The sequence below is a fragment of the Thamnophis elegans genome, chromosome 6, assembly GCF_009769535.1.
Source record: "Thamnophis elegans isolate rThaEle1 chromosome 6, rThaEle1.pri, whole genome shotgun sequence".
In the NCBI taxonomy this organism is placed as follows: domain Eukaryota; kingdom Metazoa; phylum Chordata; class Lepidosauria; order Squamata; family Colubridae; genus Thamnophis; species Thamnophis elegans.
Window position 1 is genome coordinate 22,701,241 of NC_045546.1, and position 60,948 is coordinate 22,762,188.

Consider the following 60,948-nt stretch of genomic DNA (forward strand, 5'->3'; position numbering starts at 1 on the left):
TATACTCAGAATAGTTAGAATCTCAGTTTATGAATACAAGAGTCATAAGTAGCAATTTTGCCTTTTATCTCTCTTTCCATCCCTCTAGAGCAGGGGTGGGTTCCTGCCAGTTCTAACCTCTTCTATAGAAGAGGTTCCACAAATCTACCATGCTGTTTAGAACCGGTTCCAGCTCCCTCCCCCCGCCCGCACCACACTTGCCCCACCCACCACTCACTGATTGGCTGGCTCACTAATCGCCCCGCCCGCCTGTAAGAGTCCTATCTAAATCTTAAAGTCTTAAAGCTGTCAAGTTTGAACACCCCTGGGGTTTTTTTTCCTAAAGGGTTAGGGGTTCAAGGGTCTTGTAACTTGACAGCTTTAAGACTTGCGTGCTTCAAATGCCAGAGTTTCTGAGCCAACATTTTGGTTGCTAAGCAAGAGCATTGTTAAGTGAGTTTCACCACATTTTACAAGTTGGTCACGCCCACCCAGTCACATGACTGCCAAGCCACTCCCACTTGGTCACATGGCTGGCAAGCCACTCCCACCTGGTCACATGGCCGGCAAGCCACTTCCACAAAGCAGGCCACACCTACGGAAAAGGTTCTAAAAATTTTTGAAACCCACCACACTCATCAGTGACAGGGCACATGCACACACTCGCACACTCATCAACCACTTCTGATCACGTTTTCCTACTGCTTTATAAATAACAAGAGAAATGGACAGGAAGTGTTAAAATTTCTTCCTCTCTGGGAAACAGAAAAATTTCCCATTCAATTTGAAGCAAAATTATATGTGTTGCATTTGTGCTGCTAAATAAATAAAAGGAGACTAGTATCAGCTAAGCCAGGGAAATAGGTATGTATTATGTCACAACTCCTGGTATGCCCAGATGTGGGAGGGAGCATAGTGCTTCCCTTTTTCTGTCTTTCAGCTTACCCTAGGAGCCATCCAGGCAGAAAGCCGTTTTTTTTTATTTTGCCTTTGTTACATTTGTGTTGCATTTGTGCTGATAAATAAATAAAGGGAGACTAGTATAGATCTATTTCAAGCTATTTAGCTCTCAACAGCTAGCCATACCCTTATTGGGAATTGAACCTGGGCTGTATTACATATCAGGCAGTTGTATTAGCCACTAAGCCACAGGCTCTCCTCCTTTATCAGTTGTGACACAATACATACCTATTTCCCTGGCTTAGCTGATAAAGGAGGAGAACCTGTGGCATACACACACACACACACATACACACACACATAAATGGTAGCTCTAGTAGGGAAGCAATGGGCCATTGTAAGAATGTCCACAGGTATAGTTTAAAAGAAAAATCAGAATAAAGCCATGGCACTGTGATTGAAGTTTTGTCTGTTTTTGTTTATGCTGCACATAAAGATGAACAGTTTTTTCAATTCTACAGTCATGGCTACCATCTTGATTTTTTGTACCATAACCTGCAGATACTTCAAAGTGCCGAAGTCCACCGGTAAGGAGCTCGGGCGGGTCGACCCTCTGGACCACCGTACTGGAATGGTATCCGGTGCTCTGGGCAGGCTCCTGTAGGCCCCTACCGGGGTATACCGCCTGTAACCCACCACTGCTTCAGGAGCCCTTTTATCTTTTTTTCTGGTGATGATGCTTTTGGATTCTCCTTCTGCTTGCCTGTTTTTTACCAAGGAAGAAAGCTCCCACTGGTTTCAGTATCAGTATTGCTCCCATTAAAAGTAGCAGGTGCAGGATGGCTATTTATTTGTACTGTAAGACAAAATCTTCTCATAGCCAGCCAGCATAACAATGACTTTACTGGCCATGCCTGATGCCAATTATATGATATCCTACTATATCCTGAAGGCACTTGTGTTAAGGAAAATGGATTGCAGGAATGCTACTCTCTAACAGTAATATTCTTCAGCCACTTAATGAAAAGGAAGGATTGGAGAAGAGTCTAATGCTGGGAATGATGGAGGGCAAAAGAAGAAGGGGAGGACAGAGAATGAGGTGGCTGGATGGAGTCACCAAAGCAGCAGTAGGTGTGAGCTTAAATGGATTCCAGAGGATGGTAGAGGACAGGAAGGCCTGGAGGAACTTCGTCCATGGGGTCGCGATGGGTCGGACACGATTTCACGAACTAACAACTGTTGGAAGCAATGTCCATCTGGGTTCAGTTCCAAGTAGGGCAAAAGACACTGGAAACATGGAGGCTGCTTGGAAAGATGGTTTTAATGGTGGACAGGACCACATGGCTTGAGGTCTGAGGCAAAAAGGGGATCACATGCTTTGAAAATGTTGAGTGAAGAAAAAGAAGCGAAGGGGCTTGCTGAGAGTTCCTGAGTTTTTTATACTGTCTTTTCAGCCCCACCTCTCTGTTCCCTGTTCCTGTGTAAGAAATGTATTCTGATTGGTTGTCAGACTCCCAGGGGCTTAGTTAACTGGGGATTAGTTAGTCTTAGCTAACTTTGTAGGTTGTGGATCTTTTGAATCCCAAGCTTGGTTGTGTTCCCAGATGCCCTGTGGTGAGATGGGTAAAGGGCTAATACTATCATGCCTTAATCCCATCACCCTGGAGCTGAAGGGAGAGATCTTTGTTATGCAGAGTAGACTGGCTCAGGCAGTCAGCCCATTGACAAAGGTGGGGGCTATTAAGAGTGAATCTGTTTCCTGCCTAAAACATGTTTCTCCATTTCTTATCCAGGGAAATATAATATTCTGCCTTCTTAATATTTCCCAGGGTATTTCATTTTTCTAGCAGAGGAGTGAGTTTTAACTTCCTACACAACAACAACAACAACAACAGCAGCAACAACAACAACAACAACAACAACAGTAATATCTGTACTCTATAAGGGGCCCAAAGCTTCAGTAGGCATCTAAGAAGTGATGATAGGTTGCTTTTGGCCTTGCTGTTTGGCATAGGCCTCAGGCTTTTTAAAGCGGCTGTCTGAGTCCCAAAATTAAATGAAGATATATCACCTTGAACTTGGTCCCAGCCTACAGGAGTTCTAAGCCCTTGTACTGATATTTCCATAGTGTTTATTGTGAGAGAGAAAAATGAAGTAGCTAATAGCCAAATTGAATTACTGGAACTGAAAAACAGAGGCAGATCTTTCAGAAAAGATCTAAGTACAGCTGGCAAGTATCTCATATTTTGCTTGTGTTTCTCTTTTGGGTGATAAATCTTTTTATTTTTTATTTTTTTTATAAAAGGTCATATAAACAAAGAATGTGAGTCTGCACTGTCTCATTTCCAGAAGGATTTATTCACACAGGACAATCGAACTTCTGAAAGCCATGCAGGTTAAGTGAGTTCACTTTTCTTTTACCTCAGAAGAGTGACTAAGTATACTTTTTACAGTAAAGCATAATAATATTTCTGAGGTTTTGGCTGGGATGCCATTGCTTAATAATTTAAAAAAAAAAAAGACCAAAGGGAAATAGCAAACATCTTTGTGAATCTGAGTCCAGTAAGAAAACTGAGTTGAGGAATATGCCTAAAAATGACCACAGAAAGTGGATGGATTAATTCAAGATAAAAGTGGAAAAAGAAACTGGGAATAATGTGAGTGGAACAAATGCTGAATTAAAATTTGCCTTCAGTGTTATTCTCAAACTGCTTAAGAATGTGGCTTTGGGGTTTTACTTTTTGAACTTTCTTAATTATCGAATTAAGATGGGACGCAGTGGCTCAGTGGCTAAGACGCTGAGCTTGTCGATCTGAAGGTTGGCAGTTCGAATCCCAAGCGCTGGGTAACAAAGTGAGCTCCCGTTACTTGTCCCAGCTTCTGCCAACCTAGCAGTTCGAAAGCACGTAAAAATGCAAGTATAAAAATAAGGACCACCTTTGGTGGGAAGGTAACAGCATTCCATCTGCCTTTGGCATGTAGTCATGCTGGCCACATGACCATGGAGACATCTTTGGACAGGACTGGCACTTTGGCTTTGAAACAGAGATGAGCACCACCCTCTAGAGTCGGGAATGACTAGCACATATGTGCGAGGGGAACCTTTACCTTTATTTAATTATCAAAGATGATAGAAGGTGCTACGGTACTGCTGTTTTCTGTTACACATTACTTTACGCTTTTCCAATTTCCAAAGCCCAACGGGAGAAGATGTCTCCTGGTGCCTTTCCTTGGGATTTAATTGACATGTGTGAGAAGCTGGGGAGGCGGCAGGATTATGCAAGGAAAGACATTCACACCCACAGGCACACGCATTTCTCTGGGCCATCTTGCAGTTAAATTAGCGTAAGAATCCTACATTTCACTCATCAGCAGGGAATATTGAAGTTTTCCCCCCAAATCACCTTCTTTGAAGAAAATCCTGAAAGCAAATATGCTTTCATCCCATTGGAACAGGACTGGTAGGTGCCCCTCTCCCCTCTCAATTGTAATTGCTGAGGGTAAGCCATGTATTTGAGAGACCGCCTGCTGCCAATTACCTCCAACAGATCGATTAGATCCCACAGATTAGGCCTCCTCCGAATTCCATCCACTGGCCAATGCTGACTGGCGACCACCCGGAGGAGGGCCTTCTCTGTGACTGCTCTGGCCCTCTGGAACGAGCTCCCTGTGGAGATTCGAACCCTCACCACCCTCCAGGCCTTCCGCAAAGCCCTTAAAACCTGGCTGTTCCGACAGGCCTGGGGCTAATGAGCTTTTGTCCCCTCTTGAATGGCATGGTTGTTGTGTGTTTTTAAATTGTGGTATTGTTTTGTTCGTCTTTTTTTCCTTATTTGTACCCCCCCCACCTTGACTTGGGTTGTGAGCTGCCCTGAGTCCCCTTCGGGGAAAAGGGCGGCATAGAAATATAATAAATTCAATTCAATTCAATTCAACATCTGGGTCAGGAGGCCAGAGACAGCGGTACTTAAGATGATGTGGGGCAGGTAGGGAAGGGCAGCCAATGCCTTTGGTTCTCCCCTTGGCTTCACCAGAAGCTGCCATGGCTGAAGAGTCCCAGCCTGAGAGGCCTCTTCTGAGGGCCACTGAAGAGCCTTCTTCTTCCACGCACTCCCTCCTGATGATCCTAGAAAAGGTCTCTTTGCTGCGCTGCCTGTGGCAGGAATCGCCACTGGAGCAGTCTATCTTGGTCAGTGTCCCTGGCAGCCTCTCCTCCCCACTTGCTCATCCTGAGTGCCATTACACTCCTGTTCCTGTCTCTCCAGTCTGCTTGAGATGTTCTAGATTAGGGGGTGAAGGATGCAATGTTTTTCCCTTGCTGTCCCAATCCTCTGGCAGAGCTGTTATTTCTTAGATTTGATAGAATATGTTCCTTTGCGATCTCGCTGGCTCTCCTGTGCCATCATTGGAAAAGCAATGAAAACGTCAAAAAGACTTTGGAGACTAAGAGTTATTATAACATTTGTGGTTTTGACTGTTTTGATGCTTTGATTTGTAAACCCAGGTGTGGCCTGTTTTGTGGGAGTGGCTTGGTAGTCATGTGACTAGGTGGGTGTGGCTTGGTGATCATGTGACCGGGTAGGAGTTACTTGGCAGTCATGTGACTGAATGGGAGTAGCTTGGCAGTCATGTGACTGGGTGGGAGTGGCCAAGTTGATGTCATTGAATTCTTTGCCCCAAAGAATGACCTACAAAAAGAAGATATAAAAAAAGGAAATGTATTATTTTGTGCACTTACTACTTAAATAAGAATAAAATAAGTACACAAAACAATAAAACAGCTACTTACAGAGGAAATATGGCTGTCCTTGCCGGTCTTCAACATTACTGACCACATTACACACACACTTCCAGCCCCTCTGCCTCTTCCCTCTTCCTGGATTCACTCAGACGTTTTTTAAAACCCACAGCCTGTGCATATGCACACACTCTTCTAGCAGTGCTTCTGCCTCTTCCCTCTTCTCCAACATCCCTACCCCACCACAGCCACTCACCAGTTCTTTCTTCTTCTGGTTCTTCTTCTGAGAACTTTTCGGCAGCATGGTGCGGATGGGCGGGGCGAGTGAAAGAGCGAATGAGTGGAGGGAGTGTTCCGGTACGGGGCCTCCGGACCAACAGGTATGGGTGGAATGCCTCGAGTAATTTCAATCAAACTTGGTACACAGATGACTTACTCTCTGGAAAAAAATACTGTGGGGGTAAGACACCCCTAACACCCCTCGGTGTGTGGGTGCGTGTGTATGTGTGTTCGTTCCAGCATAACACTGGAATGCCTAGGCCGCTGGAATGAAAAGGAATGAATTGTATCTATAGTGTCAAATCACAGTACTTTTGACAGTGATAATGTGCATTTTGGATTCAAGTTCTATTAAGATACAGCCTGCTATGCCTTAAAATGGCTTCTACTGTACAGCACAGTGGAGTTGCCATGGTAACGGCTTCACAGTACTCCCCAAGGGGGCTCCCTCTGGTAAGGGGGATTGGTTCTTCAAACAAACAAACAAACAAACAAACAAAAAGCAAGAGGGGCTCCCTCTGGTAAAGGGGGATTTGTTCCGGGCAACACTGGGTTATCAGCTAGTAAAACAGCCTACGAGTACTTTACATGTTGTGTTTCAAAACATTGGCTGACTATCACTGTGGGCCTTGTAGAGTATGAGATATGTAAACACTTCACAGCAGCTTCTTTGGGACAAAGATTAAAGAAATTTGTTTAAGGAAAACAGTGTGTGCTATATTAAGAGAAGATGAGAATAAATTGCACTGAAATTAATTTCGCTAAATTAGCCAGCATGTTTGAAGAAGCAAAGATAATTGCCTTTACTGCAACTGGATTGAAAGCAAAAAAAAAAAAAAATACATTCTCTCTCCCCGCTCTCCCCCTTCCTCCCTCCCTCCCTCCCTCTTTCTCTCTCTCTCTTTCATGTTTGTCCAAATATTATGGTCAATTGCTAGTCTCCCAGGCTACATATGAACTGAAAGAACCAAATTTCGGGATGTGTTTTGTTTCAAAATGGGAACTTCTGATCAAAGGATAAATAGGTCAACATTCAAGATGGCTTGTTTACAAAATATTTGATTGTACTATGTTCTCTAAACAATTCAGACTATTTGGTCATTTTTTATTCATTTCAAAAACTCTGTTAATTCAGTAATCTATAATGAGCCATTCCTTAGTCACTGAATGACTTTGGAGTGTCTTTTTGCCTTCCTAAATAATTACTGTAATTGTATTACTTATGCACAGGAACTGAAATTTGTGAGACATGAATATATCATGAATATACAAATATACCCTTTTATATCCAGCTGCTCCAAACATTATTGTAGAAGTTGGCCACTGAATTATAAGGCACAAATATCTGATGAGCCGACTCCCATTAGCCTGTGAAGTGTGCTATCTGTTGGGACAGAGATCAGGTCTGTGGCCAAATAAAATCCACTGACAATTATTCCTTTTATGGCTTAATTTACACAGAGGCAAATGTTACTGTTTAAAGTAACTATAACTGTATCATCATGTTTGAAGATCTAGAAGTGAATCTAAAGACATAGGTAGTGTTTTCATCCATTCTTCTAGTCCACACGTGTCAAACTCATGGAGTCACGTTGCCGTCACGTAACATTTCACAATTTTTCCTCCGGTAGAAGACATTTTGAGTAGTTCAGAGAACCGGCAAATACCACCTCTGGTTTAGGTTTAGGTTTATTTGATTTATATGACACCCTTCTCCCAAGGACTCGGGACGGCATACAACATTAAAAGAAACATATAATACAAAAGTTAAGAAGAAATTAAACAGGATATCCCAAACCCAATTAAAATTGACAATGACACTTTTTTTAAAAAAAAATTAAAATTAACAGTAATCAATAATTTGATTTGTTTTGTTCAGGCCAGGCTGGCTTGCTGAAAAAGCCAACTTTTTAGGGCGCGTCGGAAGGACCGGAGGTCAGGGATTATATGAAGCTCCAGGGGCAGCTCATTCCAGAGGGAAGGTGTTCCCACAGAGAAGGCTCTCCCCCTGGGGGTCACCAGCTGACACTGTCTGGCCGACGGCACCCTGAAGAGGCCAACTCTGTGGAATCGTACTGGACGGTGGGAGGCTACCAGTGGCAGTAGGCGGTCTCGCAAGTACCCTGGGCCTAAGCCATAAAGTGCTTTAAAGATCATAATTAACACCTTGAATCACACTCAGAAAACAACCAGCAACCAGTGCAGGCCGCCTAAAAGGGGTGTAACATGGGAGCACCTAGCTACCCCCATGACAACCCACACGGCCGCATACTGGACCAGCTGGAGCCTCTGGTGCTCTTCAAGGGCAGTCCCATGTAGAGAGCATTATAGTAGTCCAGGTGAGAAAGGACAAGGGCGTTAGTGCACAGGGCATCCCCATCTAGGAAGGGGCGCAACTGGTGTACCAGGTGAACCTGGTAAACGCCCCCCCCTGGTCACAGCCGTAACATGTTCTTCTAAACTAAGCCGCGTATCCAGCAGGACTCCCAGATTGCAGGCCCTCTCTGAGAATTTCTCCCCCAATCATCAAAGATGGTACGTGATGCACAAATTGGGATGACGGAAGCCACTCAATCTTGGGGGGGGATTAAGCTTGAGCCTGTTCATCCCCACCCAGATCTGCACAGCCTCCAGGCACCGGAACATCATGTCGAGGGCATTGTTGGGGTGGTTTGGGATAGAGATGAAAAGTTGGGTATCATCAGCGTATTGATGATACCATAGCTGGAAACCACAGATGATCTCGCCCAATGGTTGATATATATATTGAACAGGAGGGGTGAGAGAACCGACCCCACAAGTGAGGTGTTTGGGGGTCGATCTCTGTCCTTCAGTCAACACGAACTGCGATCGATCCGAGAGGTAGGAGGAGAACCACCACAAAATGGTCCCCCCCCCCATTCCCAACCCCCCAAGTCGTCGCAATAGGATACCATGGTCGATGGTATCGAAAGCCGCCGAGAAGTCTAATAAGACCTGTACTGGGCTCACCAGAGATCATCAACCAATGCAACCAATGCCGTCTCCGTGCTGTACCCGGGCCTGAAACCCGACTGAAACGGATCCAGGTAGGCAGCTTCATCCAGGTACTGGGGAAGTTGACGTGCAACAACCTTCGCTACAAAGCGGAGGTTGGAGACCAGACGATAGTTGGCTAAAGAAGCTGGGTCCAGGAAAGGCTTCTTAAGGAGGGGCCTCACCACTGCCTCCTTCAAGGTAGTGGGAAAAAACCCATCTCTCAATGAAGCGTTGGAAATTGCCTGGAGCCAGCCTCGTGTCACCTCCCAGGAAGCCGAAACTAACCAGGAGGAACACGGGTCCAGCACACAAGTGGCAGCACTGAGTCTCCGCATAATCCTGTCCATGCCCTCGGGAGTCACAGGATCAAACTCATCCCAGATAGTCTCCACAATATTAATCCCCGTCGACTCACCTGAATCTACCAAGTCAGAGTCCAACAGTTGGAGCAACAGTTGCTTCTGGTCACTAAAATCTAACATTCTGTTGACCCTCTGTTTCAGGGATATTGCAACAATACATGTCCTCAAATATACTCAGTGTTGATATTGTATTTTCTATTCCAAATATCCTGCCCCTTTTTCTTTCTGCCTGTCATGTAAATACAGTGATATATGGACCTGTGAACAGCCATTAGTGAGGCTTAATAAAATAGTACTAAATACAACTCGGTTTGATTGTATAGTAATAGAACTTCTTAATCATCATTGTCATCTTGTTTGTTTAAATTTTTATTTAAATCAAATATAACATTTTGTCAAGTTTGATCATTTTAAAATGGAGAGAAAATTAGCTGAGGAAGGGAGGGATGGAGGGAGGAGGGAGATGCAATTAATTCTATTCATTTTGTCAACAATTGAAGATAAAATATATAGCACAGTCTCTTTACGCCCTCTTGTGGCTTTCAAATAATTTCATTTACCAAATTTGTTCCTAAACATTTACATGATGCAAAAGTACATTACCTATTCCATGACCATATAAGTTTGTCCTTGTAGAATCATCATTTAAGACAATTGTCTAGCCAGCACCAATTTACAGTGCTCACAATCTAACTTGGATTAACTTGGATCCTAGGTTGTTCTTCATTTCATGCATTTTGATCCTGTACAGGTATTCCCTGATTTATGACCACAGTTGAGCCCAAGCTTTATGTTGCTAAGTGAGACATCTTGTTAAGTGATTTTTGCCCCATTTTACAACCTTTCGTGCAACTGTTGTTCAGTGAATCATTGCAATTTTTAAGTTAGTAAGTCGGCTGTTAAGGGAATCTGGCATTCCCATTGAATTTGCTGGTTAGAAGTTCGCAAAAGTTGATCGCATGATTCTGGGACACCACAAATGTCATAAATATGAAGCAGTTGCCAAGCATGTGGGTTTTGATCACACATGACTATGGAGATGCTGCAATGGTTGTAAGTATGAAAAAGTCATTTTTTTCAGTGCCGTTGTAACTTTGAACAGTCACTAAACAAATTGTTGTAAGTCAAGGACTACCTGTGCTATACTGCTACTATAATATTAGACATAATTCCTAAAGGCTTCCCAAATCTCAGGAGCAGGTTTTCAAGAATGCAGAGCATTTGCAAAGAGAAGGTGGGGACCAGCACTTGATAAACACAATCTCTTTCCTATTCACAGAAGAGAAGTTAAGATGCAAGTCGTTATCTCTGTGGCTCTTTAAGTCAACTCAATTTTCTAGCATCACAACTGGGAACCTGAAGTTGATAAAATGCCGATCTGTTTACTGGTGTTTAGTTCACTTATTCATAACTGAACTAGAAACTGAAACAACAACTCCTCCTAGATCAGGGATACTCTTCTAGGGTAGAAATAACCACAGTAACACAATTAGGATCCTGCAGAAAATTCTTTTTTTTTTTTTACATATTTCATTCAATTTGATGTAATACAATTCACTTTGAAAGCGTATTTTGAAAAGTTGGTCAATTCTGTGTAATTCTGATGAGTAGAATGAAGTGTGCTTGCAGTGAGTTGGTTATGAGATAGTCAAGCTGAACGTCCTCTTTTCATTAAATGATTATTTTTCCAGAAGTCTGAAACTTCCTTGTTTTCTACATTTCAATTATATCCCAAGGGAGTTAAGGAGGGAATTTCTTCCTGGTTTTTTTTTTCCAGATTTAGATTATCATGTTAGCTAGAATTGATGATAACTGAACCCACAACTGCAGAGACATAATAAAGTGAACCAGTAGGTGTTGCTGTTATGCAATATATAAAACATAAAAGTGTTAACCTGCTAACACACTTACTTCAAACATAGTGCAGCTAATTGATTACATCGAGAGTTGTTCACTTTCTGAGTAAAGCCAGAGTAGTGTGACTTTTTTTATGAATAATATTGTTTTGATGCCAATGAGCCAACTCTTATTCTTTTTTTGTCCACCACTGGAGTTCAGAAGTGATGTCCAAAAATTTATTATCCACCGCAGAGATAATGAATGAATTGTTGTTGCAATTTGAATTTGAATTTGAATTTGTGTTTATTTGTATGCCGCCCTTTTCCCTGGGGGGACTCAGGGCGGCTCACAATCAAAAGGAAGGGGGGAAACAGACTTTTACATGTAGACAGTACATAATTAAAACGCAACATTCATACCATTCGGGCGGGTCACAATCTTTAGCCCCAGGCCTGACGGGATAGCCAGATTCTAAGGGCTGTGCGGAAGGTCTGGAGGGTGGTGAGGGTACGAAGCTCCACGGGGAGATCATTCCATTGGTTCGGGGCTACCACCGAGAAGGCTCTCCTCCGCGTGGTGGCCAGTCGGCATTGGCCAGCGGATGGAACTCGGAGGAGGCCTAAACGATGAGATCTAATGGGTCGTGTGGAGGTGATCGGCAGTAGGCGGTCTCTCAAGTACCCAGATCCACTACCATGAAGGGCTTTATAGGTGGCAAGTAGCACCTTGAAGCGTATCCGAAGATCGACAGGTAGCCAGCGCAGCTCGCGGAGGATAGGTGTTACGTGGGTGAAGCGAGGTACACCCACAATCGCTCGCGCGGCTGCATTCTGGACTAGCTGAAGTCGCCGAATACTCCTCAAGGGCAGCCCCATGTAGAGCACATTGCAGTACTCCAGCCTAGAGGTCACAAGGGCACGAGTGACTGTTGTGAGAGCCTCCCGGTTCAGGTAGGGGCGCAACTGGTGCACCAGGCGAACCTGGGCAAATGCCCCCCTGGTCACAGCTGACAAATGGTGTTCGAAAGTCAGCTGTGGATCCAGGAGGACTCCCAAGTTGCGGACCCTGTCTGAGGGGTATAATGTTTGACCCCCCAGCCTGAGAGATGGAATATTTGCCAAATTGGCGGGAGGGAAACACAACAGCCACTCGGTCTTATCCGGGTTGAGCACGAGTTTGTTAGCCCTCATCCAGTCCCTAATGGCTTCAAGTCCCTGGTTCATCACGTCCACCGCTTCATTGAGTTGGCACGGGGCGGACAGATACAGCTGGGTATCGTCCGCATACTGGTGGTATTTTATCCCATGCCACCGAATGATCTCGCCCAGCGGTTTCATGTAGATGTTGAAAAGTAGGGGAGACAGGACCGAACCCTGCGGCACCCCATATGTTAGGGGCCTAGGGTTCGATCTCTGCCCCCCAACTAACACCGACTGCGACCTGTCCGAGAGGTAAGAGGAGAACCACCGTAGAACAGTGCCTCCCACCCCCACCTCTCGCAGTCGTCGGAGAAGGATACCATGGTCGATGGTATCGAAAGCCGCTGAGAGGTCAAGGAGAACCAGGATGGAGGCATGGCCTCGATCCCTGGCTCTCCAGAGGTCATCGGTCAATGCGACCAAAGCGGTTTCTGTGCTGTAGCCAGGTCTGAAGCCGGACTGGAATGGGTCAAGATAGCTGGTTTCCTCCAAGGCCCGCTGGAGCTGAAAGGCCACCACCTTCTCAACAACCTTCCCCATAAAGGGGAGGTTGGAGACTGGACGGTAATTGTTAAGAATGTAATTGTTAATTACAGTGTTGGTACATAAATTCTCAGAAGTAACTTTCTACCACTTGATTGATAACTCTAATTTTTACCCATTTTGCAGGGAAAAGTTGTAAGACAGCCAAAATAAGCAAAATATAAACTACTGGTGTGTGAAAATCATTGGCAGCAAAAACTTTTTGGCAGGCAAAAAAAGAGATAAGAATCAATTAGTTATTCACTATGACTCTCAGCACCAACCCAAAATGTTGGATTTTTATCTCATTAATTAAATGTGGCTGAAACTTTTGTGATGTAAATTTAGGTAAATATATTCAAAATAGTATCAGCGATACATGGCCAAAAAGGAAGGAAAGGTTATACCCATTCTGGTTTTAAAGGGAATCACTTTTTGCTTTTAGCACTTCAATGATACCAGCCTAAAAGACTAATCCCATGGTCAATGAATATTTCACCTTACATTTGACGTATTTCTCTAAGCCTATGTTATAGTAATGTATAAACAAAATTATTTTATTTTCTATGGAAATGCATGAAATTTATGAATGCCCAAAGGTGCTGGATGGCTTTCATTGTTGCTCCATTGAGTTTCACAGAATGTGTACAAATAATAAACTAAATAATGTTTTACTTAATGAATTATAAATAGCCTGTAAGAGTTTGTGTATCATTGTGGTAGGACAGTGGTTCCCAAACTTGGCAACTTTAAGACTTGTGGACTTCAACTCCCAGAATTCTCCAGCTAGCTCTTCTGGCTGGAGAACTCTGGGAGTTGAAGTCCACAAGTCTTAAAGTTGCCAAGTTTGGGAACCACTGTGGTAGGAGATAGCAATAGCAGTTAGACTTATATACCGCTTCATAGGGCTTTCAGCCCTCTCTAAGCGGTTTACAGAGTCAGCATATTGCCCCCAACAATCCGGGTCCTCATTTTACCCACTTCGGAAGGATGGAAGGCTGAGTCAACCCTGAGCCGGTGAGATTTGAACAGCCGAACTGCCGAACTAGCAGTCAGCTGAAGTAGCCTGCAGTACTGCACTCTAACCACTGCGCCACCTCGGCTCATATGATAAATATGATAGATATATGACAGATGATAGATAGAGCAATAGAGAAATAAAGAGAGATGTGTGAGAGGGAGGGAGGGAGGGGGAGGGAGAGAGCGAGAGAGCGAGAGAGATGATAGACAATTGCTATATGATAGACATTGTTTTGTTATATTGCCTGGGTTTGCACTACCTAGCCAACTTTATTTTAGTTTGTTTTACATAGTTTAATCTCATTGTTCTGCAGATGATATCGATATTTAGAATAACAGAGTTGGAAGGGACCTTGGAGGTCTTCTAGTCCAACCCCCTGCTTAGGCAGGAAACCTTACACCACTTCAGACAAATGGTAATCCAACATCTTCTTATAAACCTCAGTATTGGAGCATTTACAACTTCTGGAGGCAAGTTGTTCCACTGGTTAATTGTTCTAACTGTCAGGAAATAATTTATACAACTATGGATGCAATTAAGAAACTACATCATCCCATCCAATTTCAAATTAATCCATAGGATATCTATTGCAAGAAATTGTAGAAGTTGAAGCCAAATCACAAGCAGGAGACTAAATTGGCAAAGGACATTGCCTACAATGTGAAAGAGGAGCATCTTATGTTCCAATCCCTTTCTGTGCCGTGTCCAAAAGTATTTCATCCCTGCATAAAAATGGTTAGGAAATTGCAATTTTTTGACATGGAAGGAGAAAGGAAGTAATACATGACTGGAAGGGTTAAGGTTTCAAGCTAAATTGCAAGTGAGAATGCATGAAGAACTGGACGTTGATAGAATTATTAGAGTATAAATTGCGGGTAATATGCAACAGAAAATAAGATAAACAGTTTTAAACTTAAGAAAGATAGCCTTAACCTAGTATTCTCCCCAGGTGTTAGACAGTACAATTCCCAGATTTCCCCATCAACACGGCAAAAAGCTGGCCCTCATATTTTGCATTAGATGTGGTTGGCCAATATTGATGTAATTCATTTACTTGCTAGTTCTCAAGTCCAAATTAAGCCCAAATTCTGAGACTTAGATAATGAAAATACAGCCTTAGTTTCCAAACTTGCTGCTTTCAGATGCAATGGACGTCATAATTCTTCAGTTCGTGTAAAGTCCACCATATCCAGCTTGTAGACTGCAAGGCGGCCAAATGTGTATCCCCCCCCCCCACTGTGTCTGTTGCACACGAGCAAGTGAGAGTCCACATTGTTGCACATACATCGGACAGAAGACAGATGAAAGATAATGATAGCAGATTCCTTCTTACCTCATTAAGAGTGCTATGTGTCTCAGATGCTGCCTGGACAAAATATATACAGTATCTTGCACACATGAAATATTGTTATTTTGCCTTGAAAAGAAAAGAAACTACCCTCAAAATCAATTGAAAGCTATTAAGCTTAATTATTAATGGCTGCAGGGCTGAGTAATCATGTTTGCACAGTCTTTCTGTAAACAGGTTGAACACAAAACACCGTGTAGTCCAGACCCTGAGTGTCTAACATTGATTCTCCGTATTGACACACCTTTTGGCTCTTATCGCTCAATGCAACAAGTTTAGAGAAGATAGCAGGATTAGGCCAAGCTCCATTTATCAGGACAAAGAACCTTAATTCAGCAAAATGTAAGGATGTCACCATCTGAACAGTACTGACACTGAAAAATCACCATTAGTCAATTGCAAAAGGCAGCTTTGCTTGGAACAGCTTATATCCCGCAACAGTACTTTTAATACCATCAAACAACTACTTCTGCTAGGACTTTGGGAAGGATTTCATAGATGGGCAAAAATGCCAAGTCCAGCTTAAACATCTGGCTGACTAGGCAACCAACCATAAAACCATTCTAGATTTCTGGTTGAAAATCCCTGATTCTGAAATGGCATTTTTTTGCGCTGTAAATGGATTTTTGCCACTCATAAATGCAACACTGGGATCACAAAGACAGGTTATATTTCCAAGCCTAAATTACAACAGCATACAATCAACAATATAATACAATAGCAGAGTTGGAAGGGACCCTGGAGGTCTTCTAGTCCAAACTCCTGTCTAGGCAGGAAACCCTATACCATTTCAGACAAATGGCTATCCAACATCTTCTTAAAGACTTCCAGTGTTGGAGTATTCACAACTTCTGGAGGCAAGTCGTTCCACTGATTAATTGTTCTAACTGTCAGGAAATTTCTCCTCAGTTCTAACTTGCTTCTCTCCTTGATTAGTTTCCACCCATTGCTTCTTGTTCTACCCTCAGGTGCCTTGGAGAATAGTTTGACTCCCTCTTCTTTGTGGCAACCCCTGAGATATTGGAACACTGCTATCATGTCTCCCCTAGTCCTTCTTTTCATTAAACTAGACGTACCCAGCTCCTGCAACCGTTCCTCATATGTTTTAGCCTCCAGTCCTCTAATCATCTTTGTTGCTCTTCTCTGCACTCTTTCTAGAATAATACTGTCTAAATGCTGGAAGTTAATGTCATCTAGATGAGATCCAGGAGCATCTTCACATCTGTAACTCTCAGAATTCTAAATCAATACAACCAAGTCTGGCTTTTGGGCTAGATAAAGCATGGTTGCCTTAAAAATGTCCTTTTATTTTATTGCCATTTAATGGTTTACAATTTATGTTTTTATTTTGTCACTTTTTCAGTTACTTTATGTTGTCTGCCCATTGGAGTGTAACTTATGAGATAGCAAATGAATAATGTGGAATTATACGTGGATCAGAAAATGGATATAAAGCACTTGATAACTGTGATCCAAGAAAATATCTTTTCTTACGCTGAGGTAGGAATGTCCCTGTCTCATTTCTCATCTTCAAGTCGTGCTGACTTCCCATTAATTGTGTTTTCTTTTCTCCCAACTGCAGCACTTGTAACAGTATTTGCTCTAATTAGAGACAAGTTTGCTCTGCAAATGACATTCACCTTTGCCAGATGGGAACAGCTATTCCCTCCACGTTCTCACAGGGCTTCTTGTTTGCATAGACTTTTGTCAGCAAATATCCCACCCTAAACAAGGCGGCTCAGCTCGCCTTGGTTTCCAGAGCTGATAGGAGAGTGGTGAGTGGTGTCAAAGGACACCTTCCACCTTGTCTTTTCCTTTCACTAACAGATGCCCCCTCCAAGACGGCGCCACCACATAGTTTACTTCCTTCATTAATCATTTGGGTAGGAGCCTGCTCTAAACACAAGATAGAAAGCAATAGTTTTGATGGATTGCTTTGGGGAAACATCTCAATTTGCCAGCTGACACCTTTCTAGCCTGATTGGTTGCTGGCACTGAGTTTTCACTTAACTGTTCTTAACACATCCACAAGACGAGGACAAGATCAAGATTCAAGGATAATTTCCCCCCAAAATGGACATGCCATATTACATCTTTCCTTAATCAGACCCATTCAGATACAGCAGGCTTAGGTTTCTGCAGGTTGAAACTCAGCACATTAGAAGACACTGAGATGATGAAAGCTGGGCCCTGATTACTTGCCTTTGAAGCAAGACTAAATCTGACCTTTAATTCACAATGCCAGTTTGGTCTAATGCAGTGATTCCCAAACTTGGCAACTTTAAGACTTGTGGACTTCAACTCCCAGCCGGCTGGAGAATTCTGGGAGTTGAAGTCCACAAGTCTTAAAGTTGCCAAGTTTGGGAACCACTGGTCTAATGGTTAAGGCACTGGGCTAGAAAGCAGGAGACCATCAATTCAAATCCCACCTTATCCATGAAAGCTAGTTGCTTTCTTTTGATTGATTTCTTTTAGTCCACACCTACCTCGCAGGGTTTTGTTACTATGGGAGTAAGTAGGAGGAGGAAGGTGTGTTACATATGTTCGCTGCCCTAAGTTATTTGTAAAAAAATAATAATGACGGGAAATAAATAAATAAAATGCCAAAGTTATTAATTAAAATTTAGTCTGGTTGTTCTTACAGGGTGTCCCAATAAGAATAGAATAGTATAATTGTTTCAAAAACACAATAATGAGGATCAACTATATAAAGTAAAGCAAAGGTGGAGTATTGAGCTTGCAAAAGTTAAAACTTATTATGAACACTGAAGAGGAAACCAGCACAAGATGGGTTGAATTAGATCACTAAAACTATAGAAAATCATTTAGCATCCTTCTGTCAGTCTTGGAAACCATCGGGGTGGTGGCTTCCTTGCTACATATCCTTTGGTGTAGTTAAGTGTTGAACTAATTCCAGGTAATCCTGCTATTTTATGAAATATATGGTACACTCTCAAGCTAATCTTCTTTAAACAAATGTTTTTCACTGATTGTTTATCTTTTGTGCTATTGTAGTTTCTATGCACAGCAAAGGCTGCAAGATTTCAAATCTCTGCTACTATGAAAACTGTGGCATGCACCTAAGAAGAGAGAATCAAGTTGGGAATTGAACCGTGTCTGCACTGTGAAACTGAGTTATTAGAAAAGACCCTGCTAGAAACACGGGGGCTCAGTAGCTAAAATGCGGAGCTTGTCAATCAGAAAGGTCGGCAGTTCGAATCCCTATTATCGCATAACAGAATGTCCCAGATTCTGCCAACCTAGCAGTTTGAAAGCATGTAAAAGTGCAAGGAGGAAAAATTGGTGGGAAGGTAACACCATTCCATGTGCCTTCGGCATTTAGTCATGCCAGCCACATGACCACGGAGACGTCTTTGGATAGCGCTGGGTCTGAAATGGAGATGAGCACCACCACCCCGAGTCAGGAATGACTAGCACATATGCGCAAAGGGAACCTTTACTTTTACCTGCTAGAAAAACAACAGACTGGAGAACAGCATTAGTGTATGGGATCTGTGGGAAGGAAAGGGACACCTGATCTCTGCTTCAGCTAATGAGCTGATAGAGAAGAAAGAAGGAATGATTATTTAAACCTATACAAATTCTTGAGGAAAACCGAACCAATGAAGCAAGAATCACATCGACAGCTGAATCTTGCACATGATATGTCTAGCAATTTCTGGTACCTCCTGCTTCTTCCACAGTTATAAGAAGTGGGCCTTATGCTCATGTTTGAAATGCAGATAATATCACATTGCATAATTTGTGACAACACCTCTGAACAACTACTGCATTTCAACAAACTGAAGTATGGGACAAAAAGTGTCCTTTGTTTGATTCTACTTGTTGGGAGTGTTGGGCATGCAAGGGAGAAAAGGAGCTGTCCACTAAAGCTGGAAAGCTGGAATAGAGACAAACCAGGAAACAACTGCAGGAATAGCAGAAGTGTTCACAGACATCACTTACTTTAAATGGTAACTTCTGCCTTGGTTTATCTTTAGTAGATGACAATGGGGAAAAGACTTTCCTGGGTCATAAAGGCTAGATTATTATTATTTATTCCTAAGGTAAAGGTTTATTTATTTATTTTTAAACATTTTATTTTTGTCCTGCCTTTATTATTTTTACAAATAACTCAGTGCTGCAAACATATCCAACACATTGTCCTCATCCTATTTCTACCACCACAACAATCCTCTGAGGTGAGTTGGGCTGAGAAGAGAGAGTGACTGGCCCAAGATCACCCAGCTGGCTTTTATGGCTAAAATGGGATTAGAACTCACAGCCTTCCAGTTTCTAGCTGGGTGCCTTAAGCATTAGACCAAATTGGCACAGAAGCCATTGGTTCCTTCCACTTGCCAGATCTTGGGGAGAGCACTTGGTAATGGCCAAATGTCATTACTGACTTTTAGAAAAGTCTAAAATAGAACCATTCAAAAACTCATTTAATATACATCATCAATATACCTATTATTACTACTATTTCCAGATAAACTAATATATGAAAGCTTTTTAGGTTTTTGTTATTTATCTATTATCTATTTTTTGTGATCATTTTAATTGTATCCCACCATGAGTTCTATACAAAATATAGTGGGAAATAAATCAGTGAATAAATAAGGGTACTAATTCTTAAATTGAGATGGTCCAAAAAGAGCACATCCTTTATAGCGGCTATTTTTGTTTTATTTCATAAGCAACTCTAGAGAGAAGTTTGGTGTAGTAGTTAAAGCATCAGGCTACAACCCGGGAGACTGTAAGTTCTAGTCCCACCTTAGGCAGAAAGTAGGTGGGTGATTTTGGGCTAGTCGCTGTCTCTCAGTCTTAGGAAAGAGGCAATGGCAAACCATTTTTGAAAACCTCACCCAGAAAATTGCAGGGATTTTGTCCAGGCAGTCTCTAAGAATCGGACACGATTGAATGGGGGGAAGGGGGGATGATTCTTAAAAAAACAAGGCAGGGGATTGATGGGGAGATCCTCTTTTCTTATTGGGCCAACCTCGGCCTCAACATTTGAGAATCAGCCCTTATATACAGGTTACATTCTTAGTATTCATCTAAAACTATACAGTAGACAATCATTCAAAAAATTAGATGTACAAAATTACTATGTAGAACCTATTTCTACTACCCAGTGTGGGGAAAAATAAACTACAAAAAGGAAAGCACTTTTAAAAACCTCTTCTTCCAGTGTCCCAAATGCATCAATCAAGTCATTCATACATTAATAAGCAGTCAACTTTGACTTCTGACAGGTGCATGTAATTATTTTAACTTGTATTCAACAAGGCAAACGTTCCAAGCTGTTAAAGGCTACTATGGATGGGACAATTCGTTTGTAGATCATATCAAAAAAATCCCTTTTGAGAATTCTTTAAAGATGCTTACTGTAATTTTGAGCTGATTATTCCTTTGCTCCAGTATATACATGGTGCAGAGAGGCAGATAACTAAGCATGCTTGCAAAAGAGCAATAAAGGAAGCAATTATGACCTGCATGTCAACCACAACTTTTCTGATGTCAAAAGTTGCAGAGCGTAGATGACAAGGGTTGCCTTTTGACTTCTCCCACATACCACTGAAAATTTATTTTACACCAGACAGTCCACACATACTGCAAATTTTGTAATTCCTTTAGTTTTTACATATTCACAGGATGAAGGACTTTTTAAAAAAAAAATTGAATCCAACCTAAATTGTTTTTTTTAAAACAGGCATGAAAACAGCAGAACTTCAGTTAGTGAAGACCCATTTGTATCCCCTTGAATTATATGATTCATTTATAGATACGACTCAGGATAGCTGAGAAACTTCCTTAACAACAAGGGTTATGTTAAAAATTGACCTTAAGGGGTACAGGTTTGTATGAAAAAGATTCACTTAATAAAAGTATTTTTTGCCTTTGCCTTTAAGATATAATACTGTTTTCCTGAAAATACAGGTGAAAGTCGATAAATTAGAATATCGTGCAAAAGTTCATTTATTCCAGTAATGCAACTTAAAAGGTGAAACTAATATATGAGATAGACTCATTACATGCAAAGCAACATAGTTCAAGCCGTGATTTGTCATAATTGTGATGATTATGGCTTACAACTCGTGAAAACCCTGCCTTATATTTGGGGAAACACGGGTATGCATTTATCATTTTCAATCTATCATAAAACAGTTAAATACTATGGATGTATGTACCCTAGGGCTTGAGAAAGTGTTCAAAGGTTTGACCAGCAAATCAAATGTATGCCCTATAGTTGTGATTCCCAATTACTGATAATCCAATGATGGAATGCAGAATATATTACTTACTCATCTACAAGGAAGTCCTCAAATGGCTCTCTTTCTGTGCATATAAATGCAAACATGTGTATGTGCTCCATATATGCTACCCACAGACACACTTATGGAAGCCATTGTCCCAATGATTTAGAAAACATGGAAAACATGGTTTGCCTTAAAGTTAAGCCTTCTTTAGAAAACACAGATTTTCTTTCCATTTTTGCAAGTTTGGGAGAATGGTACAGGTGATGCCAACCCTGGGAAAATTGGGCCATTATAAACCACTGTGTAATGGTAGCGTCTATCTTTGCTTCCCTTTTAACAAGATTAGTCTTGCTTTTCTCCTTTTCTTTATTGGGCTGTCTAGTAGCCACCTCTTTTCTCTTGGGCTAATGTGATTAGCTGGGCATGGGGACCATATTGGGAGATACTGTCACAAAGATCTCCTCTTACTTGAGTGCACCTCTTTCCTGGATACAACATCTTGTGTTGGTCATCACAGGGGGCATTGTTAACCTGAGGATTCAAACAGAAAGGAGCATTTATTGGAACATCCCTCCAATAAAATCTAATTGAGGGAGACATTTAGGAAAGGAACTAGACAGAAGACAGATGCGCTTCGTATCCCAAAGGTTGATGGAGTGCTTGCTTGTGCTGTATAAGGAAGGACTCTTTAAGATGCTTGCCAAATGCTGTTGTTGACGTTTTCTTTAAAAGTGGCAAAGTCAAATACAGATCAATCAATGCTTATCATTAAAATCATCTTCTTTACTATGTTTTTAAGCATAGCTTCCATATGAACAAAGCCTACCGATTTAGAGAACCTTACTTACTAGTAAAAGTATAATAGAAAACATCTGACTTGGTTGTGGCCGATTTACCTGAGTAAACATGGAAACATTTAAGTTCATTTAAAAAAAAAGAAAAATGCTGGAATTATTTATGCAAATTAATAGGAAGGACCTTCATTCCAAACTTCCTTAAAATGATTAAAAATCCACCATTTTCTTCCAACATAATAAGATTAATTTTTTTTTAAAAAAAGAGGTAACCTTATTTTTATTCTTTAGCACTAGTGATTAATGCCTTTTTCGATAAACGTAAAGAGTTCTCTAGAGATGATAAATTATGAGGTAAACTGAGGGGAAAGCTGCAAATAAAATCAAGGCACACATAAAAGTCAAAATAAAAGATTGTCCACTGTATGACTCCATAATCAGCTGACAAATCTGATGATGTTTCTAAAACAGTCCCTCACAAATAGATATTCATGATTTTAATATAGGACTCAGCATTATGGCATTATGAAAACTTCTATTGAATTTAATTCAGGAATTTTTTTTAAAGAAAAGTGGGTAGAAAAATGAATATGCATTTTTGTTTCTATTTTCTTTGACCACAGATACAATTCTGTGTTCAAGAATCTGCCATATATGCATATACATATGGTATTCTATCATTGAATAAGTTGGTGTATCTTAATTATGATTTTAATGTGATACACATTTCTGTCAGGAACTTTTTCAACTGGGAATCCGAACTACAAAATTTCATGCTGTAGTTATAAAACTAGGACTTTCTTTCATATATTAATAGGCAATATAAAAATAAACATGTTTTCTTTTTTTAAAAAATGAAGTTTTTTCTTTCTCTTGATATAAGTTCTTTTGGCTTTCTTTTTTTAAATCCTGAAAAGTTTCATTACAGTTCCATGTCTATTTGATTTAGAGCAAAAAATACCCAATACAATGAAATCTCACTTCCAATTCCTACTGGATTTCAGAAGAAAAAATATTTTATGCTAGTTTGTTTTCTTATTTTATCATACACAATCAGTTACGACTAGGTAGGGACTACAGATAATGTGAATTATATTACATAATGAACTTCTGAAACAGAAATTTAAAACATTGGCTCAGAATTGATGACTGACTGGTATTTTCTCTGGCTCTACTGCTAAGTATTTTGTATTTAATTTAAAAAGGGCTATTGAAGGTGGAAGGTTTATTAGACACTCAACAATCATTATTGCTTTGATCATAGGAATTAAACATTTCCCAGTGTATCATTCTAATCGCTAGAATGATGTCTCATTGTTCTTTTTTACAATGTATTGTGATAGGTATGTGAAAGTTGCCTTGATAAGTCTATTGGTGCTAAACAGATATTAAAAACTAAACATACTGTATACTCTACCAAACTGCCTTTAGCGTTTTAGACTTTAGTACTAGTCAGCTTCCTCATAGTGCTGACACAGAATCATTTGATCAGGAATTTTATAGTTCTGTCTGCTCAGATAGGCTTTTCTAGTTCCCATGAGATGTTGCCAGCCTTGCTCTTAGGTAAAGAATGCGTCATTCATTTATGTGCAAAGCAGACAAAGCACCTGCTTATTTCATATATTGATTATTTCCTTGGGGAAAGAAAACATCAAGATTGAAGGATGGTGTTTTCTCTTTAGACAGGAAGAGATAGAACTAAAGAACAGGCAGTCCCTTGTGACATGGGAACAGTAGCTTTTGCTTCTTCCACTATGTTAAGACAATGCAGAAAACCTGCAGTTTGCATTATATTTCTATTAAATCTTCCAGAAAGCACTAGCTAACAATATTTTAAGGCCCTGAAAACCTCATCATACAGCCTGGTATGGCTGAGCATGTATCATGATTGTGCTAATTAGTTTTTTGGTTTTTTTTTACTGCTACTGGTATATCATTTGTAATGTTGTTGTGTGGTATTTTTAAATATTGTTAGCAGTCCTGAGTAAAGAATTAGCAGCCATATATACTGAACAAATAGAAACACATAAGCATGATGGTTGAAATCCCTGTCTAATTAAGAGATGGGTCACCAATGTTTCCAGCAAAGCATCTGAGATGCTGCCTTGTTTTCCAGAATATCTGGTACAATGCTGTATCGGTGGCATTTGGAGAAATATAAATGACATTCAGGTGTAACTCCTAATGCAAAACAACTTGTGTCCAGTGCCCACTATTTATTGGTTACTAAGAGCATGGTTAATAAGAGTGTGGCATAACCAGAAATTTAAGACACCATTTTTGTTCTTTATATTCCCAATAAAAAAAAATCCACCACCCATCACTGTTGATAGTTTTATTAGCGTGACAAAAATTTTAATAGCCTCTTTGAACATCCCGCAAACAATAATCTAAATATTTTGAGAACAAATACAGGTTCTCACTGCCACTATTCCAAAATAATCTTAAGAGATCTTAAACTGGTTATCTTATCAGCTGTCTTCAGTTCCTTAATTTCAACGACTTTAAGATGCGTGGACTTCAGCTCCCATAATCGGGCAAAGCAAATTAAAAATGTTGCTTCTTCTATTTTTGGAAAAATCTGGCTCTACAATGCCTATACAGAAATGTTTAAAATACAGACAGGTTCTCAATCTCGTTAACATTGGAATCTGTCCTTTAGTTAAAAATGAATTTCAAGGAAAATTTTTTGCATGGAATGGTAGAATTTTAATCATCAGGAAATTAGACTCTATTCAAGAAGGTATCGTTAAGAGGTGAAGTTTCCTAATATATCAGAATTTTGCTGGCGTCCCAAAATTCAATTAATAAGCCACATACAAGCTCAATAAATAAATAATAAACTTTTACATAGACCTTGACGGCCAAGATGGGCAAGCTTTATTCCAAGAGCCACTAACTCATATCTTGCTGTACATTATTTCAATCTACTTAGTACTATTGCAGGAACAACTTTCCCTCTTTGTTCCTGCTGGTGGACTTGAAATAGAATGGAAGAAATATCCACATTATATTAAAGTATCTCTTAAAACCGTGAATATTTTGTACTAGCTGGATAACCGTGCTTCGCAATGAAACTATATGATCCGGATATGCAGGAGGAATTCGGTTCACAATCCGTTGGCTCAGTGGTGGTTGGTGATTGAAACACATAAGGGAATATCGCTCCTGAAGTCTTGAGTCCCGGAGCAGTTCCACAGGTGGAAGGTGTAGACATTTTGGTGAAGTACCTACGTTTAGTATTGTAAGGAGCCTCAGACCACTCCTGAGTGAAGGAGTGGAATGTCTGCCAGTTTGAACTGAAGTAATGGAATGCGAGGCAATTGGCAGTTGGACAGAGTTTGCTTAGTGGTGATCAGTGATTGAAGCACATAAGGGAATATCGCTCCTGCCGTCTTGAGTCCGGGAGCAGTTCCATAGGTGGAAGGCGTAGACATTTTGGTGAAGTACCTACGTTTAGTATTGCAAGGAGCCCCAGACCGCTCCTGAGCAAAGGAGTGGAATGTCTGCCAGTTTGAACTGAAGTAACAGAATGTGAGGCATCTGGCAGTTGGAACAGAGTTCTTTTCAGGTGGGGAGGGGGAGTAGAACTCCTTAGCATCAGAGCGCATTAATTACTGTATAATAAATACTAATGATCTGATGGTCATTTTGAAAAAGCCTTTCTTAGTGATCACTGAGGCCAAGAGGAAGGTACGTGCCAATTTTCAAGTTTATGGACTTTACGGTGATGAGTGGTATTTGCCTTCTATATATAGAGATTCAGGACAACTCTTTCAAAGCATTTTAAGCGCTATCTAAGCAGGTAGAAACCGAACTGCAATTAAATATTTGAAAGGAAGAAAGCTTCGTAAGGCTGGTGGTAATTATTTTACAAGGGACAATGAAGAGTCGGGCCAAACATGAGTTCCTCAATTGACCGTTTTAGTTTTAAAAATCCACGGGGGGGGGGGGGAGAAGCGAAAGCCAACGTTTAACGAAACGGCCCAACTTGAGGCAAGGCCCCCATTAGAAGAAAAAGCCGCAGCAGCACGCATGCGCCAAAATCAGTGTCCCTCTTCTCACGCAGCCTCTATAAGCATTCTGCGCCGGGGGGGGGGGGGGCGTTTTCTGAGGGCGGAGGTTCGTTAACTGTATAAGCTTCCGAAAGCCTGGAGGACGAAAAAAGGAGAGGCGGAGTTACGGCACAATCACATGATTTATGGTCCAAACATGGCCGGAGAGGACTTCGTTGGCGGGGAGGCGGCCGCCGCCGATGCTACTACCACCACCACGATTCAGTCTCCGAAGCACAAACATTCTCATCCTGGGGAGAGCCGTTCCCGTTCTCAGGAGCAGATATTCATCTGCTCGTTCCCGTTTTGTGATGCCACCTTCAACCGGGGCTGGAAACTGGACGCGCACCTGTGTCGGCACACGGGAGAGGTATGGGAGGCTGAAGCGGCGGTCTAGAGAGGGTACCTGGCGGGCCAGGAGCGAGAGCGGTGATTGGTGGGAAAACATTTTCCGGGACGACCAACCGTTGGTCTCCAAGGGCGGAAATAGAGCTTTGTGGAAGGGAGTGCGGCAGTTTCCATTGGAACGTGGGCAGTGAGTGGATGACCAATCAGTAAGAAGTAGGTTGTGTTAGGGCAGTGTTGAGGAAAGAGCACATGCGCGGAGGTTACTATGGCAATTGAGGCGCTTGTGGCGTCTGTTTCTCTGGGTTACCCGTACTGCAAGTAAGAATCCGTGGATTGGAGCTAAGGAAAAAGACTATCGCTTGACCTCGGTTGGGCTGATAAATCTGGGCGCTAGTCAGAAATAGAGATTGTTGGGCATGAGGCCAAAGGAATGAAACTGGTATTTAAACATATATACCATGAATTAAATTGCTGCTGTTTCTTTTATTAAATCCCTTGGGCTCCCTTACAGAAGGGCGGAGCTCCAAATTTCCAAGTACTTAACCTGATGTATTAGTTTTAATATCACATATTAATATTAATTGCTATCTTAACTAATAGATAATAAATGTGGGATAAAAATATAATGAAAACTTGTATACAAATTTTACTGTAGAATGGTGATGGACTACATGCAACTCATTTAGTTATTTACACTGAGGTGACAGTTGTAACTGCCGCTTCTTGGTTCTCTGAATCATTTGAAGAAGCAAATTATTCTACTGTCCTTTTCTCCTCAGGTAAACAAAGGTTAGCAGAGATGATAAAATACTAGTACAAGTTGTTCTCTACTGGAGCATTCTGGGCTTAAGTTGGACACCAAGAAAAAGTGCTCCTCTCATCAGCATCCAGTAGGAAACAAAATAGCCTGCCTCAAGATTTTAATCACTGTCAAATATCCTTAATATGTATTACTCTGTTATACTACTGTTTTAAAAACAGATCATTTTTTCACCCAAATTATGGATCAGTTTTGATGGCTGAAAATGAGTGATAGGGGTGTTTGAGTAACTGGAAGATTTTGCTGCTTGTTCATTGTGAATTGTCAGTCTTTAACTTGGTGGCTATAGACAGTAACAGATTGTTAAGAAGGTAGTAGAGTGGATTGGCAAAATGAGAAATATCTAATGTAACTCTGGAGAAATAATAGTTCTCATCACCAACAAAAAGGAAGTAGACAAAAATGGAACATGAATGGGAGCTGAGAAATCAAGTAGACATTTAACAAGACATTTTAAAACAACATTTTAAAAAAATCTTTTTTTAAATTTAACAGCGACCCTTTGTTTGCATTTTTGAAGGCTGTGGAAAAGGCTTCACTAGAGGTTTCCATCTTAAGCGTCATTTTCTTACACATACTGGAGAAAAACAATTTGTGTAAGTATATTATCATTTGGACAACAAAGCCCTAACCAATTCTGACACCAGTTTGTATAGCTCACAACATAACTAGATTGCAATGTTTCATTGCTTGGTTATATTGTAAGTTTTTATTGACTGAAAGTGTATTAGTATGTTTAGCAGAAAGTAAACAAATTTAGTACTGCTGACAACATAAATTATTTTTTATTTAGGCAGATGTTAATAAATGTAGTTTATGTATTTAGATAGATGTTTAATCTGTATTGCCTGAAACCACTGCATTTGTATTGAGTTACTTAAAATCAGGCATTTGTATTCATTTTTATTATACTTTAATATTTCTATAGGTGCACAATAAATGATTGCAGTAAAACATTTACAACAAAATCAAACTTGAACAAGCATATTATACGGAGACATCATCAGAGGAAATACGTAGTAAGTGCCTCTATTTCTTTGCTACTTCATTCCAAACATTAGGAAGCAGTTCTTGAAATTTGTGTAATTTAGTGAAATCTTCTCAATTCTGGAATCTTCAATGTGAACATGTTAACTTTTTGCCATAATCCTCAATCAGATTGGTTAAGGTCCAGGTTGATGGTATATTGAAATCTCCAACATCTGTTGGAAGTCTCCAGTATCTGGAAAGCATAATGCTTTAATACTGTAGGCCAATGTTTCTCAACCTTGACGACTTTAAATCCTGTGGACTTCAACTCCCAGAATCCCCCAGCCAGTGCTGGGAGTTGAAGTCCACAGGACTTAAAGTCACCAAGGTTGAGAAACACTGCTAAAAGCTATTTCATGCATACTAACCATGGCTGAAGTTACCCCTCATAAGTCTTAATCAGTTGGTTTAGAACATGGGCATCAAACTTGATCACATCACAGGCCAGATCTTAATGTATTGCAATGTTTTTTGCCTTTGCGGAGCCAGGGTAGGCATGGCCTGCGTGTGACATATACGACCCATGGGCCACCAGTTTGACAGGGTTGGTTTAGAATACTTTGTGAACTTAGTTTATCTTGCATACTTAGGTTGTACATCAGCAAACCTATCCACAGTTTCCTCTTTTCCTTTGCAGTAACAGAAGATGGTGTACATCCCTGTACATCACAATTTGTTATATATGATGAGAGGCAAGGCATATTTTTCTTGCCATAGTGGAAAGGTTACACTCTGAAAAATGTTTGTTTGTGCAGATTAATTGCATTGGTGCATTCTCTAAACTACATTAGATTAATTACTAATGATTTGGGGTCCTTTTTCCTAATTTGTAAAATTACATATTTGAAGTAAGCCTCTTGATAAAAGATCATAGATTGTGAATTTATTATGGATTTTCTCTGACTGTAACCAAATTGATTTTTCAAATAGTGTGACTTTGAAAATTGTGGGCAAACTTTTAAAAAGCACCAACAATTAAAAATACATCAGTCTCAACACACTGGTGAACCATTTTTCAAGTAAGTGAAACATTTTGACACTTTACCTAGTTAAAGCCTGAGAATGAATTTTATTAATAACTTTAAGAATATTTGCAAGTAGGAATTAGAAGTTGTTACTATAAGGAAGATATTAGTAGAGGTCTCCAAATAGGACTGGCATAGCTTAAATTCACATGTGACAGGTGATATTAAAAAGTTCACTGCTCATTCCTCCCTCTGATCTGGTGAACATTATTCTTCTAATATTTTAGCGTGAAAATTGGTATCTCATGTAAAAACAATACACATTAATGTTCTGAAGTACTAAAATGTTCAGTTACATGGTACAGATTTTCATACTTGTTATTTTCTATCCCCTCTTCTTAGATTGTTTAAATTGACTTGAGTTTTGTACTTTCCAACCATGGTATCTGAGTAAGCACCTCTGAAATTTCCAGTTTTAATGTTGGATTGTGCTTATTACATGAGACCTCCCTGGATAATAAGCCCAATCGGGCTTTTGAGCGCATATGCTAAAATAACCCCCCTGAAAATAAGCCCTCCCTGAAAATATTGCAACACAGCAGCAGCTATGACATGACCATGCTCGCCGCCTCCTGCATCTCAAAATAATAAGACCTACTTGAAAATAAGGCCAAGTGCTTATTTCGGGGGGGGGGGGGTCAAAAGAAAATAAGACACTATTTTATTTTCAGGGAAACACAGTATTTAATAGGCAATGACTGCTAAATTTATTTAATAGTTATATATCAGAATACATAAAACTAAACAATCTGTGAATGTAAGGGGATATGTATGTAGTATCCTCTCACTGTCACATTTTTGCCTTCCTGATCTGAATTGAGATTTTTCTCTCAATATTTTCATTGAAAGGTGATTTTACAGAATGAAGAACTGAAGGAAAAAAGTTTATTTTCAGTTGCAAGAGTGTTTATACCTCACATTTCATAAGCAGTGATCTTTATTTTAATTTTGAGTGACTGTTTGTTGTCCCACAGATGTGGTCATGAAGAATGTGGAAAGCGCTTTTCTTCACCCAGCCATTTAAAACGTCATGAGAAAATTCATCAAGGTAATTAATTATTCCTTTTGTTTCAATAATGCTAAAAGAGTAAGAATTGGGGTCATGTAGTTATTTTAACCATGATTACTTGAATAAGCTACACTAAAAGAATTTATACAACAGTCAGAAACAAATGGAACATATATAAATTATTAGATAGTTGAGGTGCAATGCGAATAGAAAGTATAGTCATGAAAGCCAGCTGCGTTACTTTGGGCCACTCATCCTCTAAGCCCAAACCAACTCCAGGGTGGTGGTTGTGGGGAAAGTAGGAAGACTTGTTTGATATGTTCACCGCCTTGAATTATTTGTAAAAATAATAAAGGTGGGATACAAATAAAAATATGCATTTATTTTTTGAAGCCAGTTAACATCAGTTTTTCTTACAGGTTATGCATGCAAAAAAGAGACCTGTTTGTTTGTTGGAAAAACCTGGTCAGAATACCTGAAACACATGAGACTCAGTCATGTGGGTAAGTATTAAAATTGCTGTAGAGTTACTTTGATAATTGAGGCAGCATACATTAATTGATAAACACATCTTAAAAGTTATGCAGTTATTCTGTTACTTAAAAAGAAGCTAATTCACATTAGAGCTCCATTGACTAGTTTTTCAGCTATAGATAAAGCTGGACTTATGGCTAAAATTTGTGTTGCTAAGCAAGAAAGTTAAGTGAGTTTTGTCTCATTTTGCAACCTTTCTTGCCAGAGTTGTGAAATGAATCACTGAAGATGTTTTTAAAACACAAACAAAAACTGAAGATGTTACATTAGTAATATGGTTTTTAAGTGAATCTGGCTTCCCCATTGACTTTGCTTGTCAGGTCACAAAAGGTGATCACATGACCCTGGGACACTGCAACCATGAGAAATACATGTCAGTTGCCAAGCATCCAAATTTTGATGAAGATGACCATGAAGGTGCTGCATGGGTTGTGTGAAAAATGGTCATAAGTCACTTTTTTCAGTGCCGTTGTAATTTCAAGTGGTCACTAAATGAATGGCTGTAAGTCAACAACTACCTGTACTCTATTTCCATCTTCATGAAAAAAACATTTTCATAAACAGAATGCACCAACCTTTGATTCACAGGTAGAGTCTCCTCATGCGTATTAAGTGGGATGAATATGTAGATACAGTATGGTACATGTGCAAGTATAAGAAACCTTCATAGGATCACACAGAATGTTCATTGAGCACTGTCCTGTTTTTCAGCTGTGACTGACTAGATATGTTTGAAAAGTCCACAAGAAGCATGTGATGTAATCAAACTCAACTGATTCTATGGATTGGTATTCAGAAATGTGCCTGATTCTCAAGTAATATATAAACATATATTATAGCTAATATATAGCTATAAAAATAGCTATAGTCCGATTCAGATGTTCTATAAATGTTTTGATTTGCTCTTAAATTTGAAGTATTGTCATGTCATTTGTACATGTAATATTTGTTCTTTAGAATTGGGCAACAAATACATTCAAATAAAATAACTATTTAAACCAGTATGTCCAATCTTTTGGCTTGCCACTTGGACTGCACATAAGATATATAATACAGTTAATGTATATGAATGCACATAATCTTAAAAGTTTACGATCTTGTGAGTCTGCATTATCAGGTGTCCAGGGCCAATGTGGCCTGTTTGGCTGCTGGTTGGACATGTCTGACTTAAATAGAACTCTCTTCTCCTGAATTGGCACTGCAGCTATGCAAACCAAGTTAAAAACAACAACAACAGTTGCTTAAAGAGCATCTCTAATCCTTCAAAATATCTTTCCTTTCTGAACCTGAAATGCTGCACAACTTATTTTTTAATATGGTGGTCAAGGTAATATAATGATAGTAATATTATTCTTTAGGAAGATATTTGAAGAATTATGCTTAGGAATTGTTAATAGAAGCTCTGCTTCTGCCTCTTGTTTTTCCTTTTCCACTAGAACCAGTTACTTGTGAAGTGTGTTCCAAAACATTGACTCGCAAAGATTATCTGAAATCTCATATGAAAACTCATGCTGTTGACAGAGAAGTTTTTAAATGTCCAAAGGATGGCTGCCAAAGAACATACACAACAGTGTTCAATCTTCAAAGTCATATTCACTCATTTCATGAGGCAAAAAAACCCTTCGTGTGTGACCATCCTGGCTGCGGGAAGATTTTTGCAATGAAAGTAGGCATTTTAAATAGTATTATTTGATCAATATTGTTCAACTTCTATTTCAGGTCATAAACATTAATTTTTGTTCTTTACAGCAGAGCCTCATAAGGCACATGGTACTACATGATCCTAATAAGAAAAAGTCAGACACAAAAGTAAGTCACATTCTTGAATTTTCTCCTAATAGGAGCTTAAAAAAATGGAACAAATATATACTTTTAAACATGAAACACACTGCATTCCAGAAGGTCTCCTGAATTTCTCTGAATAAGTAATGGTTTGGTCAACCCAAAAATTCAGAACATTTTTGTACTTCTGGGTTTGGCTAAAACAAAATACAGATTTTCTTATTCTCAGTCAGAACAAAGCTTACAGAGATCCTGGAGTAATTTTTTTTTGTAAGTAGGGCAAGGGTTCAGCCACTGCGCCCTCTCCCTTTTTCCCAATATGGTATGTCTGTCAACTGTCAACAATGTCCTAATAGCCCAAATACTTCCATGATCTTCCTAGCTTCTGCTCTCTTCCCTCACCAATGTCTTTGGCTTCTTCCCATCATTATTTCTCCAAAATATTTCTGCATGGAACAGCTGCATTTCCATCCATATATGGAATAATTCAACTTTGTTCCAGACCCAATGTATTAGTTCTGATTGGACCAATTTATCTGAAATTATCTGCTCTAATGCAAATCTTTTGCGATTGTATAATAACTAATAAGATTCTCTAGGGAATGGGATATATAGACAATCATTATTTGTGATAGTCATGTTCTCTAAAATTGACTACTGAATTTAGTGAATGCTAAAACCTCAGTTAGAAAATGCGTGTTGGGTGACTCCAATGTTTTGACATTCTGCACGCCTGAAAATAAGTGGAAGAGCGCCATGCATTGGTTTGTGTTACAAAAGCATTTTTCCAAATAAGTGAATTTACATATGCAGAATCTGCAAATAAAGAGAATTGTCTGTATATAAAACTTCAACAGAGTTCATGCAAAGTGGTTTGGTTTAATCATGATTCAAATTATCCAAAAAAAACCAGCTGATCTCATTTAAGCTTTCATGAAGATTTTCTTAAAGTTTATACAGTCTTGCCCTTTCAGTTGTTGATAAATAGATTGTCTGCTACTGACAAAGGGGTTTGTGTTGGGGGGGGGGTGGGGAGGTTAAAGGCCAAAATGGGAGTTTTAAGCATTGCAGAGATTTAAAATATTTGACCTGTTTTCCAGTGGGGAAAATAGGGCTGCGTTTGCAGGGTTTTTAGTGTTTAGACTTATATACTGCTCCACAATGCTTTATAGCACTCCCTGAGCCGTTTATAGAATCAGCATATTGCCCCCAACAATCTGGGTCCTCATTTTACTGACTTCGGAAGGATGGAAGGCCAAGTTTGTTGTTAAAATACTTACAGGCCTCAGCCTTCCCAGGCTTTCAGAAGAGAGGCACCTCTGCTATCAACATAGCCACATTGGGAGTTTTCACCATTGTTATTCCAGGATAGCCCAAGGGCATTAAATGTAGGATCTTTTGTACCCCACCCTCTCAATCTCTACCTGAGATTAAGTAGAGAAAGATAGAATCTTGTACGCTGCTCAGAATCTTGTACGCTGCTCAGCTTTGGTGTTTTTCCTGGCTTGCTTCTACTTGCTTTAGTTAGCCTTTCCTTCTCCCTCCTTCCAAATTGATCTAAAGTTCCTTTAACTCTGCTGTGATATTCCAAAACCCAGTTGACCCAACTGTTAATAACGTACAGTTTTATTGTTAAGTTTTTAATGACAAAAAAAGATATTCCATCACTGTTCTTTCTTTTGTTTCTTACTTCCTAAGAGACCACAGCAAAAGCGGAGCCTGGCCTCTCACCTCAGTGGATATATACCTCCAAAAGAACAGCGCAGAAAATTATCTTCAGTGGAAGAATCTCTGCCAGCATCTGCAGCAAGCAGCAGGTTGCTAATGGCTGAAATGCCATTCCTTGAACAATAGTTTTAGATGTGCCTAACAGTCATCATGAGACATGCTCAAAAGAAGTGGCTTTGAGAGGCTGGTCATTGCCAAGTTTATAGAATTGGTACAGAAGGTTGAAGGTCGGTGCACCAAAATCACTTCTTGTATTCTTTTTCCATTCCATTTTAGGAAAAAAACAATCACTGCTTGGTTACATCTGAGTCCGTAACATTGCTTCCATTCTCCTTCTGAATATCTTTATTTTTCTCCACAAGATTTAATTTCTGGATCTCTTTCTTTGATAAATGTCTCAATATACAGGTACTCCTTCCTTCTGCACCAATAGACGGCTTGGAGTGATACGTGGCTTTCTCACGCATTGTATCCAAAATCTTATCAAAAAATGTTAACTGAAAATAAGACAAATTGGGTTAATTAACAGTTTGAATATTTTTGCATCAGTTAACGAATGTTGTTAAATACAACCAGTCATTTTATTTTATAAAAGCTCACTGCATCTTCCAAATCCTAAGTCAAGAACTCAGGAGTATTGATCTCAAGCTAATAGATATCCTATCGGGTTTTAATGATGCTTCCTTCAAGTAATGTTGTAATTCCAATTGCGTAGCAATAAGTGGGACAGGATATTATTTTACTGACAAGTGTAACAGTAGGCAGTACAAACACAAGTAGTCAGCTTTTACTGTCTTGACCCAGATGAAACCACTTCCTGACAATCTTTCCCTTCAGATTGAGAACCTAAAGCCCTCTTTGGTGATGCTGAATTACAAGCAGCCCAGCCTCCATTGCAATGGTGAAATATGCTGAGAAGTGGAGCATTAAATTGGCCTTTTCCATTTGACATGAAACAGTGATTTTAGAAACCAACTTACAATACTGTGATTTCTGCTAAGAGATCATACCTCAAAATGTTTCAATAAGCTTACCATCTTTTCTGGTCCATCTGAAATAGTTTTTTGATGCAGCATAATTTTCACATGGTACTTCTTGTCAATCCATTCCTGAATTTGTTTTACTTTTGTACTGAAATCATGTTGCTCTGTAACTGTGGACATTTTAATAATCTTTTGTTGAACAGACCCTGTTAAAATAAGATCATGAGTCAAACTAGTTCCTTTCAGTTTGTTAAAAGGATATAGTTCTCATCAGTTAAAAAGTAAAAATGAGCACGCACACATACACACGCACCAATCTTGTCCCATTTGATGAGGACATGCCCATGTCCTATGTGGAAATCAAATAAAATGGAATATGGCCCTACTGATAAAACTATGCCCACCCCTGGCTTAATGTATTATGTGAGCCAGGCTACCATGGTTTAAAATTAGCCATAGCCTATATAACAAACTGGGACTTAGCATGACATCTGAATTGCCAGTATCTTTCACAGAAGCCACGCATACCTTCTTTGGGGCTGGCTTTCTCATCTCTAATTTTGAGACGTTCTTCATAAATTTGTTTTCCTGTCATTAGTCCATACTTGGGTGGATCTGTTTTTTCAGACAGCAGGACAAGAGTCATCCCTCTTTCATCCATGATACGAAGTACATTTGCCCTGTGCATTTCTCCCATGTCTTCGCCATTCTCATCAATTAGTTGTATCCTGTTGTATGGAATTCTCCTCCCAACACTTTCGAAAGTTTCTTTGGCATTTTTCTTTTTTCTTTTCTCTTCAATTACGTTTGTGCAGAATGCTCGATTGCTAGAGCCTTTCTTATCATGTACTGTTTTTAGCCAAATCTGAGCTATTGCTGTGTTTTTGTCTGGCTGCACCCTGACGCTGGTAATATACCGAATTATGGAGTTCATTTCTTTCCTTCCAGCGAGATCCAGTAATTTCTTCAGGTATAATGATGTCATTCTAGGATGGGGGCAGAAAAATAAACATATAACCATGTATTATTTTTAGGTTTACTGTCAAGTTACCTTTTTAATTTAAAAATATTATGTAAAGTTATATTGTTTGAAATTTAATTTAAAAAGTTTCAAACTTTTAAAAAGATGTTTGTAAGACACCTTGACAAAGAAAATATTAAACTGCTAAATGCTGAAAAATAATCTGTGATTAATTCATTTTTATTGAATAGACAAAACTGCAGATATTTTTTTAAAGTTGTGTGAATGTGCTATTTGTTCAATAAAGTGAACCCATACCCAAAATATTAGCAATGCAACACAGAGATAATAATGTGTATAAAATACTTATAACTCAGACGACAATAAGGCTATATACTGATATTTTAATTTTAAACAGCATGTTAAGCTATAGTTGCTTAATACTAGATTATTGAGTAAACTGTTAATTTAACTCTTAAGTTTAGAAGTCCTGGCTTAATAATGAGATCAAAAAATGAGGAAATGAAATTTAAGCTTAAGTATGATCTAATGCAGGGTGCCCAAACCCTGGGCTGTGAAGTGTTCAGAAACGGGCAATAGTGGCTGTATAACTATCCAAAAAGTACAGCTTTGTAAGAAGTGTACATTATGTAATTTTTGCATGTATCATCTATGAGGTTACAACAATCTTTGTTTAACCAGATGTTTTCCAATATGTTGAATTACAACTCCTATAATTTCTTTAAGATACGTTTAAAGGAATATTACTGTAGGAAATATCTGTTCATCACTTCAGAACACCTCAGGGAGGTATTTTCTTTTCAAAACCCATTTTCAGGAATGGTTAGAGCAGGCCATAGAAATATGTTAAAAACAATTCACAGACCTCTGAGGAAGAAGCAAAACTCTAGTGGTAAGAGAATTGCCTATTAGACTAGAATAAACTTTTAAAATGCTTTATTGGTTTTAGTCTGTCATAGAACTCCTTGTAGAATCCTTGGGTTGCTGGATGCAGTGTGTGAAAACTAGTGTCGTTTTATTCTTAAATTTAAACTACAAGAGAGCAGCAATCCCTGTATTTTATCATCTCATTAATATTGGGGCAGTGGCTTCCAAATTTACTTCTCCACAAGTGAAGCAGTGACAAAAGAATCGAGGATAATACCAATTGAGCACAATACCACTTTTACGCAATTTTTTTTTCTAAATGCCTACGGGAGTGGAAAGGTTTCGAAATACGCTGCCAAAATAAAATCATGCAGCAGAAAATGTGGATTTAGTAGAAACGAGCTGCAGGCCTGCAAGTGGCTACTTGTTTTTGAGGAACCTGGGATGAGATTTCTCCAACCCCAAAACTACGATTTTTAGGTGCGGTGGTAGCTTCTGCAACTTGCGCTTCCATCATGAACGATCCCAGGGGCAAAACCCATTCTCTTTCCCTCTCTGCCTTAGCTTGCCTGGGAAAGGCTAAAGCAAGCCATTTGCCAAGCCAGAGGACGGTGAGCTGCTCGCGGAGAGGTTTACGGCAGTGTTTCCTCAACCTTGGCAACTTTACAAGATACGTGGACTTCAGCTCTTAGACATCCGCCCTCTTTAAAGACTGAAAAACTGGGTTAGGGTGCATAATGGGCAAACGCAGGCACGATAGTCAGCTGAACCGTTACGCGAAGAGACGACCAGGGCATGTATCCCAAGCCAAGGCGACCCAGAACAGCTGCCAATCACAGGGCACCCTTTGGGGAGGGGGGTGTTCCTGCCGGGCCCGGGGAACCAGCGCCAGGTAGAGATACTCACTCACTCACCTTACCCGGAAGCCCCCAGTGCAGGAACAAGGGGTGGTGTGGGGGGGAAAGGAAGAGGCGGAGATGTCAGAGAGGAAGAGGAGGAGCTCGCGAGCTAAGGGGGCGGGGTTAAAACCTCCCTAGGCACCGTCTGAGGGGAGTCTCCATTATCGCAGTTGTCCCGAAGGTGGTGTTTTTTTTCTCAAAAGGCAGCTGGGCCTTCTTTTGCTTTTTTGCTTCAAAACGTTTCGCTTCTCATCCGAGAAGTTCTTTTTCCAGTTTTGTATGAGAAGCGAAACGTTTTCAAGCAAAAAAAAACCAAAAAACTAAAAGGTTCAGTTGCCTTTTGAAGGAAAAAAAAACACCTCAGGGACTCCGGAGATCCGCGTCAATCCAAGGAATCTGCTTCCTTGCGCATGCGCGCCGCTAGGGCAGGGTTCTCCAACCTCGGCCACTTTTAAGATTTGCTGACTTCAACTCCCAGAGCAAAGCTGGCTGAGGAATTCTGGGAGTTGAAGTCCGCAAGTGGCCGAGGTTGGAGACCCCTGCTCTAAAGGACTGGGCTGCTTGGTTCCCCAGCAAATGGCTGGAGGCGACCGGGGCAAGTTTGCGTGCAGCTCCGACTCCTTATCATTGGGGGTGGGTTTCGGGTGTCCGCGTTTCTTAATCCGGCCGCCAGTAGAGTAGAGGTGGTACTCTACTCAGTAGAGTAGAGGTGGAAGGCCGCCTTCCACATTTGGGGAGGAAAGGCAGAGTCTTGTGCGAGTAAGCAGCCGCCGGTCCTCTTACTTTGGCGGGAAGGACGAGTGGGACCCGCATGGAGGAAGGGCAATGCCTTTGTTTTTGGCAGGGAGTCCGTTCTCTGAGCTTGCTGTTTAGGCCCTTGTCCAAAAACTACAATCTGAGCTAGTCTCAACTAATACCTTTGTTTTCTCTTGCTGGCGGGTTCATCAGAGCCAAGGATGTAAGAAAAGTAGATGAGAGAGAGCAATTCGGCCTGGCAGTTGTTCCTCGCAACCATGGGCTGCCTTGCCCCACAAACGACCGGTGATCGCTGCCTAGAGACCTTCGGCTTTGTGACTTTGTTGTCTACCTGTCTTTTTTGGGGAGAGGTTCACCCATCCCTCCTAATATTTCAGTGTTTGAGGGGCTGCCACAAAGAAAGGCTGTGTGTATGTGTGGTCAAATGATTTCCCAAAGCAGCGCAGGACAAGAAATAAAGGGATGGAAACTATTAAAAGGAGAGAAACAACCTGGAATTGAGGAGAAACTTCCTAACAGTGGGGACAATTAACCAATGGAACAGCTTGCCTTCAAATATTGTGGGTGCTCCATCACTGGAGGTTTTAAAGAAGAACTTGTCTGAAATGGTGTAGGTTCTCCTGCTTGATCAGGGGGCTAGAAGATCTCCAAGGTCCCTTCCAGATTATTCCTATTCCTGTTCTATATTTCTATTCCATTCCCATTCCTTTTCTTTCCTATTCCCATTCCCTTTCCTATTCCAAATGTTATGCAGGAAATGCGGCTTGCTTGTTTGAGGCTTAGCACATTCTGTGATTCCAGACTTTCTCCTTTTAAGACTTGTGGACTTCAGAATGACATGCTAGAAAAAATACAACTCAAAAAGTAGACAATTAAATTTCATCTAATGTTAACTAAAAATACTGTCAATGTGTTACATGTATTTAACATTTTGCTTGTCTATCACGTTAACAATTATATGGTGGCAATTTCATTTAGAAGAATTGAGCCTGCCTGTTGGAAATAAATATTTTCCAAATCAGATGTGCTAGAATATAGCTCGTGTCATCCCCAGCCAACTTACAAATATGAAGCTTTATATGGTATTTCTTACGGTGTAAAGGCCATCCTATTTCTTACAGTGTAAAGGCCATCCTACACAACTAGTACAAAACATCTCTGTTTTGAGTAATGCTGCAGAGGGCACTGCTACCTTTGTGTTGAGAGGAAACTGCTGTTAGAAGCTTCAGCTAGGACTTTCAGACCCTGTCTATGCCATGTGAACAGAGATAGGAGAGCTGTACTATTTCATAGGATTCTTTATGGTGCATTTTATCCTCTTGATTATTTGCTGTCTTTCTTAGACATTGTGCAGAAAGCAGGATGTAGATTGCAAACCTCCAGCACTTCGAATTGGATTGGAAAAGAAGGAAGCATTGCGTCAAAATTGTGTGCTTTAAAGTACAGGCTCTCTGTTAGCTTTACCATATCTGGCTGCAGAAAAATGTACCACCCTTATATGCAATCTTTGCTGGCATCTACTGGTCATTAGGAATTTTGTAGCTTAGTTGTTTGCCTATCTTTTAAAATATTATGATAGAATCATAGATTCTATCTAGTCCAGTTTCCTATACACCCCAGGATCTTCTAAAGCACTTTGGACAGATGGCTGTCCAGCTTCTGAAGACCTCCGATGAAAGAGATTGCATCATTTCAAGAAGCAACCTTTGCCACTGGTTAATAGGTTTTACTGTTAGAAAATTTATCCTAATACTGTAGCCAAATTTATTTCCCTGTAATTTCAACCTATTGGTTCTGATTTCTAGTACAACAGAGAACAAGTTTTCTCTCCCTCTTAGCTGACAACCTTTTAAATATCTGAAGACTGCTCTGTCTTCTAACTCTTGTCTTTTTTAAGCTAAACCTATTCAGTTCCTTTAGCCATTCCTCATAGCACTTCCAGAACTATTTGCATTGCTATATTCTGGATTAGTTGTAGCTTTTGAATGACTTTCAAGGGCAATCCTATGTAGAATTCATTGCCATTGTCCAAACAAAAGGTGACTAAGGCATAGGTGACTGTGAGATTGGTCTCTCCATCCAGGAAAGGGCACAGTGGACACACAAATCTGTCTAAAAAACCTGCCAGCTTACAGATCCCATTGTTTTTATTATTTTGTTTACTTTAAAGTTGCAAGTCTAGGATGATACCCAAACTGTGTACCAGTTCTGTTTATGGCAGTGCAGGTCCACCTAGAACTACCGGTAATTCTGAAAAGTCACCAAAAGGGGATCCTTGAATCGTAGATGATAGGAGCGGGTGATGCTGGAAAAAATTACAGGCCCCAAATATATGTTGAAGGTACCAAGTTTGTATGTGCCTGCTATATTTGGCCATAATTGTCCAAACAAAAGATGATTGAGGCATAGGTTAAAACTCAGGCACCTAATAATGTAAAAATTTGCAGTTAGGAAACGTTAAAAAATAAACCTAGAAAATTGAATGTCTTTCTGCGGTTCTGGCTCAAGATGGCTTTTATATCTTCCATAATCACAAAATTAACTACAGTAGTTTTTCAGATTAGATGATGTACTGAAAAGGTGAGCAAGTTTTGGAATGTGGTAGGAATTCTACAGTTTAATAATTTCGGTAATATAGGAAATGTATTTTCAGCATCAAAGTTGAAAGGTTTATTTAATGATTCCTAATCATAACTCCTTATAAGGAATGGATTGTGACAAGCGTGTTGGGAACTTTGTACTGCAGTCCCAAACTGTCCTCTGATTTGCATATTGGTGATAAAGAAGAATAGAGGAGAGTCCTTGATATGTCTGAGTGTTGGTGCATGTTTTCCCTGGCCTTTTCCCAGGTAAGTATATCCATCCAGAGAAGTGAAAAGATATTTTCATTTTTATGTGAAAACATAAATAGTTTATACTTGGCATCATCATGATCAATCAGAATAGAGCTGGAAGGAACCTGGGAAGTCTTCTAGTCCAACCCCCTGCTCAAGCAATTTGAGACAACTGGCTGTCCAATATTTTCTTAAAAACCTCCAGTGATGAAGCACCCACAACTTATGAAGCTGTTCCATTGGTTAATTGTTCTCACTGTTAGGAAGTTTCCCCTTAATTCCAGGTTGCTTTTCTCCTTGATTAGTTTTCATCCATTGTTTTTTGTTTTGCCTTCTGGTGCTTTGGAAAATAAGTGTGCCCCCTCTTCTTTGTGGTAGCCCCTCAAATACTGGAATACTGCTATCATGTCACCCCTAGTTCTTCTTTTCTCTAGATTAGCCATACCCAGTTCCTGCTACAGTTGTTCGTATGTTTTAGTCTCCAGACCTTTCATCATCTTAGTTGCTCTTTTCTGCACTTTTTCCAAAGGTGAAGAAGATCGTCATCGTCTACTTTTCAAAGATTATAAGAAATAGGACCAGAGCCATTATTTATTCCCTGTTGAACTGGAAGCTTTATGGCAACGTTCAAATGCTTAAAATGAAGTTTACAAAAATCCCAGCCATCTTTTACAGACTGGGTTTGGGAGCGGGGTGGGGTGGGATTTAAACCACAGTACCATTGCAGAAAAACATGTGGTTCTAACACTTCCCAGATTTTAAAAAGAAGCTAAAACAAGCCTCATGGGTTTCTTTTGCTGGCAAAGCTATAAAGTGAGACAAATTACAGATCTTGTAACGAGTGTCCTAAATGTCTATTTAAACATGGCAGCTCGCGCAGGCTGTTCTGTTGTCCTTTAGACGCATTGTTCAGTAGCTTTTCCAAGTTGGCCGAGTTCAGCTGCAAAAGATTTTTGAAAGCTGCTTTGTTGGCAGGCTAGGGGAACATATCCACAACCTTGTTAAAGTAGAAGTGAATGCTCTCCTTATCCCCCCCCCACTTATTCTTTTGGGGGGTTTCCCCCTTGTTTTTCTTCTCTTTCTTTTTTTTGCAACAGTAAATCTACTAATTTTACAGTCAGTTGAACAGCAATAGATTAATTTGTTTAAAGTCTGTATTCACAAAGCCAATGTGAAATTCACTGCCTTGAATGCCCTAAGCTACAGTGTGGGTTTTTCTTCTTCTTTTTCTTCTTGGAAGAGTAGACACCATTGCAGATTGTCCAAGAATGATCCAGGCAGTTTGCTGTCACCTGCTTCTCAGCACCCAGGTGCTGACCTCTCTGTTTATTCTCTACCTTCTGACAGTCGAGCAACTCTGTGGAGCTTTTGTGTGCTTTTTTCCGAGTGACAGGATCAGTTTTCTTGAGGAATCACAGGAAGCTGAATAAAGAGAAGGTTAAGGGCCACCGCGAGGGTCAGAATGGGTTAAATTTAGTTAACATCAGAGGTTATAGCTTTTAACAAGGAGCCTGAGTTTGAAGATGCAATTTGTTTCTTTTTTGTCAATCATTTTTTTTATCTCTATTGATAGTGACAGCTTAACAAAGTTTTTATACTCTGGCTTTTTTTCTCCTCTCCTTTATCCCAAAGAAAAGCTCTGTGATGGTCCAAAAGAGATGCAGGTGAAAAACAACTTTATAAAGCTTCCATGATTTTCAAATTGAGGGCTGAAAGTAGGTTCCCTGCTTGGCCAAGTCAAAATTAATTTGTAGATGTTAAAAAGACAGACGTGTTATTGGCAGAAGCAGGAATTGGTGGTGGCAGTCTGTTTTCTTGGCTACATTATAATAGCAAAGTCTTTGTATGCGGAGGTTCTTTCCTAGACCCTTTTCATTTCCCCCCCTCTGCCTACCACCAGGAGGGTTCTAAGTGAAATCTTCTGAAAAAGATTTCTAATAGGATCTTTTCCTTAAAACACGCAGAAATGGTGCATTCTGTTTGTTGCTGGCTAGTATATAAATTAATGCTCTACTAATTACATTAGGAGACCGAATACTTCTGTAGAGGTTTCTGAAAATTTTATTTCTCAAAGTTAAAATATAAACTTCTGGATCAAGTGATCTTGCAGCATCTGTTACTTTAAATTACTTAAAAAGTTAAGATAAAATGGTTTTATAAAGCATGTGTGTCTGTGTGTGTGTGTGTGTAGGTCTTTAGTTATTCGGGTTTTCTCCCGCGTAAAATTGGAGGTGTCTTGGCGATGTTTCGACGAAGTCTCATTCATCATCTTCAGGCTTCGTGCTTCCAGGAGCAATGAAGCACGAAGCCTGAAGATGACGAATGAGATTTCGTCGAAACGTCGCCAAGACACCTCCAATTTTACGCGGGAGAAAACCCGAATAACTAAAGACCTACATACTAACACCCGCGAAAACCTCAGAAATATATATATATATATATATATATATATATATATATATATATATATATATATATACACACACAGTATATATATATATATACACACAGTATATATATATATATATATATATATATATATATATATATATATATATATATATATATATATATATATATATATATATATACATACTTAAAGTCACAACCCCTGGTATGCCCAAGTATGGGAGGAAGGTCACACTTCCACTCTCTGTCATTAGGCTCGTCACAAGAGACCATCCAGACAGAAACCCAATATTTTATATTACCATAATGGTACAATATTCTTTATATCTTCAATGATACTGATGAAAATTATGTAATCATCAAAATGTAAATCAGAACTATTTTGGAAGCAATCAATACAATCAATTTTGCAGTGTCAAACAATTGACCATGTCATATGCATTTGGTGCCTGACATTCAAAATTTCCAACTGGTATGAACATAATAGCTAATCCATAAATCAGGAAATTTCTGAAGCTTTCCCTCTGTCATAAAGTAGGCAACCTGAGCTGGCAACCCTTGGCTCAAAGGAGGTGATCTTCCTCATCAACAATAACAACATTTAGGCTTGTGGTGTGAGATTTACAGCCTGTGAAATGAAGGGTTGAACGACCTGTACAAATTAATATCATCACCAACAGCAGCAGCAGCAACAACAACAACTGCCACAGGATTATATGGAGAAGGTAGCAGGTTCAATAGTAGTAACTGTGACAGGGATCTTGGAGTCCTATTGGACAACCATTTAAATATGAGCCAGCAGTGTGCAGCAGCTGCTAAAAAGCCAACACAGTTCAGAGGGATAGAATCAAGGTCACGTGAAGTGTTAATACCACTATAATAATGCCTTGGGAAGGCCACACTTGGAATAATGCATCCAGTTTTGATCGCCACGATGTAAAAAAGATGTGGAGGCTCTAGAAAGAGTTCAGAGAAGAGCAACAAAGATGATTAGGGGACTGGAAGCTAAAACATATGAAGAACAGTTGCAGGAACTGGGTATGTCTAGAAAAGAAAGACTAGGGGTGACATGATAGCAGTGTTCCAATATCTCAGGGGCTGCCATGAAGAAGAGGGAGTCAAGCTATTCTCCAAGGCACCTGAGGGTAGAACAAGAAGCAGTGAATGGAAACTATCAAGGAGAGAAACAACTTAGTACTAAGAAGAAATTCCCTGACATTTAGAACAAGTAATCAGTGGAGCAATTTGCCTCCTGAAGTTGTGAATGCTCCAACACTGGATGTTTTAAAAATGAGATTAGATAACCATTTGTCTGAAGTGGTGTAGGATTTCCTGCCTAGTCAACAGGTTGGACTAGAAGACTCCAAAGTCCCTTCCAACTCTATTCCATTTAAAGATTGATAGGTAAAGGGCCTCCGCCTTTTTCCAAGACATTTTAAACTACTTTTGAAATTATACAATAATCCTAATTAATATCCTGGAGGTAGTGATGGTTAAAAATACTAAGAAGCAAAACTTTCCATGAAAGGTGAATATATCTAGAAATATAGTTGTGGGGAACCAGAACCAAGAAAAGAAGAGCACCTTAAGAGAACACTTAAAATGGGCCCTGGTGTAGTAATGGTGAAAATGCAGTATTGCAGGCTAACTCTGCCCACAGCCTGGAGTTCGATCTTGAAAGGCTCAAGGTTGACTCAGTCTTCCAACCTTCCGAGGTTGGTAAAATGAGGACCCAGATTGTTGGGGGCAATATGCTGACACTAAAACCACCTGAGAGCACTATGGAGCAGTATATACAGTAAATCTTAAGTGCTATTGCTAAAAATAAAAAAAAAGGATTGTAAGGCTGTATTAACCCATGATTAACCTAAACATGGTTTCTCCATTTTTTTAGTATTATGACACACTGAAACAATAAAGGATACAAACTGCACAAAAAGCGAAAGTTAAGATTATCATATCTAAACAAAAATTGTAGACATGGACAATTGCAAAAGAAGACTGGTGGAAAGAAGGACACAGTGTTTAACACTGATACCTGTAACAAAGAGTTCAGTAAAAAAAAACACCTGCAAATAATTTTTTAAGCCTACATGTATATGGAATTACTTTTTTCAGCACTAGAAAGGCTAATTTTTCAATTGCAATATTTTTCTAATATTTTTATTTTAAAGAGCACATGCCAGCGATAATACAAAATAAACAATGTTCTTTCCAAATTTAACCACGGAAACATGAGTCATGCAATCTACCAACTATGAGGATGATGGATTTGAAGGAGCTGCTCTGAAATTGCTTTCTGGAATCAGGAAATATATAACACAAGTCCAGGCTGTTGAGTTTGTTGACGGATGAAGGAAAGAAAGAAGGAGACAATTTACAAGGGCATAATAGTAAACTTGAATGTCTAGTGTGCTCCAAAATAAGAAGAAAACCAAGACACTCCAAAAGCCAGACAATGTGAGGCCCTTGGTGCGAGCTTGGTAGACAAGCTCAAAAGGAAACAAAAACTAAAACAAAACACCCCCTCACCTACAATCAACAACCATATGAGAGATTGACACAAAGATTAACATTAGACCAACAATGAAATAAACGATACTCCAATCAAAGAACTTTCAGTGCAGACAAACAAGCTAGCAGTAAAACAGCCTAATCAAGGAACCACCAAGAACATTCATCAACATTGACAGGGCAAATCACTGGTATATAAAAATAAGTGCAAACCCTACTGCCTTCTGGCACTGATGATGTTACCTAGTTTGGTAATGAAATGTCTTCAAGAAAACTACCAACTCAGCATCAAGGACTCCACAGTTCAACTCTGAGCTACAAATATTCTCTTTTATCATAGCCGGACAATATTTTGATGCTATGCTTGCCAAATGGAACACAAGAAGAACAAATATGTCCTCTTTTTGCTGGGCATTTGGTAACCAGATAAAAATGTACAGTAGTTGGTTTGTGCCTCAATGTATCATGCAGACTCAGCCTAAGTGTTGTGCCTTTTTAGATGAAACACCTTTGCTCCATTCTTCTGCAGACATCATTTACAAAGTTTGTGGTGCCTTTTATTTAAAAGTTAGGGGCAGAAAGCTGATCTTCCACATAAGATGCTGTGAAAAAGGCCTGCTTCTCCAGCACAAATTTCAGAGAGATGGCACATATTGGGCTTGTGCTGAGGATATGCTGAACTCTGCTATGCTTACATTATATAGCATTTCAGTTGCATGGCTGCTCTTAGACTTATAATTACTTGATGCCTTCAGAGCAGAATGGCTGTACCACTAGATGTAGGACAGAAATTAAACATTTTGCTTTTTCTTTCTGACAAAGTCTTTCCTGAATTTTATAGCTGGTGTGAAAAAGGTCGGTTATTTGGGGGCAGACACGTCGGGATATGCACTCCAGAGGGGACTATGGCCATGATCATATTATGCAAATTTTTCTACAGCGTTTATCCCAGTCTTCATTAACATAATATCATACACTGTTTCAGGCAGCTATTAGCTGATCCTGGACATTTTTTCAGAGCAAGAATAAGTCTAAAGGTGAGATGGAGACTAGAAATGTAGCTGTCATGCCCCCTTTCTTTCTAAATACACAAGTGAATAAAAGTTAGGAGTCTGATACATTCCAGATGGAAACTCACCGAGGCTGTCATCGGATGTAGTGATAAAGGTGACAGCCACATGGTGCAATTTTTCCCATCTATATTCAATTAATAGAATGCTTCCAAATAGTTATTTGAATTCATTGGGAATTGGACATGTGTGTGTATGTGTGAAGACCATTTTTAAGTTCATATTTGCATTTGAAAAAACTTTTAGTTAAAAAGGTCTTGCTTGCTTATGCGTCCCAACATAGGCTTGGCCAATATTTAAAGTTCTGGCTAAGCTTAGCATAATTTTCTATATTCACATGACCCACTAAATGGTAAATTAGTAAGAGAGACTGAATTTGCAGGACTCCTAGTTAAGTCAAACACACTTGGTAGTTGTGGTGTCAGGTACTGAGCAGTGGTGGGTTCCAATTTATTTTACTACCGATTCATTTGTGCGCGCTCACACGCCGCTTCTGCGCATGCGCAGAAGTACCTGGGCGGGTGGGCGGAACCTCCCATCGCCGCCACTACCAGTTTGCCCGATCCAGGGCGAACCGGCAGAAACCCACATCTGGTATTGAGTGAATGCAGCCTAAACCTAAGCCATAACTATTTGGATTTTGTACTTTTAAGTAATTTGAACTACAAACTTTTTAAAAATGAGTTTCATATAGATTTTATCAAGATAAAATAGAGATGTTGGATATGAATGATTATTCAGTTTTGTTATGGAGTTTGGATTTTTGCTGTTCTTGGGTTGAAGATGGGAAGAAAAAAAGACTCCTTCTCTTTCTTCTCCTTCTCCTCTCCTCTTCCTCCTCCCGTGTCCCAATCTTTCCCAATTCCACACCCTTTTGCTTCTGGTGGTGATAATTAGATCAATGTGCTAATGAGAACCCTTGGAGGAAAGACTGGCAGGAGTAATTAATGGGTGAATTTCACTTTAATAAATGTGTAGGCAATTTTCTAAATGCAGATGGCCCAGTCCAGCCTGGTGGGAGTTCTGCCTACAGCCACTTCATTTGGTAAGTGTCTGAGGGAAGTGGTTAATTGGTAAAATGCTACATGATACTGATTAGAAGAGAGCTAATGGCTGCCTTTGCTTCCAATGTATTATTCATTGTCAAAACATGTGAGAAACCTCACTGCCTTTTAGAGGTCCACCACAGCAAGATATTTTCAGAAAATTGGATGGGTTCAAAGAAGCACCACCTAACTGCAAAATAAGCTGCCTACATTATAGATTTCCCACACTGAAAGGTTATTTTGTTTTTCATGGCAGCATGAAATGAACATATTTATATTGCTGCATCTATGTGGAATGTACATATATTCTATGGACTTGTGCTGGGGGAAAAAAGGCCATAATTTAATTTTGATCGCCAAAGACTGCAGGTATGGTGATGACATCATCAGAAGGGGTGGAAATAAAAGATGTAACCATCCTTGAGAAATTGTGGAAGTCTGTTACTGTGTTTCCCCGAAAATACGACCTGTCCTGAAACTAAAGCCTTGCCACATTTTTCGCGTGGGCAAAAATATAAGCCCACCCCCGAAAATAAACCCCCCCTGGATAACACCCCTCCGGCCAGGCAGAGCACTCACCAACATAGCGGTATCCTGAAGGCGCCAAGCCGCAGGAGCGGGGGAGGCGGGAAAGGTGCTCACAATGCTTGGCACCTTCGGGATACCGCTAGGTTGGGGAGTGACGTTCTGCATGGCTGGAGGGGGAAGTTGCTGGGCAGCTGCTCCCTTGTGAAGTGGCTCCCGAAGAGCCGGGCACAGGCTCAGGGGCAAAGCAGCCATGAGGTGACCAAGCTCACAAGCAACTGCTCGGCAACCCCTCTCTCCAGCTGGGCAGAGCGCCATTCACTGACCTAGGGGTATCACTAAGGCACCAAGCCATGTGGCGCTCTGCCTGCTCCCCAGCTCCTGCGGCTTGGCACATTAGGGATACCCACTAGGTCAATGCATGGAGCTCTGCCCAGCTGGAGAAGGGGGTTGCGCGAGCGCCTGTTCTGCCTCCAGCAGGCATGCCTCCTAACCTCAACATGTCCGGGCCCAGCTCTCCCTACAGCAGCCGCTGCCACTGCCGCCCTCCAAGCATAACGACCTCCCCGTCGAGATCCGTACCCTCACCACCATCCAGACCTTCCGCACAGCCCTCAAGACCTGGCTCTCCCATCAGGCCTGGGGATAGGTTCCCAATTTACCCGCCCGAGTGTTGACTGTTGAATGCAAGTTGTGTTTTATTATTTTCTTCTGTTCACATATTGTTTGTCTTTTGATATTGCACCCCCTTCCCTGTGATTGTAAGCCGCCCTGAGTCCCCTCAGGGAAAAGGGCGGCCTATAAATCCTAATAAAATGTCTTAAAAAAAAATGTCTAAAATAACGTCTTCTTCGGTTCCAAAGTTCCAAACTTGGCTGCCGAGTCTTCCAGCAGTGGCCGTTCTAGGAGTGTGCTCTATGGTTGTGGACTGGCTGCTGGAAAACTTTCTGTCCAGAAGACTCTGGAAGTAAAAAGAAAATAAGACCCTGTTGTATTTTCTGGGAAACACGGTATGTAAATAGGTTTATTATGCCTAGCAAAGATTTCACCAACTTATTTTTTGTTTGTTTCATATATAGACATGTGCACACCATTCACATCAAAGTGTGCCACTAAAATCAGTATTTAGTCCTCGTCAGGCACATGCGCTGTGCACGCATGCGCACGCCACCGCCCAGCAACACTCAGCTGCTTGGTGGAGTTCGCACAGGTGCCACATGCTTTGCGTGTGTGCACAATTGGCCCGTTTGCATCAAAAAGCGGTAAGGAATGCGGGTGGGCGGATAGGCCAAACAAGCCACCATTCCAGTACGATGGCTGCTGCCCGGACAGGCTGTACCTCCCGGACCCCACCATTGATGTATCTCATTATATAGGTTTACCTCTGTATAACAACAGCTTTGAGACTTGCAAGATTGTTATTAGCTTTACAAGGAAGACTAGACAGGAAACATGAACAGGTAAGCCAATTCTACTTTGATGTAAAGTTAACAAGACATTTTAGACATCTTGCAAGTCTGAAAGTACTTCTCTAGTGTTCTGACCTAGGCTTCCCTAAAAAGCATGAAGAAGATTCCTGGTCCCGACAAAACCCCTTTTATTAAACGAATGTGAATTCCTCACATTCATATTCAGCAAAGGCCTGGTAAACAGTCTTTCAAAGGTGAATTTATGACCACAGACCTTATGTAGCTTGGAAAGCTGCCATGTAAATATTTTCCAAATGCAGAGCAGTGCAAGGAAAGCCTTGGCACAGATTCTCTGAGATTCAGACAGATCTTCACACTCCTGAAACGAATGAACGAATGAACAAATTGTTTCCTGCAAAAGCCCAGTCCTCTTTCGCTCCTCTTTTATTTCCTATGGGAGGGGTCAATCACAGTCCACCTGTGGCTTTACTCCCAAATCGACCCTGATTTCTGAGCTGTTCTTTTCTTCTGGGAACAGACTCCAGCTATTCCTCTGCTTCACTGCTGTCTAGCTCCGAAGGCAGCTGAGAACTGCCAGATGGCCTTGGCCCAATGCAGAGCCCTCGTCCGAGCCTTCCCCAGCCTCCAGGACTGGCCCATGTTCCTCCCCAATCTCACTGTCTGACTCCTCTGCCAGCTCCACTGGCCACTGGTGGGCCACAACACCTAGTCTCCTTTATAGCTCCCAAAGTAGGTAAGGTCTCTTCTAAGCCTCTTGCCTCACTCATATTACTGTTGTAGGCTCAACTGCCTTTTATTTGACAGCTCCCTTGGCTGCATTCCTGTCTCCCAAAATTATTCACACATACCATTTACTCTCATATGTGTTCTGTCCAGCAAAGTCCTGGAACAGTTTCTAAGATCATGTCAAATTCCCTTGGAAATGCATGCTATTGTCATAATGTGGCCTAAAGATCCAGAACGTGTCCAGATGGGAGGTCATTCCTAGAGGAAATAAACCCTGACTGCTCTTTAGAAGGCCAGATCCTGAAGATGAAACTCAAATACTTTGGCTACCTAATGAGAAGGAAGGACTCACTGGAGAAGAGCCTAAAGCTGGGAAAGACTGAGGGCAAAAGAAAAAGAGGATGACAGAGAATGAGGTGGCTGGATGGAGTCACTGAAGCAGTAGGCGTGAGCTTAAATGGGCTCCAGAGGGTGGTAGAGAACAGGAAGGTCTGGAGGAACGTTGTCCATGGGGTCATGATGGGTCATACATGACTTCACAACTAACAACAACATAGACCAGGGGTGTCAAACTCACGTTGTCACATCATTGTCACGTGATGTACTGAGACTTTCCCCTCCCTTCCCTAAACCAGTGGTGGGCATGGTCAGCACATGACATACCTGATCCATGTGCCACGAGTTTGACACCGACACAGATCATTAGCACCTTGACTTGCCAATGGAGAAAAACAGTAATTGATTTAATAAACCATGACTTAATAGCGTATGTGAATTGAGTTAATTAAAACTCCAGGCAATGCCCGAGAATCAGTGAAAAATGTTCAATATTTTTTCCAAATTAAGAAAAAAAAAATTAAAAGCAATGTCAATGTAAGTTTCAGGGCTGGTGCAAAGAGGCCTGGTTTTATATTCTCTGACATAGAATTTGCCTTGGCCTCCAAGTGGGTCACAAATTTACAATCTCTTTATTTTATAATAAATTAACAATATTCCCATCTAAAAGTATAATTAAATTTAAAAAATGAAATCTCCTCTCAAAGAGAACCTCTGGCTAATAGTATGAATAAAATGTCCTTAAATGTTTGATAGCACTTTATTATACTAATTGCCTTTCATTAACTTTAATACAATGCTAACTGACTAGGCTCTGTGATTCCAGCAGTTGATGACTGTTATGGCAAATAGATGCACTGATCAACCACAAAGAAACACAGTTGTACTGGGAAAGAATAGGAAGTTTCGAGACATGACTGCAGTGTTCCAATATTTGAGGGGCTGTCACAGAGAGGAAGGTGGGGTGTCAAGCTATTTTCCAAGGCACCTGAAGGCCAGACAAGGAATAATGGATAGAAACTGACCAAGGAGAGATTCAACCTAGAAATAAGGAGAAATTTTCTGACAAGTGAAAACAATCAACCAATGGAACAGAAGTTGCCTTTGGAAGTTGTGGGAGCTTCATCACTGGAAGCCTTCAAAGAGAGATTGGACTGCCATTTGTCAGAAATGGTGTAGAGTGTCCTGCTTGGGTAGTGGGGGTTTGGAGTAGATGACCTACAAGGTCCCTTTCCAACTCTGTTAATCTGTAAACCGTGATCTATAGATGCTTTGCCTTCACTTACAATGGCTAGATGCACTGTGTTCCCCCCAAAATAAGACAGGGTCTTATTTTCTTTTGACTCCCCAAATAAGTGCTTGGCCTTATTTTGGGGGAGGTCTTATTATTTTTGAGGTGCAGGAGGCGGTGAGCGTGGTCACCTCATGGTGGCTACTGCTGTGTTGCGCATTGCTGGGTCTGCTGCCCTTTTTGCGGTGGCCGTTAGCATGACAGAAAGAGCTTGGTGGTTAGGGTTATGGGAGTGGCTGTTAGGTAAGTGTGTGTGTGTGTTGTGCATGTTCCCCCTCCCTCCATCCCCCCAGACTTACTTCACTTCATGTTGTTTGCGTGGCAACCACCAGAGGAAATGGCGGGGACTGTCTGTTCCTGTGTTTAAATATTTTCGGGGAAACTTATTTTGGGGGGAGGGCTTATTTTAGTGCATGCGCTCAAAAGCCCAATTGGGCTTATTATCCAGGGAGGTCTTATTTTGGGGAAAACAGGGTAGTACACTCCTTGAAGGTGTCTCTGGGAATGTTACTCTGTGTTACGTATACAGCAGTGGTAGGTTCCGGAACCCGTTGCAACCGGTACAGTTGCAACGGGGCCCGGTGTCCTCCGCATCAACACGTGCAGCGCACGCACATTCTACCCTCCAGCGATGCCTCCGCAAGCCTCCACGATGCTCCAGCTGCTTGGCAGAGTGTTGCACAGGCACTGTATGTGCTGTGCGTGTGCACGGAAGTGCCAAAGAGTTTAAAGCCAGGTAAGGACAACCAACGGGCAGGTGAGCCCTCCAGAGCACTGTCTGTACCAGAATGGTATCCGGTGCTCCGGGCAGGCACTGGTACGCTCCTACCGGGGCGTACTGCCTGCAAACCACCACTGGTATACAGTGCCCATGCTGGTTAAACATGATGGGAATCTGCCATAACTGGAATGCTAAGTTAAGAAGAGTGACCTAAAGCCAAAGGTGTGGTTGGATTTGGGTTACTAATGTAATGCTTTGGAATTAGTTTCTGTTTCATGTCAGGCCTGATCTGGGGTTAAAGTCGAACCCCTTTGATTCCTATTATGAAGACCCAAATGGTATGTGTGCATTTGTGCATCCTTTCACGTTAGGGTTACATTTGCAGGAACATCTAATATACCTAATGCGTCAAGGCAGCAAAGTTTCAGGAGTGTTTCCTTCCTCCCTATTGCTAAATCGTTACTTTAGAATTTAGGATTAGGCTTCCTATGCCATTCCTAAAGACTGTGCCAGTGACTTCTTGTTGAAGCCATTGAGAATGAACACATGAATTGTGATAAGCATGGACGGTTTTTGTTTTTAGCATACTCTCTTTTTGGTAAGGATTTCAAAGCACTAAGGCTGAAAAGCTTCGGTGTTTCCATTCATCACATTAGGAAGGGCAGTATTAGGATAAAGAAGACTATTGCAGGGCGAAGAAAAGAGCACCAGGTCCACTAACTGTATCATCTCTTGCAATAAATGATAGTGTAATTAATAGCAAGCTATGTGCGGGCTGCCACCTCCGAGGATTGCATAGGCAACCTGAGATTAACAGCAAAGAGATTAACAAAGTTGGAAGGAGATGGTAAATAGTTTCCTATGGTTCAAAGACAGACCTGTCTATCCAAGCATTTTAGAGCTGGGAAAACCATTTAAGTTGAGCCCTTGCTCTGTGCAAGAATCCAATTTAATTTATCCATGACTGATGTTTGCTATACACCATGAGACGCATCCAGTAAAATGCATCATCTCTATGGGAAATTGGTTCCAATGCCAAATTGCTGCTGTTTTTAGTTTTCTCTAAATGGAATTTAAATCTGCCTCCTCAGAATTGAAATTCATTATTCTGGGTGTACATACACTCTGCATTCTTCTGTGTCATATCCTTTGAGGTATATAGAGCTGTATGGCCCAGTGGTTAGAATGCAGAACTGCAAGTCTAACTCACGGCTCGCTCCAGGAGTTTGATTGTCACCAACTTAAGGTTGATTCAGCCTTCCATCCTTTGGAGATTGGTAAAATGAGGGCCCAGATTTTTGGGGGCCATATGCTGACTCTGTAAACTGCTTAGAGAAAGCACTATGAAGCAGTATATAAGTCTAAGTGCTATTTCCATTTCTATTTGGAGAGTGCTCTACATGTTTAGTTAGTTATTAAATTAATCCACTTTTTGTGTGTGAACAATATAAATTAACCAAAGAGGATGGGCTAATTAAAAGAAAAATCCTATATGGTTATTAAGTTTTAGATTCAACTGCTGAAATATATTATATACATTTGGCTTATTAGTGATCAGACCTTCATGTTGCCACGGTTAAACAATGAGCACAACTTGCAAGAACTTTGAAGAATCCCTCCTAAAGCCAAGGATATACAATACAATAGCAGAGTTGGAAGGGACCTTGGAGGTCTTCTACTCCAACCCCTGCCTAGGCAGGAAACTCTATACCATTTCAGACAAATGGCTATCCAGCAGCTTCTTAAAGACTTCCAGATATCTTTCTAAGATATCTTTCTTAGGATCTGATATTAGGATGCTATATCATTTCCTAATAGATTACCTTCACCTATACAAATATTCCAGATAGAAGTCATCAGTATTCTTTTATTTCTCCTTAATGTGTGTCTGTGTGCATACATACATACAAACATTCATGCATATTTATAGTCTCTTTGTTTTATTTTAGATCCCTTGATTGTTTCAATCTTTTTTCCCCTCAAACTGCCTGACTAGCATTTTGTCTTCCAGCCCATTCTTTCTGTAACCAAATACCGTTTCCCTAGAACAAGATGACAAGCTTTTTCATTGTAGCCCATTGAGAAGTGTTGCCTTGGGCAGCAAGTTGGGTGGTATATAAATTTAATTAATAAATAAATAAAAGGTACTTTACATGCATTCCTAATGATTTGAGGCCCAAAGACTAGGTAGGTTAATCTGATAGGCCAGATATTCCTTGGCCCGTGAGTCATGTGATGTTCTAATCTTCATTTTAAGGCACCTTAAAATTCTTGAAGTATCTAACAAAACTTTCCAAGTTGTCACATCCTTTAGCTACTTTGGAGAGGCTACTATTGGGGGTAGGGGTGAGGTGTAAGTATTAGATCATTGCATTCACCCTCTCTGTTGTTTGAGCCTTAGGGGGAAACATTTGATTTGCACTTTCTTTTCTGTCTTACTTGATGTTCCCTTAGGCTTGGACAAACATTGTTGTCAGCTTGTGTAGCACCGGCATTGGGGCTTGAAGAAGAATGTTTACTCCTAGGTCTCTTTAGGACTTAAAAGGATGAGAACTGCCTCCTAATTGCCCAATTAGTCCTAATGTCGCCTAGTGTTGACTGTTTAGTTACCATGTATTGTGTACAGAACTAATTGTGGTGAAAGCAAATGAATGGGAAGGAAACAAACAAGCTACTAGAAAATAATTACATGGAGTGTTTCTCTTTAGTACCTGTAGAGCAGATTTCATTATAGTCAACAGCTTCTAAAGCTGCTCGAGATAGCAGTATTTGTCATTTTCATAGAAACTTGATAATGACATTAATTTATCTTAATGGTCTGTTCTATTGTTATAAATAGTAAAATTAGCTCAAATTGTCTTGCTTTTGCTGGTTTTGGATGGCTCCAAAGGGCCCCACAACAGCAGATGAGTAGGTAATTTGGTGTGCTTGACAGACTTCCAATAATTTGTTATGTGGAACATGAGTAATGTTAGGGCCATTAATGCTCATTTTCCTCTAAATTCATTACTGCCCTTTTCCCTTTTATCTTTTTTCATGCCTGGGCCATTTTTCTACATTTCAAGTGGCTCAACCAAGCCTATTCATATTCCGCTGTAGTAGCTATTAACATTCTGAACATAGCAAATGGCAGGTAGGAAAACAACTCTTTATGAAATGATGAGACAGCTGGCCATTTGTGACCCAAGAGCAGGTAAAGCAAGGCAGGAGGATGATTAGCAAAGGCCATAATTAAGTTCAATCTAATTGTAAAGAAATTTAGATGTTTGCAAAGATTAAGGTGGGAAACGCTTGTGGAAATTCTAGGGAGACCCAAATGCTTTCATAAATCACAGTGGTAATAACAACAATGACAATCATTTAGGGCTACTACTTGTTACTTTTCTTTAGCCTCACAAGACATTTATATATATATATATATAAAAACCACTGACTTTGTCAGCAGCATATTGTATGTTTAATTTTTATTTACTGGAGAAATTGTCCTGTTCGAATTAGGTTTGTCAAGATCACTAACCATCAAAACAAACTAGGGAGCATTTGCTAAAGTACTATCAGCATGTATCAGTGTGCTTGGAATTTTGTCAGTTCTTAAATTCTGGTTCTTTCCCCTGCTATCTTATTGTTGGAAGAAATATCCATCTGGTTCAGTTCCAAGCTGGGAGAAAGACACTGGAAACATGGAGGCTGATTGGAAAGACAGTTTAATGATGAAGCAGAACCACATGGATGGTCCTGGGCAGCTGACCACATGGAGCTGACCACATGGAGGGGAGTTTTTACACCTTCTCTTGGGCTTTGCATTTTAGCTTCCCATTCCTGTGCAAGAACATGTAATCTATTTGCTGTTCTCAGGTTCCTCCGGGATCATGTTTGTCTGAGCTCCCAGGTTTGGTTGAAGCTTGCTGGGTGATGCAGTGTCCTTAGGAGATTGTGCAATGTAGTGAGCTCTGCTGCTAGTGGGTTAATTCTATTATGTCCTGGAGGGTCATGTCTTAATCCCATCACCCTGGAGCTGAAGGTCTTTTGTCTTGTAGTTAGGCTGGCCCACTCTTGCTGGGGCTATAAAGAAAGGTGGGGGCTGCTTTCCAAGAGCAGTTTCTCCTTTAGGGAAATATAATATTCTGCCTTTTTAAATATTCCTTAAAATATTTCATTCTTTTAGAAGTGGGCCTTCCCTCATAACTGAACCAAGTTTTCTATTTTACTTGAGAGGCACAGCAAGGTTTGGTATTTTTTTTAAATCCTGATACGGGAAGCATCATATCAATGAGTGATATCAGTGAAATAAATAATGAAATAGGGAAACTTTAATGCAATCTTGCCAATACACGAAAGGTCCAAATATGTGGGGAGGAAGAATGTTAATGTCACAAATCTTGTAATCATTAGTACATTCCTGATCCCCAGATGTACTAATGTAATATACGGTTGGTTGTTGCATTTGTGTTCTACATATTTCTCTATCTATATCTACATCTACACCTGTCTGTCTGTCTATATCTATCTATCTATCTATCTATCTATCTGTCTGTCTGTCTGTCTATTTATCTGTAAGATACATACATACACATACACACGTATACACACACACACACACACACACACACACACAAACACACACAGCACTTGGACTCAATAGTGAGGGAGGGCCAGGAAGATCAAGTGAAAACTTATTCTAAGAATTGTTATTTGCATTCAAGGACTCTAGTGTCTAAGGAAATAGTTTTTATAGGAAAAACTATAGGAAATAGTTTTCGTTAATTTATTATGCGTGAAAATTGTGATGGCAGAGCACAAACTAAAGGACAAAACACGTGTGAAGTTTATATACTGCTTTGTGTATCTCTGGATTATGTTGAGTAGTTATGTCCCTCCCAACCTACAAAATTCTCAAACACAGCAACTGACATGTTCAAAACTCAAAAGTGTTTAAGATTATATCTTCTAAATCTATAGATCATAGGGTACATATTTATGGCTGGTTGGTAATTTCAATACTGGTATTTATTGTATTTCTTATTTTGCTCTGTGCTGTTTATTAAGAAACGCAGTATCTCCTTTGGATTCTTTGGTAGCTAAAATAGTACCACCAGTGCAAAAAGGGGGATGGAGAATTTAGCAAGCTGGGAGTTTGCAGAAGTACAAAAATGTAAATATGCATGTGCATGTATGCACATATAAAAGGACTTTGTGTATGTCAAAACAGAAGACCATAACCTACCAAATAAGTAGGATACACTATGCTGGGAGATGAAAACAGTAGTAGTGTTTTGCCAAAGGGTAATGGTTCTTTCATAGGCATTTAGAGATAATAGCTATACTAATTACACAATGGTTGTAAATTTTATTGGGCCAAATTACATCAAAGCCCTTTTCACTGATACCAAGATTTATGGCTCACATTTCCTTTCATTCTCTGGGAACTGAAGAGGGCTTTCTGTCAACTTCAGATATGTATCTTCTGCATCTTATCCTAGGAGAATTTCAGGGAATTTGCGTATTTCTATTTCTTTATCAGAGATACATTATCTACTGATAATAAATTTGGATTTCAGCAGGGTATAAGATAATTTTGAAAAATTCCAAGGCTACATCAGATGTGGGCTGTTCCAGGATATGCAGACCTGTCCATCAGAATACTGATAAGCCCCAAGATAAACTCTGCTCAGTGGCTAGTGTCCAAAAGAGATAATTGGGTGCTCACCTTTACATTCCCATGTATTTCCATATTTCCACTAATATGAAGAGGTAAGCCTGCCCTGTTTTTGGAGTATGTGTGATATTTGAAGAAAAGAGGTTTAAAAAAGGGATTAGACAGTCACTTATGGTATAGTGTTGTGAACCTTTTCGGCAGAGTGCCCAAAAAGGAGTGCGCACGCGGGGACATGCCCCGGAAGAGAAGCTGCCAAGTGGGCTTGTGCGTGCTAGGAAATGAACTTCTGGTTCCCGGCATGTGCATTCTGGTTTCTGTTGTGCCCATGCATGCTGGTCAGCTGATCATTGCATGTGCATGCGCACCGGCCAGGTTGCCTTCCAGTTACTGGCGTGCACATGCAATGATCAGCTGATCAGCATGCATGCGCACAACAGAAACCGAAAAACCAACTCGTTCGGTTTTCGGCACTGCTGCACACGAAAAAAAAACAGCTGATCATCATGCACATATGCCCACCATATGTGCACGAACTCCGAAGAGGAATGGGCAATGCCGCGCCTGCCAGCCGACATGGCTGCCACTTCAGACATGCGTGCCATAGGTATGCAATCACAGGTATAGGTTTTCCTGCTTGAGCAGGGGGATGGACTCCTGAAGACCTCCAAGGTTCTGTTCTGTTTCCGGTTCCGGTTCCGGTTCCGATTCCGATTCCCATCCCATCTTATCCTATCCTTTCTTATTTTATCCTTCTCCTGCCAAATAGTGAAACTGGCTTCAAATCTGGGCACAAAGTGATTGACTGGTTCCACACGACTGTCATACATCTAGTAGCATTTTCAATAAAAATGATATCTTGAGGGAGAGGAGAGGAGATGCTTGGAAAATGAAAGGTGGGCTGATCAGTGGGTTTGCTGCTCTGGACCTGTGGATGGGAGAGAAGGGACAGTATACATTAGTGCAGTACTATTTGCTCCACTCATTCCACTTGTTTTGGCTCATAATTTAGATACCCAAAGCATTCTGGATTTTGGTTCTGCTGAACTGTTGGCCTGAAACTGCCCAGTAAACCAAATGCCATGGTTTCCTCTATTCAAAACAAAACATTTCCTCCATTTCATCCCTATTGCAAGTCTTCTATAAACACCCACTAAATACCCACTAAAAACACCCACTCTGTGACTTTCATCCCTTCCAAAATCATGCATTACTTTCCAAAATGGATATTGCAAGTTTGAACTCTTTAGACAAAATGACTTATGGGATCAGTTGTTCTTATATCTGGTCATTGAGTGCCTGTTTGGTGAGATTTTA

General features: G+C 40.4%; 2 protein-coding genes across 6 annotated transcripts; one reads left to right on the forward strand and one right to left on the reverse strand.

Moving 5' to 3' along the window:
• Positions 1–26,416: 26,416 nt before the first annotated feature.
• Positions 26,417–34,820, forward strand: GTF3A (general transcription factor IIIA). Of its 2 annotated transcripts, none has more exons than XM_032219985.1 (9): positions 26,417–26,684; positions 27,978–28,078; positions 28,411–28,501; positions 29,442–29,530; positions 30,511–30,584; positions 30,965–31,048; positions 32,516–32,745; positions 32,832–32,888; positions 34,560–34,820. In XM_032219985.1, exons 1-9 carry the CDS (start codon positions 26,454–26,456, stop codon positions 34,713–34,715), a joined length of 1,113 nt encoding a protein of 370 aa, XP_032075876.1. In that variant the 5' UTR covers positions 26,417–26,453; the 3' UTR covers positions 34,716–34,820. The 2 variants fall into 2 exon arrangements, with proteins under 2 accessions (XP_032075876.1, XP_032075875.1); XM_032219984.1 differs by having other exon boundaries at positions 26,418–26,684; positions 32,829–32,888.
• Positions 34,821–34,870: 50 nt separating this feature from the next.
• On the reverse strand, positions 34,871–38,429 carry MTIF3 (mitochondrial translational initiation factor 3). Of its 4 annotated transcripts, none has more exons than XM_032219987.1 (4): positions 38,336–38,429; positions 36,101–36,558; positions 35,624–35,778; positions 34,871–35,086 (listed from the first exon to the last, which is right to left on the reverse strand). In XM_032219987.1, exons 2-4 carry the CDS (start codon positions 36,555–36,557, stop codon positions 34,877–34,879), a joined length of 822 nt encoding a protein of 273 aa, XP_032075878.1. In that variant the 5' UTR covers position 36,558; positions 38,336–38,429; the 3' UTR covers positions 34,871–34,876. The 4 variants fall into 4 exon arrangements, with proteins under 4 accessions (XP_032075878.1, XP_032075879.1, XP_032075880.1 ...); XM_032219988.1 differs by having other exon boundaries at positions 38,328–38,395; XM_032219989.1 differs by having other exon boundaries at positions 38,341–38,370.
• Between the last annotated feature and the right edge of the window lie 22,519 nt (positions 38,430–60,948).

Coding starts and splice junctions, on each gene's coding strand:
- GTF3A (XM_032219984.1), top strand. CDS start 26,454: ATGATTTATGGTCCAAACATGGCCGGAGAGGACTTCGTTGGCGGGGAG. Junction 28,502..29,441: donor ATCATCAGAGGAAATACGTA/GTAAGTGCCTCT, acceptor TTTTTCAAATAG/TGTGACTTTGAAAATTGTGG. Junction 31,049..32,515: donor CATGAGACTCAGTCATGTGG/GTAAGTATTAAA, acceptor CTTTTCCACTAG/AACCAGTTACTTGTGAAGTG.
- MTIF3 (XM_032219986.1), bottom strand. CDS start 36,593: ATGGTTATATGTTTATTTTTCTGCCCCCATCCTAGAATGACATCATTA. Junction 35,779..36,100: donor GAAAGCCAGCCCCAAAGAAG/GTATGCGTGGCT, acceptor TTATTTTAACAG/GGTCTGTTCAACAAAAGATT. Junction 35,087..35,623: donor CAGATGGACCAGAAAAGATG/GTAAGCTTATTG, acceptor TCTTATTTTCAG/TTAACATTTTTTGATAAGAT.